Source organism: Calliphora vicina, chromosome 3 (assembly GCF_958450345.1).
Source record: "Calliphora vicina chromosome 3, idCalVici1.1, whole genome shotgun sequence".
Taxonomy (NCBI): Eukaryota; Metazoa; Arthropoda; class Insecta; order Diptera; family Calliphoridae; genus Calliphora; species Calliphora vicina.
In genome coordinates, this window is record NC_088782.1 from 18,283,347 (window position 1) to 18,350,965 (window position 67,619).

At 30.8% G+C, this 67,619-nt stretch overlaps 7 protein-coding genes across 9 annotated transcripts; 2 read left to right on the top strand and 5 right to left on the bottom strand.

The window, feature by feature from the left end:
* Nucleotides 1-27,989: 27,989 nt before the first annotated feature.
* On the bottom strand, nt 27,990-30,593 carry Rap1 (RAS oncogene family member Rap1). 3 transcript variants are annotated; one of them, XM_065503156.1, is made up of 2 exons: nt 30,379-30,593; nt 27,990-29,931 (listed from the first exon to the last, which is right to left on the bottom strand). In XM_065503156.1, the coding sequence occupies exon 2, from the start codon at nt 29,011-29,013 to the stop codon at nt 28,459-28,461; it is 555 nt and encodes a 184-aa protein (XP_065359228.1). In that variant the 5' UTR covers nt 29,014-29,931; nt 30,379-30,593; the 3' UTR covers nt 27,990-28,458. The 3 variants fall into 3 exon arrangements, with proteins under 3 accessions (XP_065359228.1, XP_065359229.1, XP_065359230.1); XM_065503157.1 differs by lacking the exon at nt 30,379-30,593 and adding an exon at nt 30,305-30,322; XM_065503158.1 differs by lacking the exon at nt 30,379-30,593 and adding an exon at nt 30,243-30,261.
* A 2,099-nt stretch (nt 30,594-32,692) lies between these two features.
* On the bottom strand, nt 32,693-35,537 carry HBS1 (translation elongation factor EF-1alpha (GTPase) HBS1). The gene is made up of 2 exons (XM_065503107.1): nt 34,339-35,537; nt 32,693-34,026 (listed from the first exon to the last, which is right to left on the bottom strand). Exons 1-2 carry the CDS (start codon nt 35,312-35,314, stop codon nt 32,942-32,944), a joined length of 2,061 nt encoding a protein of 686 aa, XP_065359179.1. The 5' UTR covers nt 35,315-35,537; the 3' UTR covers nt 32,693-32,941.
* A 941-nt stretch (nt 35,538-36,478) lies between these two features.
* On the top strand, nt 36,479-37,168 carry LOC135955269 (uncharacterized). The gene is made up of 2 exons (XM_065505605.1): nt 36,479-36,749; nt 36,815-37,168. The coding sequence occupies exons 1-2, from the start codon at nt 36,625-36,627 to the stop codon at nt 36,984-36,986; spliced, it is 297 nt and encodes a 98-aa protein (XP_065361677.1). The 5' UTR covers nt 36,479-36,624; the 3' UTR covers nt 36,987-37,168.
* On the top strand, nt 36,996-46,640 carry mus312 (mutagen-sensitive 312). The gene is made up of 8 exons (XM_065504190.1): nt 36,996-37,069; nt 37,199-37,863; nt 38,114-39,484; nt 39,545-39,646; nt 39,856-39,900; nt 42,048-44,455; nt 46,084-46,236; nt 46,297-46,640. The coding sequence occupies exons 1-8, from the start codon at nt 36,996-36,998 to the stop codon at nt 46,432-46,434; spliced, it is 4,956 nt and encodes a 1,651-aa protein (XP_065360262.1). The 3' UTR covers nt 46,435-46,640.
* Nucleotides 46,641-46,722: 82 nt separating this feature from the next.
* On the bottom strand, nt 46,723-48,665 carry Rab19 (RAS oncogene family member Rab19). The gene is made up of 3 exons (XM_065503439.1): nt 48,386-48,665; nt 48,235-48,319; nt 46,723-47,469 (listed from the first exon to the last, which is right to left on the bottom strand). The coding sequence occupies exons 1-3, from the start codon at nt 48,596-48,598 to the stop codon at nt 47,102-47,104; spliced, it is 666 nt and encodes a 221-aa protein (XP_065359511.1). The 5' UTR covers nt 48,599-48,665; the 3' UTR covers nt 46,723-47,101.
* Nucleotides 48,666-55,617: 6,952 nt separating this feature from the next.
* Nucleotides 55,618-57,567, bottom strand: LOC135954122 (uncharacterized). Its single transcript, XM_065504193.1, has one exon. The coding sequence runs from the start codon at nt 57,565-57,567 to the stop codon at nt 55,618-55,620; it is 1,950 nt and encodes a 649-aa protein (XP_065360265.1).
* A 45-nt stretch (nt 57,568-57,612) lies between these two features.
* Nucleotides 57,613-60,243, bottom strand: LOC135954124 (uncharacterized). The gene has a single exon (XM_065504195.1). It carries the CDS (start codon nt 60,241-60,243, stop codon nt 57,613-57,615), a length of 2,631 nt encoding a protein of 876 aa, XP_065360267.1.
* Nucleotides 60,244-67,619: the final 7,376 nt, after the last annotated feature.

Sequence of the window (67,619 nt, forward strand, 5' to 3'; positions counted from 1 at the left end):
AATAAATTCTATAAATAATGAATTCACTTTTTAAATTTTCATACGAAAAACCCAAAATAAATAAGCGGTCTATTATTGCCGAGATATCAGCAAAAAACTGTAAAAAACTTTTCACTGATTTTTGGTGGAAAAAATAGAGTTCTAACTTGTTTTCTATGTATTTTCGTCAGTTTTTAATTCCCGGGATTCCCGACTAAAAATTCCGGGAATCGGGTAGTGAAAAATTGGGAATTCCCGGGATAAAAACCGACAAAATTTTTCAGTTTTTGTAAAAATTTTTGATTTTTTTGGATTTTTTTAAAATCATAAAATCATTTTATTCCGACTTAAATCTTTTTTTTTTGAGAACCGAATCTATTATTCAACTCAATCTCCAACATACCGAAACTTTTAAATTTGAATCGATGAATAGATTTTAGGATTTTCATTATCTTAAAAAAAATCAAATAATTTTTGGTGTTTACTCATTTTTGGGGCTCACTGTAAATAATAACTTTTGCAATTGAACATATATACATATTTTGAGAATTATTAAAATAAAAAGTAATTTTTTCTTAAAATATATCCGTATTTACTTGTATGTGAGTTTTTGTATTCTTAGGAAACCGTTAACCTATTCGCAGGTATGACCAACAAAATTTAATTTCAAATCTCCATTTTCAAATTTTTAAAAATTTTGTTAAACAAATTTCAAAAGTTTTTGATCATCACATTTGCAATTTATTTAAATTATAATAGGCAATAAAAATATTAAAAAATTATGTCAATATCTACGATCTAAAATTTTCGATTTTCGGGAAAAATTTATTTTTTCCAATATTTTGGCGAATGAGACCAATTTAAAACCTATTTTGAATATTATAGACCAGATAATTTTAAATACACTATGAAATTTTGCTAAAATCGATAAACGTTAACCATTAAACCGTGAGGTCAGAGGTCAAATTTTTCAATATTTTGAATTTCTAATGGAAAGATAGCGAAATGTTATATATATTTTGGGCAGATGTAAATGAAACTTGAGAAAAATATAACATAAAGTCCAGAATTTACAATAAAAGCATAAAAATGGAAATTAAGCCTTAATAGTACTTGGGATCCAAATGACCCTCAACTTTTAAAATCAAGAAAAACCCAGTCAAATTGATCAAATTGAGGGTCATTTTGACCCCAAGTTTAATTTCCATTATCTCAAGTTTCATTAAAATCTGCCCAAAAATATATTGTTACGTTTTAACCTTTTCAAAACGTTTGTTTATTTCCCTTAAATAATCCGGATACTTTTGATTGCAAATAAAAGCCGTTTAGTAGTTTGAAAATTGTAACAACTCTTTATTTATTTAAAATGTACTACAGAATTAAATAGTCACTCAATGTTTTTTATACACGTTTATAAATTCGCAGAAATACAGACACACTTTATAATGTACACGAATTGACTTGAAAAATACAGCACACTTTAAGGCACTCAGTTGATGTTTATTCGAAAAGCGGCTCTGATAAACTCAATAACGACTGCAACCTCTGCCACTATTTATAACACTGCCATCTGCACTCTAGATTGCTCTTTAACTGTCTAGAGCTTTCTAATACATACGCCATCTGTGGTGTACTTTCTACAATGTTCTTTAACTGAATATTCGAATTCGAATATACGGTCGCAGCAAACAGCGTTGCCATATTTACGATCAATGGTCAACTGAAAGCTTTTATTCAATGTTAATAATGCCCACAGGTATGTTAAAGTTTGGACACTGCTATTTGAAAGCATTATGCAACTTTAAATCAGCCGTTAAAATCGTTATATTTGAATTCAAGTACAATTTCGTAACAATATTATAGACCAGATAATTTTAAATAATTGGGCTAATTTTAAATAATTGGTCTAATTGCAATTATGAGTTTTTTCCCTTTTCTCATTTTTCCTATTCAAATTCAATGGGAAAAAACTCCCGGGGAATAAACTCCCAGGGAATTTTTTATTCATAATTGGGCTGTATGAAAATTTTACTAAAATCGGTAAACGCTAACCATTAAACCGTGAAGGTCAAAGGTAAAATTTTTCAATATTTGGAATTTTTAATGGAAAGATAGCAAAATGTTATATATTTTTGGGCAGATGTAAATGAAACTTGAGGAAAATATAACATAAAGTCCAGAATTTACAATAAAAGCATAAAAATGGAAATTAACCCTTAATAGTACTTGGGGACCAAATGACCCTCCACTTTTAAAATCACAGTCAAATTGAGGGTAATTTTGACCCCAATTGCTCATAATTTTTTCCATTTTTATGCTGTTATTGTAAATTCTGGACTATATGTTATATTTTTCTCAAGTTTCATTAAAATCGGCCCAAAAATATATAACATTAAGTAGTCAGGTGCAGATTTGGAATTGAATGTAAAATAAGTAATGTTCCCAAAAGTACTTGACAAAGTACTTAAATATAAATTCTATATTATTGTTGAACAAATATGAGGCACCCTAAATAAATATGTAACCTGTAGACAACAGAGGCGTCAAACGTACTTAAAAACACTGTTAAAGTAGAATTTAATTATTTATGTTTGTATTTATGGGCTCTGAGGTCCAAGTACTCGTTGCATGTACAGACAGACTTTAATGCTGCAATTTTGTTACTTTTTCATTTCCAATATTTCAGTGTAATTATTTATTTATGTTTACAACAAATTTAAAAGTGAAATAAAATGTTTACAACATAAGCACGTACATTTTTAATTTGTTGCTGTTGTTATCGAGTGCGAGCGAGTATCCAATCTAAGTATTCGAATGTGTGGTATAAATTGTTGATGCGGAAGATGTCCATGTTGAAAGTTGATTCGTTAGTATGTTTGATTGTATTTTTTTTTAACGGAAATATGTGTATGTTAGATACATATATAAAAGCGGAAATATGTTTATTGCAATAAAGAAAGAATAAATAAATAAATTGAAATTTATACATACGTTTTTACAAAAAAAAAAAAAATATGATTTATGTGTGTTGGGTAATATGTCAAGTGTAAATTATGACATTGTCTTTATGAATACTCTTCATTATGAGTGTTTCAACAGTTTGTCATTAAATTTGTAATTTCTACAATATTCATTTGAGAGCCTATAAAGTAGTTACATGTAACGTTTATAATAACTAATTGATTGTAAGGACTTACTGGTGACGACTAACTGTATACCAGAGCTTTAAATTACAATAATTAATTAATTTCTGGCTAATTCACTAAAACATTAATTGAGAATTAAAAAATATCAGACTTTCCAACTAAATAAATTATATAGCTTCATTCAAAAGCTTTTATTTAAATATTATTCATTCATTATTGAATTAATTCATAATAAAATTTATTTATTCTTCATTCAGCGTTTGTGTTGATGTTTGTAACGCCCAAAAATCTTAGTCTAACACCACCTTAAAGTATACCGATCGACTCAGAATAACTTTCTAACGCAAATTGGTCATTATTTCACCTAGCCCCCATACAAATGTACTCCCGAAATACCACTTTATCGGTCATAAATGTTTGATAAATAGAGAAGCAACAAGATCGGAAACTAGAAAAAAACTGAAACCCAAATTTTACTAAAATAATCACACATACGAGTGTGGTTTTTTTCACATAGTTTTTTTTACTATTACATTCTCACCACTTAGGTTTTTGACAACTGAGTTAGGTCTTTGACAGAAGAATTTCCGCTCTATGTACAGTCAAGGAAAAAAGTCTACATACACCGTACAATTTTGAAGTTTTAGAGAATTAGTTAATTGAATAACATGTTATAGCAATGTTTAAGGTATTTATAATTAAGACTGTTTGAAAGAAATATTGGGGAAAAACATAATAATTAGCGGGAAAGAAATCTACATACGATGTGGTATCTTCTAACATCAAATATAATATTGAAAACAAAGGAAACAAGGAAATAAAAGATAAAATTGTTTAAGTGGACAAAGTGATAATTATAGAATTTTTATCCTTGAAAATGACAAATCGAAAAAAGATTCACATTTCAGTTCGAAATATGTTAGTAAATCTCCGAAAGAAAAATAAATCTTATGGAGAAATTGCTGTGATAACAAAATTAAGTCGGGCTGCTGTACAGTCGATCATAAAAAATTATAATAACACCAATAGCACCGAAAATAAGACACGATCAAGCAGACGTAAGAAGCTTTCGAGACGTGATGTTGCCAGTATTTTGAAATTAGTGAACCAGGATGCGAAAATAAGTGCCCCAAAAGTGGCGAAACATATCGAAAAATTTTCCAATAAAATTGTTACTCCACGTACAATAATAAACGTTTTGCATGACAATGGATTTAATAGCAGAACAGTACGCAAAAAGCCACTCATTTCAGCGAAGAAGCGTAAACTTTGCGTCATCTGGAGTGGGTTGTTTGGTTTTTGTCGAGGGTAACATGGACCACTATCAATATAAAAACATATTGGAACAAAATCGTAAGGCATCTGTTGATAGGTTGGGCCTGGGAAATCAGTCAGAAACCAGTCACCTAACTTAAACCCAATAGAGCATATATGGGACATTTTGGAAAAATTTGTGCGAAATTAGTAGCCGAGAAACATTAAAAACCGCTCTTATTCTAGCATGGGCCAAAATAACACCCTCTATTACAGAGAATTTGGTGCAGTTAATGTCCCGTCGTCTTCAAGAAGTTATTGACGGCCAAGGTGGACCAACCTTATATTAACCCCCGTATTCATAAAAAAATTTTAAATTTAAACAATGTTTTAATGCAAAATTTCCATACAAAATTTGATTTTAAAACATTTGGGGGATTCAAACGGTCTCCTATTAGACAAATTCTTGACAAACCAATAAACATAGTTCAAAAAGTCTTATTAGTTTATAATTTTTTTGTTTAAAACCCAACAAAAATTTGTTTAAACTAAAAAATATTATAGGACATTATGACAATACGACCTAATAGGAGACCGTTTGAATCTCTCAATTGTTTAAATTTAAAATTCGTTTATGAATACGGCCTTAAGAGTTTATTTTCTTTTTTATTTTTATATTAAATTTTGAAATAATATTTATTTTTTTGTAGCTGTATGTAGACTTTTTTCCGGTCAACACCATATCAATTGTTTCGGGAGTAGAAACCTAAACTGGAGTCCAGAACGTTCGGCATCGTACGTACTTGTACGTCCACATCGAAATTCCGTAAACCACTTTTTTACCATTGAAATTGATGGTGCAGAGTTCACATAATATTTTTCAAGCTTAACCTTTATTTAAGGCAAAATATAATGCTTAATGAGGCAGACGAAATTCATTTTTTCCAATTTCTCCTCGACACGAGGTAGTATGCTATCAATGGCTGTCAAACACAAACTAAATAACGTAGCTTGTTCAAATTTTGACGGGAGTCAACTGACAGATATCTGTTGACAGGAGCCGGGAAATTCAAAAAGTAGCTGACTTATTGACCCACCCTCGTATATGACCAGACATTCGGATATAAACAAATTTATAGAAATTTAAATTAATTACCCAAACATTTCCTTACACTTTTATAAAATAATTCATAGAAATTATTCTACCTCGTACATAAAAAATTCGATTCTTCCGTTCTTTCACATAAAAAGGAATAGTGTAAAATTTATAACTAAATTTCTAATACGACAAAGACATTAGCCGCATAAAATTCTATACATGAAATGGTAGCGTACAAATAAAAGACACAGAAACTCACAAGTTTAATGTTCGATGTATACTTTCTGAATGAGTATATCAAAATCAACCCAGGTGACATGTTGGGAATATTAATTTTAATCTAAAGTACATAAATACAAACCAAACAAATACATAATAATGTTTTTTTTTTGTGTACCTTCATTGTTGTTAATTTCTTTCTTGAGTTCTTTTCGGTTTTACCTGTAGAATATTATACTCGTAGTATAAGAATAATAATGGTTTTAACACTACCTTTATACTTACTTATGTATAATCTATGGTAGTATAGTATTATAGTAATAATCCTAAGTAGTTGAGTGAGTTTTTCGAGTACAATACATTAATGTTTTGTGTTTTAATTTCCTTTGGAAACATGTTGTATGAACTTATACTTATGTGCTACATACATATCAAGCACAGTGGGTTTTATGGTGATAAATATAGAAAATCTTGACACTAAATTGTTACAAAACTTGTAATAAGATAAAGTCAAAATATTGCTTCAGTAGAGTTAAATTAAAAAACAAAGTATTGTTCTCTATTGTTGATCAATAGATTTGGGTAGTTCATTAACGAACTAGTTCAATTGAACGATTCCATTATTTGAACTAACTGAACTAGTTCAAATCGTTTGCTCATTTAGTTGAACTATGAACTAATATGGTTCATATTGTTACGTTTTAACCTTTTCAAAACGTTGGTTTATTTCCGTTAAATAAACCGAACAATTTTGATTGCAAATAAAAGCCGTTTAGTAGTTTGAAAATTGTAACAACTCTTTATTTATTTAAAAATGTACAACAACAGAATTAAATAGTCACTCAATGGTTTTTATACACGGTTACAAATTCGCAGAAATACAGACACACTTTACACGAATTCACTTGAAAATACAGCACACTTTAAAGCACTCAGTTGATGATTATTCGAAAAACGTCTCTGATAAACTCACTCACGACTGCAATCTCTGCCACTATTTATAACACTGCCATCTGCACTCTAGATTGCTCTTTAACAGTCTAGAGCTTTCTAATACATACGCCATCTGTGGTGTTCTTTAACTGAATATTCGAATTCGAATATTCGTAACAATATGTACGCTCTTAATTAAATGCGTGTTTTCGTTGGTTTTTCTGCTTCTTATTATACGAATTCTGACATAATGTGCAAAAATAAGGGTCATAATGGATAGAATCCGTTCTCAGAATTATACAACTGACTGCAAATTAAAAACAAGTAAGAAAGTATGGTCGGTCAAGCCCGACCATATAATACCCTACACTAAATAAAAGATCAAAAACATTTATCTTTTAAAAATTCAATAATTTATATTTTTGAGTGATTTTCAGAAGTGGGCCTTATATGGTGGCTATGACCAATTATGAACCGATCACCATGAAATTAGGTCGTGTGATTTATGTCTATGAAATGTCTATGAAAGTTAACCATGTTGAATTTTGTGAGTATACCAACATTTTTAAGCGATTTATGCACGTTAAAGTGATTTTCGGAAGCGGGTCTATATGGGAGCTATGACTAATTATGGACCGATCGTAACAAAATTTGGTGACATGAATTTTGTATATATAAAACTAATTTGGAGCGCAAGTTTTGGAGATACATTTATAAATTAAACATTTATGACCGATAAAGTCCAATTTCGGAAGGACATTTGTATGGAGGCTAGGTGAAATAATGGACCGATTTCAGCCAGTTTCAATAGGCTTGGTCCTTGGGCCGAAAAAATAATATTTACCAAATTTGATCAAAATATCTTCAAAATTGTGAGCCAGCCAACCAGACGGACGGACGGACAGAAAGTGATTCTAAGTCGATCGGTATACTTTAAGGTGGGTGTTAGACTAATATTTTTGGGCGTTACAAACATCTGCACAAACGCATAATACCCTCCCCGCTATGGTGGTGTAGGGTATAATAAAAGGAGAATTTCTAATCTAGTATCATATTTGTTGTTTTAGTTTAGAACACAGAGACAATTTTAATATTTTATTATAAGACATGTATCACTCGTTTCTTGTTCTTTTATAAATCGGTAGTTCAAAAGTCAAAAAGAGCGATTGAACTAGGAGAGCTACCTAGTTCATTTTTGAACTAAAGCAAGCGGTCATTGAAATGAACTGTTAAGCACAAGTCTTTGTGTCAACTTTGGCCTATCATTATTCACCCCTATCGTGAAAAACATGTGAAATTTATGTTCCCATGAAATATCCATTTCCCTCGAAGGGAAAATTGCTATCGTGATATTCCCCTGAACTTTTCATTCACAATAGTTGATTTTGTTAGAAACATTTCATTATTGTTTACAAAATTCCATCTAAAAATTTCACAACATGGGGAATTTTTTAAGTGATCAACGAAAGAAGTTTATGAACGAAAAATGGGAAATGGGAACATATTTCATGTGAAATATTGATTCGCGATAAGGGTGATTGATTCGCGATGTCAGTTTAGCTTTAACTCTATTGTTATTCCAAATCATAACACCGACCGGATCTGTAGTTTGGCAATTGTTTGGTTAAGCATAATTTATTCCACAATCGTTGCCACTGTGCCACAAATATAATTGTGCTACATTTTATTATTGTATCATTTTTAATTAAGAAATATGTTCAATTTACTCCACCACATCACAACATTCATTGTATGAATATGTGAGGTCTTTTTTTGTGTTTGCTGTTTGTTGTCTGTCGTAAGTAGCAACAGCAGCAGCAAGACAATATAAATAAATGTTTTATATCAGATCATCAAACATACTTGTTGTATTCTATATAGTACGAGTATCTACACCAAGTAAGTATTTATATCATTATAACCACTTACTACACTCTCATTCACTCACTCATTCGCCAGCCAGCTCATTCTTCACCCACCCTTCAAGAATACTTCACAGTGTGACACAAGAGTATGTCAGTCATGTTGGTTGGTTAGTTGGTTGACTGTGCAAAACATTAATTATTTCATTAGTTTCAATTTGACTTAATTGGGTCTGTTATCATTTTAACATGTTTTTTTATGGTATTTTATTGTTTTGTGTGCGTGTATGTGCGTCCTACATACTCGTATGATTTTAACTGGCTTTATTTCTAAAAATTTTTTCAATACTGTAAATTAAAATGGTTTAAATTTTCGAAATACACGAATTAACTAAATTATTTTTTGGAAAAAGATCATATAGTGACCTTTTAGTGTATTACTTTAGGTTCATTAAATTCATATACAAAATTAATGGAATCTGACAGACAAATTTTTGTTAAAGACTGACATTATTGATTTTTAAAATACTCCCCATTAAGATCACTAGACTTTTTAAATTCTAGACAGCAGTCTACAAAACGGGGGTTGGAACTAAAGATTCGAAAGTATTAATTCTTAATTCAATGTTCCAAATCAAATTGAATTTTATATTTTAACCATTCCCTTAAATAATTCAATTGTTAGAATTTCAGTTATATTGAATTCAAAATACTCCCCATTAATCACTATACTTTTTCAATTCAGGACAGCAGTCTACAAAACGGGGGTTGGAACTAAAGATTAATTCTTAATTCAATGTTCCAAATCAAATTAAATTTTAGCTTTTAAACATTCACTTAAAGAATTAATTTGTTAGAATTTCAGATATATTGAATTCATTTCTTGACAATAAAAATCCCGCATTTTTTAATTTTTTTTGAAACATTTGTACAATATAAATTTATTCAAAGTGTTTCTGGCAACATTTGGATTCCGAGCCAAAAGAACTGCTCATCTTTCGAGGCCAAGAACGAATTAAGCCAATTTTGGATACTCTGTTCCAAAGTGAAGCGTATCCCAGAGGGAACATTCTGTATCGATCGAAACAAATAGTAGTCGGACGAGGCACAATCTGGACTATAAAGAGGGTAAGGAAAAACTTCCCAACCATTTATTTATAAATATTTATTAACAGCTGTTGCAACATGTGGCCCAGCGTTGTCATGATGGAATATTACGGTTTCATGTCTGGCCGCATATTCTGGTCATTTTTCGGTCAATTTAGCTTCAAACGAATCAGTTGCGGTCGGTACTGGTATGGCCAGATTTCAGCAGCTCATTATAGATAGGACACTTTTGGTCCCACCAAATAAATACTTGGCTTTGGTGTCGATTATGTTGTTGGCCGGGTTTCACAAATAATCTCTTACCCTTTGGGTTATCGAAATGGAGTTTGACAACATTCTTCATGGAGTAATGCCTCCAATTCTTGGTCTTGAAACTTTTTTGTCTGGCCTGGGCGATCTTTGTCTTCCGTGTCAATATCACCACTTCTGAGCGAACCATCTCTCGCACGTTGAAACCGTTGAACACATAAGCTTTGGTGTGCAATCGGTGTGCTTCGACGGCGCTTTTTTTCAAATTGAAGAAGTAAAGCGAAACTTCCCGCATATGATGCTTTGTTGGTACAAAATTAGTCATTTTCGAAACAAAAAAACATTGTTGTTTACACTATTATGTTCAATAACTAATTGAGAATAAATGACATATATATACCCTTCAAAAACTGCATTCAAAAGACACGTCATCTATTGGAAATCCCGCATTTTTAAGCCATACACCAATAGTCTCCGCTACCCAAATATGTCAGACGTTCTGGGAGAGTCTCCATCTTCTATATCAGCTCGTACTTGCAGGCTGTATCAAAGCATGCCAGACACGACCTACGTATGAACGAGGGGAGCTCGTACTTGAGAAACTCCACTAGTTCAACAGACGCAGAAATTTTATACTTGGCAAACGTAAAGTTGATTCTGGCCGAAAAACAACTGAAATTAGAATAGAGCAACAGTTCTAATACCTTCCGTTTCCGCATAGACCTTGCGTAAAAAAAATCCCCAATTCTATCTCTATATATTCCACTATTTTAACCAACTCTCCAGTGATTTATGGACTCACATTGCAACAGAATTCCTTTAAGTAGCACAATCCTTGGAATGCCCTGATTATAAATTTAATACTATCAGTTGTGTTTGTAACAACAATTTTTATAATTACAGACTTTAAGGAATCTCTTCAAAATTTGTCCTAGAATTAACGTTTAAAACACCCCTTTGTAGTTGTTAAGGGAGTTTCTTTAACTAGATGTTCTTAATATTTCTAGAGTTTGTTCCAAAACGTGGTTTATTGGTATATTCGTAGTGTTTTCCATAAACGTTCGACAAATATTTAACAGGCGGTTAGAAATATTTAATTAAAAGTCTGATGTTAAGAAATATCTTATTAAATTGGACAAATTCTCAGAAGGAACATTATTTTAAACTTAATTCGTCTTTAAATTTTTACATTTAACTTAAATTTTTAATTACAAAGAAAGTCCTCAAAAAAATTTCTAAACACTGCTTAGGATCGTAATATCTTAGGGATACCTGTTTTAACTCCCTATGAACGAAATGTTATAAAAATAGTAGTAATAAACTTTTGATTTCAAAAAAAGTAGCAGCATTTCAATGCTAACAATTCAAACATTCATTCAAAATAACAAATTTGTCACCTTTAGGCAGACATTTTTTCCAAATGGACCACAAACCAAAGGATCTCTTATGCAACCCTTTAGATCACTATAATAAGTTAAGTTCGGAAATAAAGCTAAATATTACTTTATTAAGATCGCAATGACCTGTAAACAATCCCATAAGTATCCAAAGATAATACTTATCGAGTAATAATAACCGCTAGTGGTCGGTCCTGGACAGGCGTAATAAACCGCACCGTTTGTCTGAGCCTATAGGAGAACAAACTGCCACACAAGCCTGTTACCGGATTTTACTCTATCCATACCAAAAGAAAAGTTTCGGGCCCACAAAAAATCGTCGAGCCACATGTTATCCACAAATTCAACACGTTTGTTCCCTAATTTACACTTCTGGTCTGGTATCCATCCAACAACGTACAATCCATGTTAACTCCGGGCTCTTTTCTATACGGTGATAAGACCCTGAGCAATGTCTGGATATCAGACTTCTTAACCTTCTTCTCAATTAATCTCTGGAGCAGATAGATGCGGATGATCAGATATGGCATTAAATCTCCTCCCCTAAGATTAAATAATACTTTGCCATGTAAATGGATCTTTAAACTTGAGAATAGTCCTATCGTATTGGATTTAAAAAAAAAATCTAATAAAAATTTTCTGTGTTGTCATTAAGAATTTCCAACTGGGTTTAACAACCTGCATAAAAATCATTTTATTCAATAAAAAAATAAAATATTATTATAAAATATCCAAACTGTTTACTTAAATTATTAGAAATCTCGCTAATTGAAATCAGCAAATACATTTAAGTGATTCAAAATACAATAAGCGAAACCTTCCAAAAACTAATTTGCAATTTAAAATCAACAATTAACAGCGTGTTATTAAACTTAATTTTAATTTCATAATTCTAGCATAATATTAGTTGTTTAATGATTATGAATTATATTCAAACATACATACATATTTCAAATATTCTTTCCTTAACACCATGACCCTTATGTATTTCAAACAAAAAAAAAACTTATCTTCACGCCCAATTACCCAAGTGTGAATGAAGCTGGTTATTTTAGAATAAATATATGTGTCAATATAATAAATTCACACATTCCCTGATGGACAACACCCTTAATAATACAAAGATGAGCTGATAATTTAAATTTTATTTAATTTTTTTCTCCCCCTTCAACATATATGCAGTCTGGATGACTCTGGCATGACAGTTTGTTTATTGGTGACTTGATGTACGAGTACTGTACATACATTCAAACATTATTTTCAGTCTATCTATCGTACACTTAAAAATCCATTGAACGTCAGACAGTCAAATAGATAGTCAATTGTATGACACTTAACGAGTACAACGACGAGCATGGAAACATTCATAAGTAAAAATATTTTTTGAAAAATTTGCTCTTTATGTTCGAACTTGGAAGATACTGATATTTTGTTGTTGTTGTTGTTATTGCTGTTACTTTTGCTGCTGTTGCTATAATCAACATGTTGTACTTGTTGTCGACTAAAACATTTTAATATCGCTTGTATGTGGGAGCATTCATTCACAAAAATATTTATATTCATATGTATGACTTTGCATTAGCATGGCCCAACAAAATTATGTAGTTATGGTGTGTTGTTTGACACCATTTTTATAACCATCATCAAAAAAGATGAGGGGTATATTGATTTTGTCATTCTGTTTGTAACATATCGAAATAATTCGAGAATTATATATATCCTGGGTCCTCATAAGATGCTAACTATGTCTGTCCGTCCGTCTGTCTGTTGAAAACACACATACTCTCTGTTGATAAGATTCGTTTCTAATTGAAAATCTATATTTGATGGGAAATAAGAGTGATCACAGATTATTGTCCTTTTTCTTCTAGGACCTCATTTTAACGAGATATGAGAGATTTTAGATTTTTCATATAAAAATCGATATTTGGTGGGAAATAAGAGTGATCACAGATTTTTGTCCTTTTTCATCTAGGACCTCATATTAACGAAATATGAGTGATTTTAGATTTTTCATATAAAAATCGATATTTGGTGGGAAATAAGAGTGATCGCAGATTATTATCCTTTTTCTTCTAGGACCTCGTTTTAACGAAATATGAGTGTTTTTAGATTTTTCATATAAAAATCGATATTTGGTGGGAAATAAGAGTGATCACAGATTATTATCCTTTTTCTTCTAGGACCTCTTATTGATGATCTATGAGTGATTTTAGATTCGATATTTGGTGGAAAATAAAAGTGATCACTGATTATTGTCCTTTTTCTTCTAGGGCCTCTTATTAATGATATATGAGTGATTTTAGATTTTCCATATATTAATCGATATTTGGTGGGAAATAAGAGTGATCACAGATTATTGTCCTTTTTCTTCTAGGACCTCATATTAACGAAATATGAGTGATTTTAGATTTTTCATATAAATATCGATATTTGGTGGGAAATAAGAGTGATCACAGATTATTATCCTTTTTCTTCTAGGACCTTGTTTTAACGAAATATGAGTGATTTTCGATTTTTCATATAAAAATCAATATTTGGTGGGAAATAAGAGTTTTTGTCAGATTTTTGTCCTTTTTCTTCTAGGACCTCTTATTAATGATATATGAATGATTTTAGATTTTTCATATAAAAATCGAAATTCATCTAGGACCTATTTCATCTAGGACCTCATATTAAGGAAATATTAGTGATTTTAGCTTTTTCAAATAAAAATCGATATTTGGTGGGAAATAAAAGTGATCACTGATTATTGTCCTTTTTCTTCTAGGACCTCGTTTAACGAAATATGAGTGATTTTAGATTTTTCATATAAAAATCGATATTTGGTGGGAAATAAGAGTGATCACAGATTATTATCCTTTTTCTTCTAGGACCTCTTATTAACGAAATATGGGTGATTTTAGATTTTTCATATAAAAATCGATATTTGGTGGGAAATAAGAGTGATCACAGATTTTTGTCCTTTTTCTTCTAGGACCTCATATTAACGAAATATGAGTGATTTTAGATTTTTCATATAAAAATCGATATTTGGTGGGAAATAAGAGTGATCACAGATTATTATCCTTTTTCTTCTAGGACCTCTTATTAATGATATATGAGTGATTTTAGATTTTTCATATAAAAATCAATATTTGGTGGGAAATAAGAGTGATCACAGATTATTATCCTTTTTCTTCTAGGACCTCGTTTTAACGAAATATGAGTGATTTTAGATTTTTCATATAAAAATCGATATTTGGTAGGAAATAAGAGTGATCACAGATTTTTGTCCTTTTTCTTCTAGGACCTCATTTTAACGAAATATGAGTGATTTTAGATTTTTCATATAAAAAACGATATTTGGTGGGAAATATGAGTGATCTCAGATTATTGTCCTTTTTCATTTAGCATCTCATATTAACGAAATATGAGTGATTTTAGATTTTTCATATAAAAATCGATATTTGGTGGGAAATAAGAGTGATCACAGATTATTATCCTTTTTCTTCTAGGACCTCTTATTGATGATCTATGAGTGATTTTAGATTTTCCATATAAAAATCAATATTTGGTGGGAAATAAGAGTGATCACAGATTATTATCCTTTTTCTTCTAGGACCTCGTTTTAACGAAATATGAGTGATTTTAGATTTTTCATATAAAAATCGATATTTGGTGGGAAATAAGTGATCACAGATTATTGTCCTATTTCATCTAGGACCTCATATTAACGAAATATGAGTGATTTTAGATTTTTCATATAAAAATCGATATTTGGTGGGAAATAAGAGTGATCACAGATTATTATCCTTTTTCTTCTATGACCTCGTTTTAACGAAATATGAGTGATTTTAGATTTTTCATATAAAAATCGATATCTGGTGGGAAATAAGAGTGATCACAGATTATTATCCTTTTTCTTCTAGGACCTCTTATTAATGATATATGAATGATTTTAGATTTTTCATATAAAAATCGATATTTGGTGGGAAATAAGAGTGATCACAGATTTTTGTCCTTTTTCTTCTAGGACCTCGTTTTAACGAAATATGAGTGATTTTAGATTTTTCATATAAAAATCGATATTTGGTGGGAAATAAGAGTGATCACAGATTATTGTCCTATTTCATCTAGGACCTCATATTAACGAAATATTAGTGATTTTAGATTTTTCAAATAAAAATCGATATTTGGTGGGAAATAAGAGTGATCACAGATTATTATCCTATTTCATCTAGGACCTCATATTAACGAAATATGAGTGATTTTAGATTTTTCATATAAAAATCGATATTTGGTGGGAAATAAGAGTGATCACAGATTATTATCCTTTTTCTTCTAGGTCCTCGTTTTAACGAAATATGAGTGATTTTAGATTTTTCATATAAAAATCAATATTTGGTGGGAAATATGAGTGATCACAGATTATTATCCTTTTTCTTCTAGGACCTCTTATTAATGATATATGAGTGATTTTAGATTTTTCATATAAAAATCAATATTTGGTGAGAAATAAGAGTGATCACAGATTATCCTTTTTTTTCTAGGACCTCGTTTTAACGAAATATGAGTGATTTTAGATTTTTCATATAAAAATCAATATTTGTTGGGAGTGATCAAAAATTATTATCCTTTTTCTTCTAGGACCTCATATTAACGAAATATGAGTGATTTTAGATTTTTCATATAAAAATCGATATTTGGTGGGAAATAAGAGTGATCACAGATTATTATCCTTTTTCTTCTAGGTCCTCGTTTTAACGAAATATGAGTGATTTTAGATTTTTCATATAAAAATCAATATTTGGTGGGAAATATGAGTGATCACAGATTATTATCCTTTTTCTTCTAGGACCTCGTTCTAACGATATATGAGTGATTTTAGATTTTTCATATAAAAATCAATATTTGGTGAGAAATAAGAGTGATCACAGATTATCCTTTTTCTTCTAGGACCTCGTTTTAACGAAATATGAGTGATTTTAGATTTTTCATATAAAAATCAATATTTGTTGGGAGTGATCAAAAATTATTATCCTTTTTCTTCTAGGACCTCATATTAACGAAATATGAGTGATTTTAGATTTTTCATATAAAAATCGATATTTGGTGGGAAATAAGAGTGATCACAGATTATTATCCTTTTTCTTCTAGGTCCTCGTTTTAACGAAATATGAGTGATTTTAGATTTTTCATATAAAAATCGATATTTGGTGGGAAATAAGAGTGATCACAGATTATTATCCTTTTTCTTCTAGGTCCTCGTTTTAACGAAATATGAGTGATTTTAGATTTTTCAAATAAAAATCGATATTTGGTGGGAAATAAGAGTGATCACAGATTATTATCCTATTTCATCTAGGACCTCATATTAACGAAATATGAGTGATTTTAGATTTTTCATATAAATCGATATTTGGTGGGAAATAAGAGTGATCACAGATTTTTGTCCTTTTTCTTCTAGGACCTCTTATTAATGATATATGAGTGATTTTTGATTTTTCATATAAAAATCAATATTTGGTGGGAAATATGAGTGATCACAGATTATTATCCTTTTTCTTCTAGGACCTCTTATTAATGATATATGAGTGATTTTAGATTTTTCATATAAAAATCAATATTTGGTGAGAAATAAGAGTGATCACAGATTATCCTTTTTTTTCTAGGACCTCGTTTTAACGAAATATGAGTGATTTTAGATTTTTCATATAAAAATCAATATTTGTTGGGAGTGATCAAAAATTATTATCCTTTTTCTTCTAGGACCTCATATTAACGAAATATGAGTGATTTTAGATTTTTCATATAAAAATCGATATTTGGTGGGAAATAAGAGTGATCACAGATTATTATCCTTTTTCTTCTAGGTCCTCGTTTTAACGAAATATGAGTGATTTTAGATTTTTCATATAAAAATCAATATTTGGTGGGAAATATGAGTGATCACAGATTATTATCCTTTTTCTTCTAGGACCTCGTTCTAACGATATATGAGTGATTTTAGATTTTTCATATAAAAATCAATATTTGGTGAGAAATAAGAGTGATCACAGATTATCCTTTTTCTTCTAGGACCTCGTTTTAACGAAATATGAGTGATTTTTTTCATATAAAAATCAATATTTGTTGGGAGTGATCAAAAATTATTATCCTTTTTCTTCTAGGACCTCATATTAACGAAATATGAGTGATTTTAGATTTTTCATATAAAAATCGATATTTGGTGGGAAATAAGAGTGATCACAGATTATTATCCTTTTTCTTCTAGGACCTCGTTTTAACGAAATATGAGTGATTTTAGATTTTTCATATAAAAATCAATATTTGGTGGGAAATAAGAGTGATCACAGATTATTGTCCTTTTTCTTCTAGGACCTCATATTAACGAAATATGAGTGATTTTAGATTTTTCATATAAAAATCAATATTTGGTGGGAAATAAGAGTGATCACAGATTATTGTCCTTTTTCTTCTAGGACCTCGTTTTAACGAAATATGAGTGATTTTAAATTTTTCATATAAAAGTCGATATTTGGTGGGAAATAAGAGTGATCACAGATTATTGTCCTTTTTCTTCTAGGACCTCATTTTAACGAAATATGAGTGATTTTAGATTTTTCATATAAAAGTCGATATTTGGTGGGAAATAAGAGTGATCACAGATTATTGTCCTATTTCATCTAGGACCTCATATTAACGAAATATGAGTGATTTTAGATTTTTCATATAAAAATCAATATTTGGTGAGAAATAAGAGTGATAACAGATTTTTGTCCTTTTTCTTCTAGGACCTCTTATTAATGATATATGAGTGATTTTAGATTTTTCATATAAAAATCAATATTTGTTGGGAAATAAAAGTGATCACTGATTATTGTCCTTTTTCTTCTAGGACCTCATATTAACGAAATATGAGTGATTTTAGATTTTACATATAAACATCGATCCTTTCACAACGTTCTGATGGGCGTCTCAACAATTGATACAAAATCAATTGATTATTGCACGCATAAAATCACAGACATATTTACTATAATTTCATTTAATGAGTTATTTTAGAAAAATTTTAAAAGAAGTCCAAATAATAATGTACAATGTAGGGTGTTAAACAATAATACTTACTACAAAATACAAGTATTAATTTACCACTATTATCTTATCGTATTTATTTTGGGGGAGCAAATGCAATAACAAATACAAAAACAAAATAAAAATGAAAACAACACCGCTGTTGTTAACTGTTGCTTATTGAAGGGTGTCTTTAAATGTTTATTTGCTTTTTACACTCACCCAAGAATGGGGCGAGAAAGCATAGAGAATGGGTTTCCCCCTACTCTTTCTATCACTAGCTCTCATGTGATAATAATTTTATATGAATTTTGCCTAGAGAGTACGGGCATGTGAGTATGAGAATACGTTTTTGTTTTCCTTGTTTTCTTTTTCGTTGTTTTGGTTTTTTCTATATTATTCTGCCTGTTGTGACGGCAGGAAATGACATATTTGTCCGTAATAAGCTAAACGCCGTGTTTGTTTACATATGTATGGATGTATGAATATTAGGATGGCGCCAAAAAAAAGTTGTGTATATTTCCAACTGAAATAAAAGTTTAATTAATTCTAAGATAGCGTTTGTTCTGGCGGCAATATTTGGTAAGTTGGATCAAAGGATAAAAATGTAATTTTTAAGGATTTTATAATTTTTTCACATTTCTCGCAAAGGAATCATATGAAATTTTGGTATCATGTGGAAGGTCTTTGAAAGTCGAATTTTTGAATTTTTGAAAACCTATTTTCTCACCGAATTAATATTAGCTATCGTTGATTTCAAATATTGCTTTAATTAGTACTAAAGCTCAAAATGATATCAATCCCAGAACAATTAAATTATTTAAGGACGGGTCTAATGTGTATGCATGAAGACTTGTCCTTTAACTTCAGCAACTAATTGGTAAATGGGAAATTTCAATGATGAAACTTAAATCCTGTTTATAAAATATATATTTTATAATTTGTATGTATAGGTACATTCATTTATATGTATGTATATGTATACAAATTCATACATACTTAGTATAAATTTTTCTTTTTGTGGGTTGACAAGAGAAAATAAGATTAATGATATAAATTTGTGTGACAAAATATGTACAAGGATGTAAATATGTTTGTCGTTTTTAAAAAATTTATATAGGAAATAGAATAAATAAATGTTTTTTAATAAAAGTATACATACAAAAGTTTTTATGTACATAGTTATGTATGCTTTTTAAATCCATTTCATTTATGTTTAAAGATATTTAGTCTCTTTCCTTTAACAAATTTAAAAGAAGAGAGCTAACAACATCCAGTAGCAGTTTAATTTTGAAAATGTATTAAATTGTAGAAAGCACTGGCTGGATACATATTTTTTTGGATGTTTAAAATACAGTTTAAAGAAAAGTTCTTTAACATTTAACCCTTTAAAAATTTAAGCATTTATTTTGGAATATTCCTATTTATAACGTTATTTTTAAATATACATAAATTATATACATACATATCTATTTTTAAACTTAACTCGTGCGTAAAGAAATTTAGTAGTTAAGGGGGTTACTACTTAAATTCTGAGATACGACAACACAATCACCCACTTAGCAGAGTAATGTAATCAACTGATTGACCCTACTTTATGGGGATATTGAACGTAATTACTAAGTTACGAAATCGGAATTATTCTGTAAACCGCATCCAAGTTACGTTTTCGTTTTTAAAACAAATCCACATATTTTGATATTCGGCCCAATCATGAATAAAAAATCCGCGGGAGTTTTTCCACTTTTCCCATTTTTACACCGAATTTGAATAGGAAAAATGGGAAAGGGGAATAAACTACCGCAGGTTTTTTATTCATGATTGGACTGATTATGTACAACGAATCCACATGATTTATTGGTTTTAATTTCGTGTAAACAATTCAGAATATTAATTAGTTCAGTATTCAGTATTGAAAATCACTCGTTTTGGAAACAATTAAATTTCATGTTTTTTAATATGTGCTAAAAACCTATTATTTGGGTTTCACATAGTCAGTGCAGAGGTTCGTATTTGCAGCCCAATAGTATTTTTTAATCAATTGAATAGCTTGATCACGAAATAGAATCGCGATAAGAAACATTTTATTTAAGGATCGGAGTTAATTCGTTTGTCATTTTTATCTGAACTGAAAAGTGAATTTAAAAATGAATTACAATTAATGTCAATAACATAATTTATTCAATCATATTTTAATACAATTCATATTTTAATACAATTCATATTTTGAGCAAACTGAATGCATTCAATAATTTTTAATTCCTGATGAATCGTTTCATATTTTAATTCAGTTTATTGTTTGATTAAATTATGAAAATTCCATGATGAATTCATTAAAATTTTAATTACAATAATAATACAAGTTTTTGGAAAAAAAAATTATTTTATTTTTTAACCTAGTCACCTTTGGCTCTATGCACTTTGTCCAACGTTTCTCCGATTTTTGTATCCATTCCAAAAAATAAGATTTGTCAAGATCATCAAAATAGGTATTTTGGAAACAAGAGAATAGTGCGGAAGAGGAAGCATTTAGTAGCCTACCAAATTCATGGATTTTTGCCATGGAAACTGCACTAACTGTACTATCTTGCGGAAAGCTTTCTCGTATCCAAGTGATCATTCAAAATTGATACCAATGAGTCATGTCAGATGCCTATGGCTTTTACAATCTCTTGCACTTTCAATCTCCGATCGGCCAACACCATATAATGATTTTTTCAATTGTGGTCTCAGGTGTAGAGACCTCAACTGGGCATTCAGAACGTTCGGCATCTTCCGTGCATTGAATGTGCAGAGATCCCATAGTATTTATCAAGCTTAACCTTTTTTCTTACGTTTTTTTTCCACAAAAAATCCAATAAGCTGTATCTCTGTATATTCAAGTTGAAAGCAATTCTAGCTTTTTTCTTAAGTTTTTTTAAACAAAAAAGCGAATAAGCTGTGGCGACGTAAATATTCAAGCTGAAAGCAAGTGTAATTCAAGCCTTGAATTATAGCCAAGCAATTGAATTGCACTTTATTTCAATTACATTCTCTAGTAAAAAGGAAACATAAATTCAATATAATGATTTTTTCAATTGTGGTCTCAGGTGTAGAGACCTCAACTGGGCATTCAGAACGTTCGGCATCTTACGTGCTTTGATTGAATGTGCAGAATTCCCATAGTATTTATCAAGCTTAACCTTTTTCTTACGTTTTTTTTTCCACAAAAAATCCAATAAGCTGTATCGACATACATATTCAAGTTGAAAGCAAGTCTAGCTTTTTTCTTAAGTTTTTTTAAACAAAAAAGCGAATAAGCTGTGGCGACGTACATATTCAAGTTGAAAGCAAGTGTAATTCAAGCCTTGAATTATAGCCAAACAATTGAACTACAGTTGTATTGCACTTTATTTCAATTGCATTCTCTAGTCAAAAGGAAACATAAATTCAAACCATATTTGACATTTGCAAAGAACTGTTGTTTTTTTTTAAATTTTGTAGGGCTTGTGTTGCCAGAAATATCATGAAAAGGACACGATTTTTAATCTATTCAGTAAACTCACACACTCTTTGATGTTCATGGGATATTTCCATTATTATTTTTATACCCACCATCAAAAAAAGATTGATTTTGTCATTCCGTTTGTAACACATCGGAATATTTCTGTCTGTTCAACGATCTCGAAAGAAAAATTATTCAAAAAATGTGTATGAAAAACACTCAGTTTTTAAAATTCTTTCGAATAGTTTTCATACAAATTTGTTCGAATCATTTTTCTTTCGACATCGTGAAACTGGATGTCGAATTACCGCATTCGATATCGAGTAAAATCGATCGTAATTTTCTTATTTGAGATTACGGCATTCGATATCGAGCATGAAATTTAGTACATTTTGTTATAATTACGATATCGAAATTATTTTTCGATACGATATTTCATTCGATCACGAGTGCGGTAATTCGGCCCCAGGCCTTTCATCTCAGACCCACAAAAGTATATATATTCTGGGTCCTCTTAAGATTCTAAGACAATCCGTCTGTCTGTTGAAAACACGATAGAGCCCAAACTAAATGAGCTAGATGAAATTTTCCACAAATACTCTCAATTGATAAGTATTGAAAATGGGCAATATCGGTCCATAATTTCAGAAAATATTTTATTTTTACATATTGATGGTGGATATATAAGATTCGACACAACCGAATATACCACTCTTACTTGTTGGTTATAATTTCGAAAAACTCTCGATTTTACTGGCGAATTATTTTTTTTTAATCAAGAAAATAACTATTCTTATCTTCTTAACCTACATATATTTAAATCCTAATTTAAGAGCAGAATAATAATAATGAAATTAAAGCTTTTATTTTATGAACGTGAAACCGCATATTTTGTAAAAGTAATTTTAGGACAGTTTTGGATCTAAAATGATTCTCGCTGTTAGAAGCCAAAAAAAATAAGTTTATCAATTAAGATCATAATGACTGCATTATTTTAAATAGTAAAACAATTTATTGTCGTATATATATTGTTTTTTTTTAATAATTTTATTATTTTTTCCTTACAAGGTTTTTTTTTATATTTTTGTTTATTGTTTAAACTTTTATTTATTATTATAATTACTCATTTCTAATAATCATTAAATTTTATTATTAAGTTTTAAACATAATACATTTATTATTTGATTTCACGTTTGTTTTTTTATATTTATTTATTTAGCTTTTAATCTTAAAGAGGATTTCACAAGTTTTTTTTAAGGACTTTATTTAAATATATAAATTTCAATACACATTTAAAAAATTGTTTATCATGTTTGTTTTATTATTTATTTAGTTTTTTTAAGTTTTCTTTAATTTATTTATTAATTTTGTTTATTAAATAAAGTGTATATTGATTGTATTATTAATATATAGTAGATATATAGTATGTATAAGAAAAAAAAATTGTGGTATTAAGGTCAATATAGAGGAGTTGAGGAAATATGTAGGTCATGTAACGCTGTAAAAAAAAACGTGTATGAATTTTATTTTATTTGATTTCTGTTTTTTCTCTCTTAATTTAATAATATTGTTTAGTTAGTTTGAACTAAAAAAAAAGTATATAAAAAATGTGTGCTTTATTATTTTTACTATGTAAAAAAAGAGTTGTTTTATTTGTACAACAACTAACAATTTATTTATTAAATATGTATGTATATTGTATGTATGTAGAGTGCGTTTAGTATTTACTATTTATGTTTGAAGATCGAATGCTGCAGAAAGTTCTCAAAATAAAGTTTGCTTTATGATCGTGCAGTTTTAAATAATTGTACAAAGATTTGTAATCAGGCATAGAAAGCGAAAGGAACCTGATTTGGGTTTCAAAGATGTAATGGTTTTCATACAAAATTCTACTCTTTGATCAGTAGCTTAATGTTTTGTCTCTTTTTTTTTTTGCCACACCAGAAAAAGATTGATTTTGTTATTCCGTTTCTTTATTCAGAAGGTTTAATATTGAAAATGAGCAAACTCTTTCAATTAGAACCAGAGTTATTGATTAAAATGTGAGATAACATCCAAAAAAGTTAATATTTTCCACTATTAGTTGTTTTTTTACTTAGGTGAACTCCATCGAACCACAGTTTTCTATATAAAGGAATCTAATTCCAATTTACTTGGAATGACTAACTCTTCATTTATGATCGAGGAAACGGCCCATTGGATTTACATTTTACTACAGAGTCTATCACTATTATAAAAGTGGAAATTTGTTCTCGACCTATTAAGGCCTCATGTCTTGGTTGTTATCGTCGCGCAAAAATAATCTTATTTCTAAAATAAAACTGTATTACTCGTATAAAATTTGCCAAAGAACATTTAAATTGGCCGAGAGAGAAATGGAATACTGTTCTCTTTTCGAATGACTTTAAGAGGCAGTGATGGGAAAACATTTCTAAAATGGCGTAATGGAAATTCAATAAGACAGTCAAGAACATCTTAAAATCTCGGGAACATCTTAAAATTTAACTCAAATATTTATATATATATACTATAGTCATATATATCTTTTTATTTATTCAATTTTTTTCCGCGAAAGAAATTGTCTGACATGAAATCAATTATTACCCATATAGCTTAAAAAAAATATCGGAAATATACCAATTTCAGTTTCCCAAGTGGAATTGAATTTGTTTGTAATTATTTCTTTGCCTCAATTTTTTAACAGAAATTTTACTCTTGTTTCTCTATACAAAATGTTGCCAAATTAAAATGGAAAACCCGAATTATTAAATATTTTATGTATAAACAGCATGAAACGGAATCTGAAGAAGCTAACACAATTAGAACTATTCCAAACGAAATGTGTGAGAAGCCTTGTAGACTCGGATTTCAAGAAAATTATTCCAAACGACAAAAAATCGAAGAACATTTGTATGAAAAACACCCAAAAACCAAACAAAATCTTCTCAATTTAAATATGTAAGTATTCGTATTTGAAATAAAACTCCCCAGTAAAAATAAATAATAATAAGGTCTTAAGTTCCCTTCGATTCCCATCAATTTAAAATCAAGATATCAATAGAATTTATTAAAATAAACATTCAAAAAGGTTTTCATAATGAGTATCAAACAAATTTTTTAAATTGTTTTCCCATAATAAGCTCAAAATTATGAAATGTTTGAGACTCATTTCGAAAAAGACCCATTTTGGAAAATTGTTTTAAGATATTGATTTTTAATCGCTCAGAGAAAACTCAAGACATTATTCAATTCATTGCATCATTTAAAAGGCCATTCTACAACAGTTTTGCAAAAGATTTTTCCTAAAAACACTCTACTGTGTAATGTTATATGTTAATAGTAGTGAGTTCCGAATAATTTTTGAAATTAAATTTTAAAATAAAAATGTTGGCTACAATTCTGTTATTTATATATGTAAGTACAAAAACAATATTTTATTCAGAAATATTGCAAAAGTATTGTATTAAATTTACCTAACCCAAACAACCAATAAATATTTTTCGGAACACCCTATTTTTTTTTAGTTTATTAATGTTTATTATGGACAAAATATTGTTTATAACAATGATACTATTTGTTTAGGTTTATTGTATAAAAACGATTTGTTTAAAATAATTCAGCAATACTTAAATAACTTTTATTACTTTTATTAAATGTTTAAGAAAACTATTAAAAAGAAACTGATTGCAAATAAATAAAAAAATAAATTTATTTATATTAAAAAAAAATAAACCAAAGAGTATGACAGTATAAAATTACTTAATTGGTAGGAAATTTCTTTTGTTTATCATTTAATACAATAGTAATATTAAAAAAAAATGCACAATATAATTAAAAAACTAAATGTTTATCGGTGAAATCTTAAAAAAATCTCAACAGTCATTAGAAAATTTTCTGTTTTTACCCCTTTTATTTGAATACTTGTTACGAGTATATTTAAACATCCACTCAAAGATAATTGTAATAATAATTAATTGATATTGTAAGTGTGGTATATTATAAAACATTAGGTCGAAATGAAAGTAAATTTAAAATTCCTGTAATTCGGCAATTAACCAGCAAATACCTCAATAACTTACATTTCAATTACTACTGCATACCATCTGACTGCATTACTTAGAAGTAATCGTATAATGACTTATTTATTATCTGTTATATAAAAGCTTACTTTCCAGTCATTGCTTGGGAATGAAAGATTTTGCTGGTTAGTTATACTAACATATTTTTGAGCAAAAGTTTTGACCACAGATTTTCGTCTCAGGATATATAGAAACAACTTTAAGCCTCAGTTTCACAATCTCTAATTATTTTCTATCGTGACAATATACTGACAGTTCTCATACTAAAATTATATTAATTGAAAGTATATCGTTACGAAAAACGATAACTAAAGATTGAGAAAATGGAACTAAATGTGATTATTCTTAACATTTGCAAAAATAACTACATATTTCCAAACTATGTTTAATTTAAACTGACTCAAAACTATCACACTCACAAACGATATAAATGATTAGCCACCAATGAAATCAGTAACACGACTGGGTAATAGATTTTAAACATGGTCGCCTGTATCACAACCTCCTTAGATATAATTGGTTGAACGTAAAAACTTAAAGATATTTCTAAATATCATTGTAGTTACGATACGTTCATGCAGTTATTTTGTATATTTTCTTTCTATCCTTTCTTTCTCAATGACATCTGTATAAACCACACAATCTATAAAGTCTAGCATTTCTATTGTTATTCTAACTCATGTTAACATTGTATTTTTGTATTAGTAATAAATATGTTTTAGCTCTATGACTCATTTGAATGATGACTGAAAGTGAAGCTCTTTCAACAGCAAACAAGCAAATTTTTCTCTTTAAATATTTGATTTTGGCTAAAGATTCGTCATGCTGATGAGAATTAGAAAAAGGGGTGAGACAGAGAATAGAAAGTGGGCTTAAAAATAGGAGGAATGAATGGCTTAATGCTGACAAAATACTACACACATATAGTGTATTCGTGAAGTATTACGATCTATTGTTTGAACGCCGACTAATGGCGTTCTTCATGTTGAGATATCGATTGTAATACGAAGCATATTGTTATGAGTCGTTCGTATAACTCATTATTAGATGTGATTAAGTCCATACTGGCGTAATTGAGAAGCGACAAATTCTCCTTCTTTTCTTTCGCTACAATCATCTACTTTTTCATATAATCCACGATAATTTACAGCCCAATTATGAATAAAAAATTCCCCGGGAATTTATTCCCTGGGAGATTTTATCTTACTTGGCCTAAGATTTTCAACTTAGTGACAGCTGTATCAACTGGAAGTTTTATTCCCAGAGACATCTAGAGGTTGTAATTACAGCATACATAGGTTTATGGGAACATTTGCTGGAGGATCTTAGAAAAATGCAGTTTGATTATAAAAAAAATCGATTATTTGGTTCGATGGTTAGATTATCGAAAACTCGAAAATCGATTGCTAGCTTTACATACCAGTAACTATTCTCAAAAAAAACACTACAATAAAACGCATAATATTCAAAACTTATTTTCCAAAAATAAACCTTTCTGTAAAGACATAATGAATTACTTGAGTGAAACCATTCCCAAGGCGATTGCCAAAACAGATTGTTTTTAATATTTTTTTAAAAATTCTAATAAGAATACATGCATTCTTATTGGTACAGACACTATAAATTATTTTATACATTACTGATTAACAGATGTTTAGCTTTTTAAACAGCATTTACTCATAACAAACAAAATGATCTTTACAAATATGTTTAAATCATATGATTATTGTGCAATTTAATAAAGAATTTATATTCAATCATACTAATACAAAAAAACTAATCTAAAATTGTTAAAATAATACCAAAAACCTAGTCCAGAAAAATCCAAACGCATTCAAAAAATTATCTTATAGTAAAATGTATGTTTGTAGTATAAAAAAGTATATTTATTAAAAACAAAACATGCCCTAACATCTAAAATAAAATTGATAATACATTCAGCAAACCTAAAATAAAATACTTTTGATAAAAATAATAATAAAAAAACCCTGTTGCCTACTACCAATTAAGTAATAAAAATAATAAATAAGAAAAGCAAATAAAACCCAATCTTATTACATTAAGCCACTAACAAATTATAAAATAATACTAGAAATAGAAATGAAAAAGGTGCAAAACAATAAAGTTGTTTTTTTTTGTAAATTTAAATTTTATTTAGATTTCTTTACAGAACCTAAAAAAGGCTTAAGGATTAAAATGTAATTTTATTAATTTATTATAGGTTTTTATGTATAAATTTTATTTTCTGTGCTTTGTTTTACTTTTTTGTTTACGGTTTCTTATGGAAGTTTTTTTGTTTTTTTTTAAGTTTTTAGAACTAAATCTTTTATGATTTTTTTTTGTTTGTTTAAATATAAATTCTATTTTTTTTAATTTTTATTTAAAATAATTTTTTTTTTACCCATTTAATGAAAAAAATATATATAGAGAAAAAAGTAGCAAAAAAAGGCGACAATAGTGGATTTTTTAAATTTAGTTTTTTATGTTTTTTTGACAATATTTTAAATATGTTTTTTTGTTTGTTTAAATGTGTGTGTTTATGTGTGTGTGTTTTTTTAATTGTATGTATGTGTTTATTGTTTTTGTATGGAGTCTTAGAGCAGAACACATAGATTTTTCTTGGGTTTTTTCTGTTTCTTTTCGGGTGATTTTTTGTTAATTTGTCTAACCAGATCGTAAAAGATATCAACAACATTCACTTTAGCTTTGGCAGAGGTTTCCATAAAGGCGCAGTTGAATTGATTTGCCAAACTCTTGCCCAACTCTTTGCCCACAACACGCTCATCTTCGAGATCGCATTTGTTGCCTACCAACACCATGGGTACATCATCTGTATCCTTGACACGTAGAATTTGCTCTCGCAAATCTTGTAAATCATTGAAGGTGGATTGTGCGGTAATCGAATAGACTAAAACAAAGCCCTGGCCATTTTTCATATAGAGATCACGCATGGCGGTGAATTGTTCTGTGCCGGCAGTATCTAAAATCTCCAACATGCATTGTTGACCGTCGACCTCGACCTGTTTGCGATAACTGTCCTCGATGGTGGGATCGTATTTCTCCACGAAGATGCCCTGGACAAATTGCACTGTCAGAGCAGATTTGCCAACACCACCACTGCCCAAAACAACAATTTTGTATTCACGCATTTTGATTAAATTCTTTTAGTTGGGGGTATTTTTGTTCTGTTTTGCGGATGAAGATCAAAATTCCGGATAAAAGTGGATTTTATGTTTGCTGTTCTTGATGTTGTTGTAAATAAGGCGATGTTTTGTTGTAGTTGGTTGGTTGGTTTTTTGTTTGGTTATCTTATCACTTTGTCGCTAATCGTATTCGCAACTCGTCGTAGTAGTGTTTGTTCTTCCAAGTGGCAATAAGTTTAAAGGTTAACAACTGTGTTACTGTTGTTGTTGTTGTGGGTGCTGCTGTTGCTGCTAATGATGTGTGGCAATGGCGTTGTGTTTATTGATGGCTTTTGGTGCTACTGCTGCTGTTTGTTGGTGCTGGGGTAGTAGTGATATTCCTTAATGTTCTACTGGAAGATGTTAGGCGTTGTATTAACACAAAGATTGCTTTCGGTTGTTGTAATTTTAATTTTATTTATTATTATTTATTTGTTTTATTGTTGCTTATTTTTTCCTTTTTTCAGCCTTTTAAATAGTGTATAATTCAACGTTTTTTTTTTAATTTACTTAATAAAATCTTTTTTTGTTTCAATGCTTTTTTGCACTATTGTTTTTTGTTCTTTTTGACGTTTCGTTTTTTTTTTTGGTAATTTTCAAATTTTGTCTCTTATTTAACAAAGGAATTGTACCCACTGTCGTAATAAATTAAATGCTCTAAACAGGGCCTTGTCTTTTTATTTCAGTTATTGTAGTTGTTGGTTCTTATTTTCGTATTTGCTTATTCCTTTTTATCTTCTTTATGTAGTTTTCTGCTTCTTTATTTGAAATTCTTTTTTAATTGTGTACTTTTGGCACTTTATACTTTTTAGCAAAAAAAAAAATAACAAAAAACTGTTGGTTTCTTTCCGATCAGTGCCGCAAAAAATTATAATCAAATTTCACCTAAAAAAACGTAGAGATAAAAGCAACAATTAATTTTTTTAGAAAACAATATCAAAACTACAACAAAAATAAAAGAAATTTAATTTTTTTATTATCTCTACACTTTTTCTGGTAATTTTTCTTTTTTTTATTAATAATTAACTCATTAGTAACTTCACTACTAAAGCACTAAATAATACTCAAAAGCCAACAAAAAAATGTAATGACTCACAAGAGCAAATTAAATACACACTCTTGCTATTTCCTTTTTCTACTCAATTAACTCTTATTTCCTTTACTCTTTTCTTTTGTATTTCTTTAATTGCACTCACTTTTTGATACAATTACAACAACAACACATAGATATTTTTTCACTCTTTACATATACACATACGTGTTTGCTTTTTTCCTTCCTTTTTTTTGTGACAAGAAAAAAATTTTTGAGTAGAAAATTTCCGCTGAACTTGCCTTTTGGGGTTTTTGTTACGAGTTTTTGTGCTTTGTTGTATAAAAAATTATTAACAATTTATGCTTATTTTAATAAATAACACATAAGCTTTAGGTTTAACACAATTTACGTTATAAATTTAACGTTTTTATGGGTAAATTTTCACAAAACATGAGAGCTAAGAAATTTGTCTGTATTCTGCTTTTAATACGGGCGTCACACTTGATGTACAGTGATGACAATTTAGCTATTTTCTTGTTACATCTAGCGATTTTCAAATAAATATTAGCGGGGAATAATACTATTCAGCGATTTTTTCTAGGAAAAAAAACATAAACAAATAAGTTGGATCAGAGAAATTTTCTAAACAAATATTTAATGTATACATATATAGTTTTCGATATGGACATACATATATACATTTTAAAGGAACCTAAATATAAAAAATTTAAATTAATTTACTTTAGCAAGAAAAATAAAAAATTGTTTTCATATTTTTTTATTTGGCATAAAAACAATAATTGAAACAACTTGGTTAAAGTTTTTTATATTAATGTTTTTAAAACTTTAGTGCATTTATCCACACAAATGTTTTACTTCAAACATATACTGTGTAGCTTTAAATTAAATCAACTGTTGGATTACCGGCTTTATCGATCTGTTGCGAATAAACCTGTTGAAATTTTTTTAACCGCTAAGTTAACGTGTTCCAAAAGATATCTTGAAAATCGCCAAATTAAATTAGCGATTTTGGGAATTCAAACAAATGAGAAAATACCTTTGAATGAGATTGGGAATTCAAGAATACCGAATAGATCAAAAGAGGAATTTTACAAATTAAATTAATTAATGAATTTTAAACAACCCAGAAAATGAGTTTTAGAAATTACAGAAAACAGTAATCTAACAAAATATATTTCGTAAGTAATATCAATCAATCAATTTGATCAGAAGGATCTTAAAATTGATTAAAATGATTAATTATTTTGTACTTTAAATTAAAATATATTAATTTTTGTTAATTGTAGTTTTTATATATAGCTAGTAGCTTTTATTAACCATATAAGGCCCTTAAGGGCTCGGTTATGTAAATGAAGAATTAATAAAAAAAAAATCATACGGATTTTCAAAATCATTAATTTAAAAATTCGATTTCAAATATATCTTTTGACATTATATTGGCACACGAACTGATGGTAACGTACTTATAAAAACATCGCGATTTAACTGTGTTAATTTTCTTTAATCAAAATGCATATGTATTTAAATTTATAAAATATCTCAAATACATGTATTCAAATCCGATTATTTTAAAATAATTATAGAAAAAAATTGTTTAAAAATCTCTGAGGCATTTAATCTAAAAAAAATTCCTTGATGGTTATGTTCAGCTCAATTATGAATAAAAAATTCCGCGGGAATTTGTTCCCCGGGAGTTTTTCCCATTGAATAGGAAAAATAGGAAAAGGGAAAAAACTCCCGGGGAATTTTTATTCATAATTGGGCTGATAATGATTCGGCACAGTCGTACATATATACAGTGGTGGCCAGGAATTTAAGACAAAAATTGTTTGCTAAATTCCATGTAATTGTCAATTATTTTTTCAAATATTTCCACAAATATGTATGCATGAGGACTGTTTTAACACACAAGTGTGTTTTATTCGACTGTGGCAATTCATATATATTCACCATGAACACACAAAATTTTTCTACAACTTGACCAAAAAATTTTTTTTTTAAATAAACATATTTTCTCACATTTATATCATTATAATTTTATTATTATAAAATATTCGGACCAAAGTTCCATTAGTTTCGGTCATATCATGTTATTAACAGCGGATGTTCGCTGAGGTGGGTCAACGTATTTCCACATATCTTTGTCCATGTATGTTTTACCGATTTTTCCAAACATTTTTCAGAAACTAGAAACATTAATAATAAATTTCATACCCTTAGAGGTCCTTTTATTTTGGCTCTATCGCACTTAAATTTCAGTTGATGAAAAAAATTCAAGTATTTGTCTTAAATTGGTGGCCACTACTGTATGTAGCTCTCTTATTTGTTTTAAATCAAAAATATTATTCCTTAAATAAGTACAATTATTAATGGCAGGTATTTTTTTAAAAAAATTTATAAAATAACCCAAAAATAAAATTTGTGTAATTTACAAAAATTCAAATATGTAAATAACATTATTAGTCTGGATCGCGAAAAATCAATTCATTTAAGATGTTTAGGGTTTTTATTTGTTGTATGCTTTGCCGTATTCAGATTTATAATTTGTATTTAATATTAACATACTAATTAAAACACGAAATAGAAAAAAAGTTAATTTTTGAATATTTTTATTACCTTTATATTAGCAGCCAAAACTAGGCTTGAAAAATAAACTTAAAAATCAAAATTAAAAATATTACAAAAATTCGTTACAAAAAGTTTAACGATCAATTACAAATAACGTACGAAAAAAAACTTAAAAAATAAACTTTAAATTGAGAAAGAAAGTGAAAGTACAAAACTTTTCGAACACACTTAAGTCAAACACAATCAAAATATCCATCGAAGTAAGAGGAGGTATTAGCGAATTTTTGTAATCATACCAGCTGCAATGGTAACACCCGAAACACGTAACATGACGCGTCCCAATTCCTTGAAGTCAGCATAGCGCTCAATACAAATCGGACGTGTGGTTTCCAACTCGACTAGAGCACACGAATTATTGCCCAGACAACGGGGCTTCTTCTTAACCACTTCTCCTGTACCCTTATGGATCTGAGCATTAAGTTTACTAATAACAGCCGGTTCGATTAGGGACTGGTGATGCAACAGCACTGGGAAGCCAATGGTAATGGGTACTTTGACATTGAAGACCAGAATGCGTGCTTGAAAACGTGTGGTCACGGGTATGGGATGTTGAGGATCACATATGATATTGCCCACCATAATATTGTTAACATCTATGCCCGACAAAGTAACCGAGACTTGATCACCTGCAAATACGGTATTTTGGGGCATTTCATCGATTAGAAGACTTTTAACCTGAGCCTGTTCCCTGAGAGTTCCCACCAACACTTTGTCATTGATCGCCAAAACACCTGTTTCAATGCGTCCTGAAATGCAAAATCCTGCGCCAGTTCCTTTATAAATATCCGACACTGACATGCGGAAAGGTTTGTCTATTGAACGCTCGGGTATTTTAAAACTGTCTATGACGGCTAGAAGATGAGGTCCCTTATACCATGAGGTCAAAGCCTCCTCGGTAGAGGGTTTTGTTAAATTCTCTCCGGTAAGGCCGGAACAGGGTGTATAAGAAACATCTGATTCTTTGAAGCCAGCTTGTTTTAGGAAACCTTTAAGTTTTTGTACAATTTCATCAAAACGTTCTTTGGACCAACCCACCGTATCTAGCTTATTGATCACCACGCCCAATTGATTGACACCCAGAGAACGCACCAACAAGGCATGCTCTCTAGTTTGGCCACCCAAATCGAAACCAGACTCAAATTCTCCTCTTGTGGCATCGATGACTAATAAAGCAACATCAGCTTGTGTGGCTCCCGATATCATGTTGGGTATAAAATCTTTATGCCCTGGAGCATCTAGTAAAGTGATAACTTTGCTGTCAGTCTCAAAACGAAAATGTCCAACATCCATGGTAATACCTACAAGAAAAGATAAGGAAGATTTTTATATTTCTCAGTAGTATAGAATAAAACAATTCTTTGAAGAAAAAAAGCTAAACTTGGGAACATCGACCCGTTATTCTTCCACTCAGTTATGGCGAAGGGTATAAAGAGGATTTTTGTGAAAATTGTTTTCTCAAAGCAACGTTTTTTATGAACTAAATTGTTTGTAACATTGTTGTGGAAAATTAATTTCAAAGTTTTCCTCTGTAATCCATAAAATAACAACTGAGCAAATTTTAATTATAAAAAATCCTACACAGAATTATTTTTTTTCCTATTTTTACTTACCTCTTGCTCTCTCCTCGCCAGTTTCATCTAATACCCAAGCATACATAAAACTCTGTTTGCCCAATTTCTTAGACTCCTGTTCATGTTTGTGCATAACTCGTTGAGACACATTGCCCGTGTCGAACAATAAATGACCCATAAGCGTACTTTTGCCGGCGTCCACATGACCAATGACAATCATATGGAAATGATGCTTTTGATCGGCACGTTCCTTGGTGTACAATTGTTTGTTGTCTCGTTGTGCTTGCTCTTTAGAAACTTTAAACAAAGCCAAGTTGTCGGCAGGCAACTTCTTTGCAGAATCCTCACTAATATCGACTGGGGTATTGCGACCCGAAACAGCTGGTGAACTTTGTAACAATGGAGAACTTATTTCGAAGCCCCGCTTAACTTCACCTTGGGCAGCTGTTACTTTTACTATGGGGGCTGATGCAGCAGATTTATCCAACTCACCCAAAGCAAGTTTACGTGGGCCGGGGCCTTTAAGCAAAACATTTGGTGCCTCTTGTTGCAATCTCTTCGCCTTGTTTTCGCATTCATCATTTAGAATTTCATCCAAAATCTTAGTTATGTCATAGCCAAATTTAATCGATGTTTCCACAATTCTCTTCTCGGACACTGTGTCGCCTACCACACTGCGCACCTCATCGATGCAAGAGGTCAGTTGGGCCTGCTCCATATCATTTAAGACCGGCATTTGAAAATTATCCGAATCCCGCCGGTTTTTATCATAAGATTTGTCAGCATCTTCGTCTGCCTCGCCCTCCTCCTCTTCGGCTATATCTTTGTTGTCCCTCATAAATGATGACATTGAATTCTGACCTCGTGCGCGATCATACAGCCATTGTTGTGCATCTGTCGGTGAAATACAGTTGTCATCATCTACGGAATGACCATAGACATCATCATAGACATCATCATAGCCATCATACTCGTCGTTGTAGTCCATGGTCCGTACAATTCTGTGACGTGACATGTTTGTTGCGTTTGGCTTTTTATCTCCTCGTTATTTCAATATTTTTCCTTACTGCTTTTCGTATTTTTACAATTATCTATTTCGTAACTTTATTTTTTCATTGATTTATAGGGAATTTAGTTGATTTGTGAAATTTATTTATTAAACACATTGGAAATTACAACAAATCGTGTTTTTAACAAAAAAAATACAATTTTAATGAATCGTGGTTGTGTGGTGTAGTATCAATCAGCTGTTTGATACAAAATTGTTGGTAAGTGGTGAAATAATCTGTTTGGTTCGCTTCATACAAATATATACACACAAACAATTATATTTCTTATGTGACTGATTCAAACATTTGTACTTTACAACGCATCAAACCATCAGACAGTTTTATAAAACAACAAACAAATAAACAACTACAACTTGCAACCAAAATTGAGTGGTGGAGATGGGTTAGTTGCAGTCAGCTGATTGACTTATTTTTTCCGGTTTATGCTACAGACTGACTCGCATAGAATTATTTAGTGGGAGGATTGTTTATTTATCGCATGTTATAGATTTAAGAAAAATTGTATTTGTTATTTATATTTTTAAGAATAGTGAGCCTCTTTTTTAGTAACTTTCTACATTACTAATTATTATGAGAATATTCAACATGAATGAACAAATCAAATCAACAAATCAGTGTGTTTTTTTTTCATAAAATTTTTGTCAAAGGTAGCTGTTACTTTTTTTAAACTGGACATCCTTTTATATAATTATATTAACAAACAAATAAGAACACAAACAATTACATATCATTTTTTCTTAGTATTTTTTTTTTGTAGAAGTTTAATAGTTTCCATTGTTTTGTCAATGCTAAGAAGCAGAACCACATGACTGTTTTGTTAAACTTGAATCCTGAAATTTACTATATTTAAATATAAAAACCTAGTAAATTTGAATTTATCTTAGAAATATTTGGTAAAAGGTCATGTTTTTGAAAACTGGAATTACAGAATATAATTTTCAAACATACTATCCATTACAATGTCACTCACTGTATTCCAAAAATAAAGCGTATTTTTTTGGCGAAAATTAACGTTACAAAAAAACATTATTAACTTGTAGATTTTTATGAATCACTCTATGTCTGCTACTTTTGTATTCAACCATGTGATTAAAAATTAATTGAACAACTCTGTGCTGTTTACCATTGTTCAATTTCATTACAAATCGCTTATTTTTGAAGAATTATTTTATCGAGCAGGTTTTTAACATGTTTTAAAATTATATAATAAATTAAATTCTAATAAAATAAAGTGAACAAAGTAAGCACCCAAGTTATGGAACAAATTGATGAGGCCAAACGTAAACCCAGACGTACTAAAGGAACACCATCATATCATTATAGAAATCGTTTTGCCGCAGCTAGCATTGCAGCGGGAAGTGCAATATTTGCATTGTGGTAGTAAGTTTCTGCATTAATTATTATGTTCTTTTTAATTAAACAATAAAAATCCAATTTTTTTTTAGTTTTACACCCATATTTCGCATAGCGAATGAAAAGTTAATACGCGATTTGACAACAGCCTCTGAAGAAGAAAAGGATCGTAAAATTATTTTCAATTTAGTGGGTGCTCCCAGAACTTCAAGAGCTATTAAGGAGACTATAGAGGAGAAACACAAATTAATGTCCGAGCGTTAGTGGTAGATAATGGATCGCCAAACACGTAAAGCCAACTTAAAAAAGTTACAATTACCCAGTACCTCGGGAAACAAACAACAACGGTATGCTAATTTTAAAGCTTCTTTTTACTTTATATTGTAGTACCATTATATTTATGTAGTTGAGTTGTTTATTAATAATAAATGTTATAAAATTAAAAATATTGGTCTTTTTATTTCTTTTATTTTAAGTAAAACTCGCCAAACAGCTAAATCCATACCAGCAACTGCAAATACTGCCATTACAAACTATTTTTTAACACCCGAAAAATCTAATAAAGACCCTGTAGAAGAAACTAAAGATAGACTAGGAATTTCTCCAATTGCTTTAGCACCTAATATACCCAAAGAAGATGTACCAGCATCATCTGACATTCCAGTAAAGCCTGCGACACGCACTCGTACTAAACGCACTAAACTCGATGACTTTATATTCAAAGATCCCAATGAGATTCCCGATAGTATTAAAAATGCTAAAAATGCATTACATGATGATAATTTTATTGTGCCCGAAAAGAAAGCCAAGAGGGCACCTAAATTAACCCTGAGTGGCAGCCAAGCAAAAACCTCCAAATCATCCAGATCAAAGAAACAAACTACCATCAAGTCGGCTTTCTTAAGAAATGAACAATTATTTGCGGAAATTGCCGCCCAACATTGTGCTGCCGATCAGTTTGACGGTGATGATGTTCAATTGGCTTTAGCCATTTCCAGATCAGAAGCGGAGAGTAAAGGTTTGGAGGTGATGAATGACCATGAAATTGAGGATGAGGTTAATTTGGTGGATGGCAATAAAGATGCTGAATCTATTAGGGAAAAGTTAAAGAAATATGGATTTAGAACTGCTGATAAGACTGGTAGGTTCTATGAAAATATTTGATAAAAATATGAAGAGTTTACTTTGTAAATTTGAAATTTACAAGGTAAACTGTTGTTTAACAAAAATTGTTTTCAATATTTATCTTAAAGTATACTTTGGTGAAGGGTATATAAGACTCGGCATAGCCGAATATAACACTCTTTCTTGTTTTTCTGTAATTAGCTAATTTGTATAGTATGAGGTCTCTGCAGTTTTTGTAAACTATTTTTCAATAACATATTTACTAGATTACAACACCTTTGCTGCCGCCTTTCTACCCAAAACCAATGGTCGTAGAGGAAAATCTAAATGGGCCAACAAATTTACCGCCCTTACTTTACGAAGTCCGGAAAATCAATTGAAAAAACTACAAGATAATATAGAAAAACTTTTAAATAGCCAATTTCACACCAAACGTTTAAGCGAACAAGAATCTTTGTTAAGCCAGTATAAACCACAAAGTTCTTTGCTAAAGAAGGCGAATGTGCATGCAAATAAAATAATTTTAGAAAACGTAGAAAATATAAATCAACCAAACGATTGGTATTTCGTTAGTGAATTATTTGATGTCAATCAACTACCAGCCGGGCATTTATTAAAAGATTGGACTGCCATACAGGGACGAGATCTAACACCCACCACAAAAACGAAAGAAATAACAGATAAATTACAAAAGTTGCAAAATATTTACAGAGACTTAGAGGAATATTTTAGTTCCAGGAAAAGATTAGATTGGACCATAGATAATGAGAACAAAGAGGAGCAGGAAGTGCTTGAAATCAAAGATAATGATGATAATAAAAAAGAAGAGTCTCCAAAACAAACTGAAGATAACATAAATACTGCTGCAAATACTAAAGTTGTAGAAAATCAAGAACTTGCTGAAATGGTAGATTTAATAGAAGATATGCAAAGGAATGAGACAGAAATTGCTGAATTTATATGTGATAAGAAAATTTTAAAACTTTTGACTTGTACTAAATATCTGGATACAATGCAAGTATCTAGTTGTAGCATAAATACCCAGGACACAATAAATACCACACAAAAGGAAGAATCTAACAACAGTTTAGCAGAAATTTCAGATGATGCTAAAAATATGGAACTTGATGAAATGGTAGATCTAACAGAAGATGTGCAAGGAAATAAAAGGGAAATTGAAAATACTGGAACACAACTCACTAACATAATATGTGATAACAATGTTCTAAAACATTTGCAAACTTCGAAATTGTTGGATATAAAGCAAGTCTCTAGTTTTAATAGAAATACCCAGGCCACCATAAATACCACACAAAAGAAAGAATCTCTGGAGCAAACAAAATCCAACACCAGCCTAGCTGAAATTTCTGATAATTCACAAACTAACGAACTTGATGAAATGATAGATTTAATAGAAGATATGCAAAGAAATGAAGCCGAAATTGAAAATACTGTTGTAAAACAACCCACTAACACAATATGTGATAATAATAATCCAACACTTTTGGATATAAAGCAAGTCTCTAGTTGCACAATAAATGCCACACAAAAACCCAGATCAAATTCACCCGATTTATTTGCGGATTCGGATGTCGAGATGGAGGAGTGCGATAAGGAAGTAGATAATAAAACTGAAGGTACTAATTTAAATAAATGATTTTATATAAAAATGTTTACAATATTTTTAATTCTTTTAGTTAAAACAGTGATAAGTGATGCCAAAGATAAAAGTCGTAATAGTTCCATAGATGATATGGAGGTTGGTGTTAACACTTATGAAATCTTTTCAAGTGATGAAGGTAAATTATAGATTTGTTTTGTATATTTAATAAAGTTTTTTTTTTAAAGATATGCAGGTTATAAGTAGAATAAGTTAAGAATTGTCAGAATAATAACGAATTATAAAGAAACTGTGGAATTTCTGCTTAAAACCTGCAAATCTAACTAGTAAAGTAAGAAAGCAGTACATTGATTAACTTAACTTAATTTTATTTAATTTTTTGTTTAGTAAAGAATACTTCATCATCGGAACAGAATGATTCAACTTTAAAAGGTAAGTAACAAATTAATTTATAGTTCCTAGTATTTAAAAGTACATAATATTAATAATAAATTAGAATTATATATTTATACTTAGAACCAATCATAAATTATCGAAATTTCCGTGTTCGAAATAATTTTATTTTATTTTTGCAATATTTTATTTGTTCTCTCTCTTATTTGTCGAATTTGCAGCCGGAATTATTTGAAACTTGTAAAAAAGGTAACAACAAATTATAAAGAAATTTTAAGCGGGCAGTTTCCAATAAGTTTTTTTATAACCGAAAGTCTCGCTATTATGGGAACAGGACAACTCATTTCTACAGATGCTTATTAAATTGTCTGTATTTTAAAAAAAAATATTTATTAAAATTTTTTAAAATAAAATTTGAAATATTTATTAAATAAAATTTGAAATACAATAAGAAATTTTTTTCAAATAGGTAGTTCGTTTACCTGCTTTTACTATTTTTCGATATTTTGTATACTTTTTTTTGTATTGTGAAAATAGTAAAACAAGCTAGTGAAAATAGTAAAATAGTAATTTCAGTTTAATTATACCCTCACTATGATCAGTTTGTCATTCCGTTTATAATTTGCATTTTTCATTTACTACCAGATAAAATATATATATTTTGTGCCGTTAGTAGTTGATATAGTCATGTCTGTCTGTTGAAATCAACTTTCCGAAGCCCCAAAATAACTTATAAACATGATTGATACATCAACATATCGGGTATAGTCCTGGCTCTTTTGCTATTTAAAATCGTGGATATGTCCACAAATGGCTAAGATATAAGCCGTGTTATTATATGTTTTCCAATTTTTTTTAACAAAATATTTTTTTCCACTAAAAATTTTTTTTACCAAAAATTATTTTCCATCAAACATTTATTTTCACCAAAAATTTGATTTTCACGAAAAAACATTTTTTTTCATCAAACTTTTTTTTTGTTTTCATCAAAAATTTTCTTTTTTTTTCATCATCATTTTTGTCATATTGGGTGGATGACTTAAAAATGCAGGATTTTTTTTTTAAATTTTTAGCTTTTATTTTAAAATATTTGTACAATGCAAATTTATTCAATGTATTGGCCATTGTTAGCTATGACCTTTTCCCATCATTCTGGCAAAATATGAATTCCGAGCCAAAAGAACTGAACATCTTTTGAGGCCACGGACGAATCAAGCCAATTTCGGATACTCTGTTCTGAAGTGAAGCTTATCGTAGAGAGAGCGTTCTGCATCGATCGAAACAAACAGTAGTGGGACTGGGCAAGGTCTGGACTATAAGGCGGGTGAGGCAAAACTTCCCAACCATTCCTTTCTAAATAGTTTTTAACAGGTGTTGCAACATGTGGCCTAGCCTTGTCATTATGTTTTCATGTCTGACCGCATATTCTGAGTGTTTTTCGAAATAAGCTCGCTTCAAACGAATAAGTTTCATTCGGTACAAGTTCCGTGTGATCGTCTGGCCAGGTTTCAGCAGCTCATAATAGATAGCAGCACAGAGCATTACCTTAGCGCCATGGATATTTGGCTTTGATGTCGATTCGGCTGGTTGGCCGGGCTTCACATACAATTCCTTACACTTCGGGTTATCGGAATGCATCGTGCAATTTCGAACATGCAAAATAATAATAATAGTAGCTCCCAATGATTTTGAAAGCTCTTGTTGAGTTTGACAACAATCTTCATGGAGTATTGCCTTCAATTCATGGTCTTCAAACTTTTTTGGTTGGCTTGGGCGATATTTGTCTTCCGTGTCAAAATCACCACTTCTGAACCGAACAAACCTTCTCTCGCTCGTTGAAACATATAAGGCCCTTAAGGGCTCGGTTATGTAAATGAAGAATTATTAATAAAAAAAAAAACGATGAAACACATTCAACATAAGCTTCGGTGAGCAATCGGTATGCTTTAGCGGCTCTTTTCAAATTAAATAAGTAAAGCAAATGAAGTTATTAAAAACAAAAACCGCGTTCAGAAGATACGCCATCTATTGTAAATCCCCCATTTTTAATTCATACACCCAATAATTTTTTTTCACAAAAAATTCAATTTCATCCAAAAAATGTTGTCTTATCTTAAGATTCGGCATAGCCGAATGTATCAATCACTCTTACTTGTTTTAATTAATTTCGTTATCTTTACTTTTAGAACCCTCTTCCACTAACTTATCTATCCCCGATGACAACATAATCGATTTAACTCAAGATGATTTACAAATCTCAACCCACAATAAATCACATAATTTTAATCAAAGTAAACCCATAGAAGAAATCGATTTATTTGCTGAATCCCCTTCACAGGAAGAATATCAGGATTTGGCCGATATCAATAGCAACCGCCAAAAATCAAAAGATGTACAAGAAAACCATGAAGAAACTTTCAAATTCAGCTTAACTATGGAAACAAATGAAAAAGAAGAAACACAAGAACAGCTTAAAGAATTTTCTACAAATAAAGAGTTGGAAGATATTGATGTTGTTTGTATTGATGATATTGTTTTACATGAAATAGCAATGGATCAAACAAATACGTCATTTTTAAATTTCCAAGGCTCTAAACAATTGGAAACTTGTTTTCATAAAGAGACAGCCACGAAGGAGAAAGAAATTATTAGAGACAGTTTATCAGCTAACGACACAGTATTCCGGGAATTGTGTAATAGATATGTAAATGAAGATAACAACATTTCCACTTCCAAAGATAAACAAAACACTGACTTTGTTGAAATTTTGCCCATCATTAAAACTCCTAAAAAGCTAACTCTGGAAACCCAAGAACAGCTTAAAGAATTTTCTACAAATAAAGTGTTGGAAGATGATGATATTGTTTTAAGTGAAATAGCTATGGATCAAACAAATACATCATTCCTAAATTTCCAGGGCTCCAAACAATTGGAAACTTGTTTTCACAAAGAGACAGCCACGAAGGAGAATGAAACTATTGTAGGCAGTTTATCAGCTAACGACACCGTATTCCGGGAATTGTGTAAAAAATATATAAATGAAGCCAACAACACATCCACTTCCAAAGATAAACAAAACACTGACTCTAACATTTTACCCACAATTAAACCGCCTGAAAAATGTGAACAATTTACCAACTTCACTATGGATTTTGATATGACTGTTGACACTAATCTAACTTTAAAAAGAAAATCTATGTCCTTTACTGCCAAAACTCCTCTGAAAATGCACAAAATGTCTAGCAATACAGTACTAACTAAATCTCAATCGTTTAATAAAAGTAATATGGAAAATGTCAGCATAGATTTAACACAAAATGAAGATGATGATGATGATATAGAACAGGCAGAAGATGATGATGATGAGTGTTTAGTTTTATCAGATGATGAAATTAACTATTCCATTTGGCAGGCCAATAAGACAGCAAATTTTCAAACTTCAGAGCAATCGCAACATGAAGATGATGTTATTAGTATATCAGACAAACAGGCTGCAAGTGATGAAGAACAACAAGATTCAGACAAAGAAAAAATAATTGAGTTTCCCACTAAAGATAAAAGCGTTAAGGAATTTTCCCATTTGGATTTAAAAGACAAAGATACGTCTTTAATTAAAGTAGAGTTGCTGCCTGAACAATCCTACAGTGAGATCGAAGTATTAACTTCAAAATACTCCGCAGCTAAAACATCTCATCCAGATGATTTGAAAGTTGATCGTAGTAAGTTTGGTATTTTAGAAGAATATTATGAACCCATGGATTTTACACCGAATCTCTGCACTCCTAGAAAGGTTTTAAACGAAGCATCTTTCCTAAGATCACCCTCTGAAACCACAGCACCCATGAAACGTTATAGTAATTGTCATAGATCTTCACAGAAATTTCAAGATTTAATAAATAATATTGGAGCAAAATCTCCTACCAGCAATTTTAATGATTTTGATGAATTCGATCTTATGGTCTACAAAAGTCCACCAAAGACTGTAATATCTGGCAAAAAGCCTCAGGGCATTGAACAGCTATTGACAGCTGAAATAAGTTTTAAAGAACGCCAAAACTATCCTCAACTCCAAAAATCACCTACATCAATTATACCCTTAAAAACCACACAGGAAGTAACATACAATAATAAAACCTATACCATACGCTATACCTCATCGCCTAAACCGGACTTTATGAAATATAGCGAAGCCGAATTACTTAAGCAATTATACAATTTTGGCATAAAACCCTTAAAACGTAAACAAGCGGTTAAAATGTTGGAATATATTTACAATCAAACTCATCCTATTGTAATGGAAGATGATAAGGTTGAGACACCAAAACAAGATATTATAGATATGGAAGAGTTTGATCTACCTTGTACTTCAAAGGCGGCCTTAAGAGCTAATTCAATGCTAACAAAACCTAGTGAGATTTTAGTTAGTAATCCAATTATAAGTGAGAGGGAATCGGCAGAAATTTTGTTGGATGTGGACAATAAAAAGTTAAATCTACAAGATTCTTGTGGCCTGGAAATGCTACGTTATTGCATTGATCTTAAAGCGGAACTTTTGAATGAAGAATATATATTGCAGACTAATGTTACTAAAAAGGTAAGTCAGTTGTTTTTAATTTTGTTTTTTAAATTTATAAAATCTTTAGAGTTTCATCTCAAAACTGATAAAGAACTTAATATTATTATGTTTTTACATGTTCAGCCCAATAATGAAAAAGAATTCCCCGGGAGTTTTCTCTTTTCTCATTTTTCCTATTCAAATTCTATGTTAAAAAAACGAAAAGGAAAAAAACTCCCGGGGAATTTTTTTTTTCATATTTTTTTTCAACGTTTTGGTAATAAACCGGATACTCTTGATTGCAAATAAAAGCAGTTTAGTGGTTTAAAATTTTAACAACTCTTTATTTATTAAAATTTACACAACAACTGTTTAAACAGTCACTATGTGTTTCTATACAAATACACGTTTATAATTCCCAATAATACACACTCTTCTTTATAATGTACAAGAATGAAGTTGATGTTAATCTAACTGCAACCGCTGTCACTATTTATACATCGCCATCTTCCTTCAAGTAGCTTCATGAAGGATTTTAACGGACAAAACAAGAATATATATATAAGTTATTTTGGTCCAAAGGGACTTTTTATATTACTACGAATTTCAATAAATAAATAAATAAATATTCGAATTCTGGAGCTTTTAGCATCTTCAATGTTAGCAGCTTAATCATTAAATCAACTTTTAAAATCCTGTATAAATAACTAACAGACCTATGTATATGACAGTTATAATTTCGAGAATTCAGGAAAACAGGTCCTTAAATCAACTCCTCTAGCACTATTTTTATACCCTTCACCTTCTTGAGAAGGGTATATATGAGTTTGTCATTCCGTTTGTAATTTCCACAATATAATTTTCCGACTCTATAAAGTATATACATATATTCTGGATCCTTATAGATAGCGGAGTCGATTAAACCATGTCCGTCTGTCTGTTGAAATCAATTTTCTGAAGACCCCAGATATCTTCGGGATCCAAATCTTCAACAATTCTGTCAGCAAAATCGGTCTACAAATAGCTGAGATATGAGGAAAAAACCAAGACAACTTCGATTTTTGACCTATTTTTTACCTATATCTGGATTACTAAGTCATTAATATAGACAATATGGATATCTAATGATAGATATTTCAAAGACCTTTATAAGACCATAGTAAGATGGACCTACAATGGATCAAAATCGGAAAAAATATTTTTGAATCTAAATTTTTTTTTCAACAAAAAAAAATTTATAAAACAAAAAAATTTTAAAATTTAAAAAAAAAAATAATTTAAAATTTAAAAAAAAAAATGTTTAATAACAATTTTTTTTCCAAAAAAGGAAAAAAATAAATTTTGTTTACCTAAAAATATTTAAAATTTGTATTTTGAAGTATAATTTGGTGAAGGGTATATAAGATTCGGCAAAGCCGAATATAGCTCTCTTACTTGATTTTAGAGAACTTGCACAAAACGTTTCCTTTATTTTATTGGTTTAATTTTGTCATTCAATTTAGAGTCATATTTTAAATAAAACTTATGTTTTATTGGACTTAGCGCATTTGCTAACTAAGCTAAACAATTTAGATAATCTAGAATTTCAATTATGTTTTAGCTTTTGATATTAAATTTTATGTAAACACAATATATTTCTTTAATCCTCTGTATCTTATTTCTTTTAGACTCCTCAACCTTTATTGCCCTTCCATATAGCGTGGTATAATTTGGTCTGTTCAAATCCTAAATTGCATGAAAACATATTGATGTATGAGCCCATTGATCTGCAAGAAATCTATTTATTTCTAAAAGGTTTAGGTTATCGTTATGATCCCAAGGTAATTAATTACAAAACTCTACAAATTAAATAATAATTCAATATGTATTTATGTTTCTAGGATCTTAAAATATTTTTCGATCGTCGTTGTATAATATTTCGCTATGATCTTACGAGTGCTGATGTTAGCAAAGGCAAAACGAACGATACAAATCGTCATGTACGTAAAAGTAAAAAAACTAAAGTAACTAAAAAGTAATTATTATAGAATATATGTATGTATTAAATATTATTTTTGACTAGCTAGTAAGTGTAAATATGCCATGTAATTGAATTATTTTTTGTTTTAATTTAATGTTTAAAAATAATTGATTATTTGTTAAATTTAATTTTATACAAATAGCCAGGTATTTGGTTTTTGATATTCGTAAAAATAATAAATGATTTTTATATAATAAAACAAAACAGCTAGTTTTTTTCTTTATACAGAAATTTAGCTTTTAGTTGTATACCCCCGACTCTGAACTTTTTAAATAATTTACAAGTCTTATTTAATTTTTTATTTATTTAAGAGAATTTATTAAAACTTTGTGGTCTACAATTCTATAAAAGGACGTTTTTTTTTTGTTAATGGAAAGTGATGTTAGATTTATTATAAATAAAAATTGTCAATTGGTAAAAAAAACTTAAATACACACAAATTGACCTTATTTTCATTTTGGACTTTAAAATTTAAATACAAATTTGTTAACATTTGTACCATGTGTTATTTATATTTATAACTAAAAACAAAAAAATAATACAAATAACTAAATTAAAATATCATAATGCGAGAAACAAACAATAAAACAAAATAAAGTAAATACATAAATCACATTTTTAAAAAACACAATTACGAGAATTATGAAGAGTTTTTTTTTTATATTCTACGTTAAATTGCATGAGCTACTACACTGTTTCAAGGGTTTACTTTGTCCCAATTTAATGGCTTCATCATCGTCATTCTCATCTTGTCTTATGCTGGTGTCAATGCGTCGCTTTAACTCACTGGCCAACGTTACAAAAGCATCATCTACATTACGATTCTCCTTGGCTGAGGTTTCCATTACCAGCAACACTTCCGGTATATACTGGCACATTTGTTGGGCTTCTTCAAAGTCCACTTCGCGTTCATCCTCTAAATCACATTTATTGCCCACCACTATTAACATGACATTTGAGGCAGTGTAACGTCGCACCTCTTCTATCCATTTTTGGAGATTGCTAAAGGAATCGCGACTGGTAATGTCGTAAACTGTACGAAAATAAAATTTAAAATTTATTAATACATATTAAAAAACATAAAAAGGGAATGTATATTCGGGTTTGCCAAAATATACATTAAGTTCGATGAAAAAAAGACTTTTGGTGAAAATTAGGTCAAACAAATCGAGGTAGTCGCGCAGTTGACATATTGTGATATATCAATCATGTTTTTAAGTTATTTGCGAGCATCGGAAAGCTTATTTCAACAGACAGACGGACAAAAGTACATCGACTTCGACAAATTTTGAACGAATACTGGTATTAGGTCGATTTTTCGCCTAATCGAAAAACGAATATTCAGTCGTACTCTAGTATGGATACGGATGCAGAGACTACTGGTATTAGGCCGATTTTTTGGCGAATATTCAGTAAGAAAAAATAAATGGATTCGGGAAAAAACGATTTTAGTGAACAAGTTTTTTTTTTTAGTAAAAAACAGAATAAAAGAGTTTTAATTAAAAAATATTTTTAAATTGCATTTTTATTAAAAAAACGCATATTTTAATGAAAACATTTTTCGTAAAAAAAGGTTTTAACTGTTTAAAAGTGAAAAAAGTATTGCTAATGAAAAATATTTTTAAAATGATAATAAAATGTTTTATTAAACAATTAGGTATACACAAAGTAAAAGTAATGGATATTACTCCCAAAAGTATTCAAGTTAACTTTAACAAACAAAGCAAAATATAAAATAACAAACGTAAATTATGGGCGTTTTTTAATATTTGTACATATTTATGCAATTACGACTTACCTACAATCACACCATTTGCTGAACGATAATAACTTTGGGTAATGGTACGAAAACGTTCCTGGCCAGCAGTGTCCCAAATTTGTAACTGAAAATAATGAGAAATTGTAAAAACCACTGTTTTGCATATAGTTATAATTTAGCAAATACCAACCTTAACAAACTTTCCTTCAATATTAATGGTTTTCATAGAAAAATCCACACCTATAGTATTACCATGACGCTCTATGAAATTGCCAGTTTTGAAACGTTCTACTATGCAAGTCTTGCCAGTGCCAGCATCTCCGATTAAAACCACCTTAAATAGAAAATCGAAACTTTCATCGCTTGGCAGAGCCATCAAAGTTTGAGGATTACGTGCTGTCATATTATATTCTAAGGTCCTTTACGAATTATTAACAAATGAGATCACTCTAGAAAGTGTGCTAAACACAAAAAATTATACTGTCTTAGCAAATTCTGATATTAAAATGTTAGTTTTAACACCTGAATGATTAATTATTTATCATAAATGGTAGCTTTTTTTGGATTAGTTAGTTTTCCAAATGGCACTGTGTTTGCAAGTTTTAAGAGACAGGTGGTTGTTAATTCTGTTATTCTCTTCCAAACGGGTTATGGCCCTTTTTAAAGAATGTTTTTGTTTATTTACCCTTGATAATTGTATATATTTAATTGAATTACTTTATAATTATTAGTCATTAGGCCTTTATTAAAGGGTTAAATTCTATACACTAGTATGTACTTATAAATGTAATTTGTTTGTTTTATTAATTTAAAAACTACTGTGCTGTTTTGTGTTTTTCAGTTTAGTTGTTTGGTTTAATTTTATCCTTTATGCAATAAAAAATAATAAACCTTGCACTTGTTTTTTTTACACGGCCTTTGTTTTTGTCTTAAAAAAGATATAAAAAAATGCGTAGAAAAACAAATTGTTTAAGCACGGTTGTATAAAAGAGTAAGTAGTAGCAGATACAAGAGGTGTAGTATTTAGTAGTAAGTTTGCAAAGACAAATTATTGTTTTCAAGTTTTGTTACCGATTCGAAACGGTTGAAGGTAACGGTAACACTAATTTCGATTACTATGGTAACGGTATTAATGTGGTATCTATAATTTCGGCCTAACTTTATTATTATATTAAATTTTTACTTCTGTTGATTGTAGGAAAACAAAAATTTATATTTTCATAATGTATTCGGAAAAACAATCCCTAGAATATTACCATAGACATTTTTTTCGGCAAATTTCATTATATACTTTATTTTCTTAAGTTACAGTATATGGTTTGGTCATTCGTTTGATTTTGCATTTTGAAATTGAAATTTTAAGTTCTTAAATTAATTATTAGGATGCATTACTTTAAAATTTTTAAGAATATTAATATGTATTAAGAGAAAATAATGACACAATTTTTAACTAGTATTAGTTCTATTTCGACAATATTTTCCAGATTTAATTTAATTTTTAATAATAGAATTTTGACTAAAATTTAAAATTTTACTGGTTTTTGGCTTAATTAAATACATACATATTATAAAATTTCGGAGAATGAAGATAATTTTTATTATATATATACTGTATTGTTGTTGTTTTAAAAGTATGAAAAATATGAATGAGATATCAATAGGTCGTATAACCCACACTAGATTCTTTATTAAATCAGTCCAAATTTCTATAATTTAAATTTTCACTAATCATGTTTTGTGAGTAAGGTTACAGTTTTAACAAGATAGAGTGCTATATTCGGCTGTATCAAATCTTATATTTCCACCATTTGTATATACCGAAATTTGTATAGAAACATTTGGTTAATTTGATATTTTCCATTACCACACCACTTTTAGTTGAAATTGAAAACACTATACATGATATTGGGAACATTTCAAATGATATTGCTAATTTATATTTTAAATGGTGAATTTTCACAAATTAAATTTGAAATTAGCGCAATTTTAATTCGAAATTCTGAATTTAGTTTTCTCTTTCATTTTGAATTTTCTAAATTTCAATAAAAAGTTCTCAATTTTCGAATTCACTGAATTTTAAACTGAAATTATCAATTATATTTGAAAATTTTTTAAATTTTAAAATTAATTTGAAATTTTCTGAATTTGGTATGGAATTTTCTAAATTTCAATGAAAAATGGTGTAGAAGATGTTAAATTTCAAGTTGCATTTAAATATTATCGGGAACAAAATATTTATGTGTTTCATTTATTTCGATACAAAATTTTTTATTAGTTGAACTTATTTTGTTAATTTTTGGACACATATGCTACCTAAATATTAGCTATAACTATGTGTTCAAAATTTTAATTTTTGGTTGCACCGATCTTTCCCATTTTCTATACCAAACATTTCTGATTAACAGAGAATATTTCCTTTCCTCTAGACCCTATCGCGCCAGCAACAGAAAGATGGACAAACATTGCCAGATCGTCTTTTAATATAAGTACCCTAGTATACAGATTTTTATTAAAAATTGGAGTAAAATTTATCGTAATTTTCGATCTCAAGAAATTTAGTACATTTTATTATAATTTTGAATCTGGTAATTCAAACTGTGTTTCAAACACCAGATTCAAACTGTGTTTTTAAGTTATGACCAGATGAATTTTGTGAAAAAAGTCAAATTAAAAGAACAAATTGACGAATACTACAATATTTTTATTCAAATAATTTTAATTTTGTAACACATTTTATATAATTCGTTTTTTCAATACAATTTATGAAAAAAAAATAAAAATATTTTACATATTTTAATTTGGCAACATATTTGCAATAGAAAAGTTATCTCTTTTCAAATAAAATTTAGTTGTTTAGATTTAATGAATTATTCTTATTGTTAATGTTTAGTATTGTATTAAATTCCATATTAATACACTTCAAGTTTATTAGAATGAAACGTGTCTGTTTGGAGTTGTGGCTAACCACAAACAAATTTACATTTATGTATTACATTTAAGGTTTTATTATGACTTTATTAAGACAAATTTACAAACTTTAAACAAAAAATATTGCACAAATTATTTTTAAACCCATAAAATAAAATAAAAACTATAAATAAATGAAATTTATGCAACAAACTCCAACTACAAAATGAAAATAAAGTAGGTACGTGGTGAAAATTTCATATATCAATATAAATGACTAAATAATATATGGGTATCTAGTGTGTGGACATTATCAAAATAATATATTTTGTGTTTTTTGTACGTGATTATGAAAACTTTCAAATCAAATACCACACAATATACAATATACTTGTGTTATAATAATAAAATCGATAAATAATCAAAAGATTTTGAAAATCGTTTAAATTTAAATTTGTTTTAGTATTTGCAACGATTGACACATTTTTCCGTAGCGCCATATTTATAGATTTTTATAACTTTCTTCAAAAAAAAGCAACAAAAAAAAACCGTTACATTCACACATTAACACACCTTCTACACATTAGTACTCGTACCTCATCCTCCTAAGTTTTATTTGGCTTCAAATTACATACAAGTCGCTTTTGATTGTTGTATCTAAAACGCTTTTCTTTATTTTAGTTTAGTTTAGCTGGTTGCGTTTAAATTGCATAAACTGTGTTTTGAGTTTTTATTGACATTTATCTGCATTTTAATGCCAAATCGATTTTGTAATAAAGATAAGGAAGAAGAAAATCTATGTGAAATTTTGCTTTTGAAGTTTTGTGCACTGCAGGTTGTATAAGTAATTTTAATTGTTTTTAACCTGCTTTTCAGTGTCACTTTAATTACTTGTTTATTTTATTAATCAATCATCGCTTTGATGGGCTAAGCGCCTGCAAAACTTGTATTTTAGTAATTGAGAAAGAAAATATACATATGTATATAAAGAAAATCGATTGTCATCAATATTGTAATTGGTTAAAAACGAATAATATGATGTGGTACATTTTTCACTTTTATTTTGATGAAATGTTACAAATTAATATGACAGTTATTTGAATAAATATTAGTTTTATATTGGTTTTGATCTTAGTGGTTTAAATTTTCAAGTAGGAACATAGTATGTGTCTAATTTCATTGTTGTAAAAAAGTACAATCAGATGAATTAAAAAGTACCATTAATATTCATTGTGAGGGCCTGTTACTGCACCTACTGTTATGTTAGGAATTATACAGGGAGTAGAGTCCATTATGGAGCGATCTTCAAAAAAGTTGGTAGTAAGATTTATGTTCATATAAAACTGGTTCGTGTTAAATTTTATCACGTTATTAATTATTTTAAGACAATTATGAATGTTCAAGTCATTTTTTAAGTGGAACCTTGTATGGGGACTAGGGACAAATGTTCCCTATTTTCACCATACTTTACAGTCCAAATTCAGAGTACTTAGAACTAATTTGTGCAAAATTTTATCAGGATCGCTGCATATAAATCACATATTTATGACTGCTCAAACATTATTCCAGGGTGATATTTGTATAGCGGTAGGTGGATCACGATAATGCGCATTTTCAAGACCAATCAAACCTTACAATAGAGAGTCTATTTCAGCCATATACCTCCTTTCGTTTGGGCCGGGTTTTCAACCGTCATAGAATCTTATGAGGACCCATTATATACACACTGCCTCAAAAGTGAGTAAACACCAGTGAATTTTTTGACTCTTTTAATATCATGAAAGTCATTATAGGCTGACTTAAATATTTTATTTTCAAAACCAAATCTATTATTCAACCCAATATCCACCAAACCGAAACTTTTAAATTTTAATCGATGGATAGATTTTAGGATTTTCTTATCTTAAAAAAAATCAAATAACTTGTGGTGTTTACTCACTTTTGAGGCTCACTGTATATACCAATGTGTGTCTGCGATAAATATGTGGGTTCTAACTCATTCTGGATCATGTGTTTCTAATTTTAAGATTCTAGTTTCATTATAATCAAGGCGAATTTATACAAGGTGGAGTCAGTAAAACAGCTGATAATTTTTTTTTCGCTTTTTGGTTCTAACAACTGTCAAAGCTTGTTTATATATTTAAATATCTACATATTCTAAGCTTATTAACAAAATATTTATTTTTTACATAAGTAAAGCCCTCACTATTCAAGTATCTACACTATATTAAGTTTAAATACTTATTTGTTAAATTTTTCATTTTGGTTTTTTGACATTTGTTAAGACCAATCGTTGTTTTTGTAGATCTTGTCACCACCTTAATTCGCCTTGATTATAATAAATTATGCATAAGAAAATTCAAAAAGTACCAAGAGAAATTAAAAAAGTACTCAAAGTACTAATTTTTCTCTCTTTATGGTACTTTAATACAAAAAAGTTTTTTTTTGCTTCCAAAATGTCGAATTTTGTACCAGCGAATCGTCATTTGCGGGAAGTTTTGCTTTACTTCTTTAATTTAAAACAGTGCCGATTGCCCACCAGAGTATATGGTGAATGTGATTCATCGGTTTCAATGTGCGAGAGATGGTTTGTGCGGTTCAGAAGTGGAAGGTCAGCCAAAAAAGTTTGAAGACCAAGAATTGGAGGCATTACTCTATGAAGATTGTTGTAAAATTCAACAAGAGCTTTGCAATTATTATTATTATTGGGAGCTACTCAAGCAGGAATTTCAAAACAGGGAAATACCATATGAATTGAAGCCGATAAACCTTGAAAGACGATTTTCATGTCCGAAATAATGCTTCAAAGCTATAAAAGAAACTTATTTTTGCACCAAATCATTATTTGTGATGAAAAATGGATCCATTACAATAACTCGATTGACGTCAAAGCGAAATTTCATTGGCGTGGTGAGAGCAAAAGGGTCTATTATGACCTGCTGAAGTCTGATCAGACCATCACAGGGCACCTTTACCGAATGCAATTGATTCGTTTGAAGCGAGCATTGGCCGAAAAACTCCCAGGATATGCGGCCAGACATGAAACCGTAATATTCCATTTTGATTACGTTCGGCCACATGTTGCAATACCTGTTAAAAAGTATTTCGAATGAAGTGGTTTGTAAATTTTGCCTCAATCGCTTTATAGTCCAGACCGTGCCCCGTCCGACTACTATTTGTTTTAATCGATACAGAACGTTCTCTCTGGGATACGCTTCACTTTGGAACAGAGTATTCGATATTGGCTTGTTTCGTTCTTGGCCTCAAAAGATGAACAGTTCCTTTGGCTTGGATGTTGCCAGAACGATGGAAAAAGGTCATAGCTTTTAATGGTCAATACTTTTAATAAATTTATATTGTACAAATAAAAGCTAAAAATTTAAAAAAAATACGCATTTTTAAGTCATACATCCAATAATAAATAATGCAAAAGGTATCATATTCATAATTTCATGTTTCTAAGTCAATTGTTATAGAAAATTCAAAAAGTACCATTAGAGGATCGAAAAAGTACCAGTTTTTCTCTCTTTATGGAATTTCAATACATTTGAGCACCCTATCCTTAATTCTTTCAATACTTCATTCAGAAGCATAAAAGGTAACTTTTATGTTGACAAAAAGTACCATTAGAAGCAAAAGTACTAATGGTACCAAGGAGTATTTAACAAGGTGACAGCAGTGGCGAATTGAAATAAATACAGGCGAATTCACTTATTTTTTATATATAGAGTACTATTTCTATAATCAGCTGTGCTGCCGATGGCACCTTATTATATGCACCTTGAATGGTACTTTCCCTCTTGAACTGCCGTCAAGTTTGAAATATCAAAATGCCTAATTTTGCCGAAATTTTTTGTGAAACAGATATGTCTCAAGTCTGTATTAATTTTCTCAAGCAAAACATATGTTTGAAAAAGTACAAACCTTGTCGCTGGCTGCGACCTGAGCCTATATGTTGAGGACAGCGAATTTAACCAGTCTCAAATAAATGAACCACAAATTTACAATTAATGATGCATATACTTGAGCAACCGTTTATTTCTAAAAAAAGAACTTATTACAAAAAAATAACTTATAAATATATTAAGCGACTTACCGCAGTCTTTATCCCCAACAAACTAAATTTTAATTCTAAAGCCAGTTATTACTGAGCCTACAAATTTCTTTTTGTTTATGTACTATTACAACAGTTCATTTCCAAATAAATAAACTGAACGAAAATACTGCAGTATAATTTAGGGACAAAAAGTGCGATTAGTTCGTAAACAAATATGAACAAAAGGGAATACAAAACAATATAAAAAAAAATCCTAACGGACAAATGAACCAAACAACAATGATCATACAATTGGTAAATAAGACAATTTAAGTAAACATTAAGGTAGCTCACAAACAATAAATATAAACAAACCGAAATAATTAAAGTTAATAAAAATAAAAATCGTAATAAATTTAAATAAATAAATATATGAGCCATCGGCGACATTCCCACCCCCGTGGATCGGCAACGATTCACTACTCCAAATCAAGGACTGCTAGTTTGGAAACTGGGCGTTTAAGTATTCCACTACTTGTTTGGACATCAGCTCTTCGGATTACACCATCACTGCCAGGAAACACATTTACGACACGACCTCTCTTCCAATCTCGGCGGGAAACAGCTGGATCACAAATTAGTACAAGATCTCCCGGGGCCACAGGCTTCGTATGTTCGCACCATTTGGACCGTCTTGTAAGTGTGGGCAAATATTCCACAATCCATCTTTTCCAAAAATGATCTCGTAGCTGTCGAGCAATTCGCCACTGCTTCTTCAGTACCACTGGCTTTGTAATTTCAATACCTTCTGGCGTTTGAGCCGTATTTGCAGAACCCAACAAGAAATGATTAGGCGTCAATGGTTCTTCGTCTTCCGGACTGACAGGCAAGTGAGTCAATGGGCGAGAGTTCACGATGTTTTCGGCTTCAATTAAAAAACTTTGCAAGGTGTGCTCTTTTGGGGCGACTTCTTTTAGGGTTACTCTTAAAACCTTTTTAACACATTGAACCATTCGCTCCCATATTCCACCTTCTGCAGGATTATGTGGACAATTAAACTGCCATTCAATGCCCCTTGTGGACAACTCATCTTCAATTTTAACCAGATCAAATACTTCATCAAATCGCTGGGCTTCTTGGTTAACTCCAACAAAATTCTTTCCGTTATCACTCCGAATCTTCAACGGGGTGCCACGACGATTTATAAAATTCCGTATAGCCAAAATACACGAATCAGTAGATAGATCATAGGCCACTTCTAAATGTACAGCTCTGATTGTAAGGCACGTAAACAGGGCAACCCAAAGTTTTTCATGGCGTCTACCAACAGTCACATTTAATGGGCCAAAATAGTCAACACCAGTATAAGTAAATGGCCGGACATATGGAGTTAGTCTATCACTTGGCAACGATCTCATAAAAGGAGCTACTGGAACAGCACGACGAATCTTACAAATGTTGCAATTTGATGTGGTCTTACTCAACAGATTTCGAAGTCGTGGAATCCAGAATCTTTTCCTTATTTCGCCTATGGTAGCCTCAAAATTTTGATGTCTCATTTTATTATGCACATGGGCAACAAATAGTTGTGTAAAGCGGTGACAGGGCGACAAAATAATGGGGTGCCTGGCATCTAAAGGCAACCAACTCGCAGCATCAATACGACCGCTCACTCGAAGTAAATTATTTTCATCAAAATAAGGCGAAAGGGAAAATAACACGTTATCCTTTTTTAAAGAACCACCAGATTTTAAAACGTTTATTTCAAAGGCGAAACACTCTTCTTGGGACAGACGACACAGACTAGTTTCAGCAACCATTAACTCTTCAGCACACAGGCATCTCGAACCATTACATTTATCATATTTTCGGCAGCGATTGATAAATCTCAGAACCCAAGCCATTGTTCGTTTAAGCCTGAGAAATGAAGAAAAACGATTAAAATCAATTACTAAATTTGTACTAACCAGCATAACAAATTTGGGGCGTAGTTCTTCTTCACACAAATCATCAGATTTCTCAGAATTCTTATTCGGCCAGTCAGCTTCGTTTTCATACAAAAATTGTGGCCCTTGGAACCAACGTGTTTCAATGGAAAAATCAACTTCATTTTTAGCTCTTGTAGTATCATCGGCAACATTGAGAACTGTAGGCAACCATCTCCAAACATCTTCACTGGCATCAACAAAAATATACAGCTCTAACTCCAAGGGCAAACCATTTCCAAAATAAAATCGTGGAACCTTTACATGGACAACATTTCTTAGCTCTTGGCGCCATTTATTCCACATCGCTTGTAATGACGCAACAATGGGCAACATCTCGTCCCAAAGTACACTATGTCTCCTGAGCATTTCAAAACCAGCAACTTTATGTATTTCCTTCACATAATGGGCAATACAAGGCGAACAGGCAGCTCCAAACGTCATCACAAGCATCTCATACACTTCCGGTGGACCACTAGCATCATCTCGCTACAAGAACCTCTGCGAACACCTGTCTTCCTCAGCAACAACAACTTGATGAAACATTTCCTTTATGTCCCCACAAACAGCTACGGAACCGATTCTAAAATTAAATAAAACTGATGGCAACGGTTTGTATTGCTGAGGGCCTTTCAATAACTTTGAATTCAACGAGACACCTTCCACCTTTGCTGCTGCATCGAACACCATACGAATCTTCCCTGGCTTATTAGGAATTACGACACCAAAGTGGGGCAAGTACCACGTTCTCGGATGAAACGTATCGACTTCACTCAATGATAATTTGCGTACATACCGCTTCTGCAAATATTCACTTATTATTTGTTTATAGGCCGCACCAAATTCAGGATTATTTTTCATTTTTCTTTCCATTCCAAAAAATCTATTAAGGGCCATGGAATAGCTATCCGACAGGACTACGTCATCATTACACCATAGTAGTCTGGATTCAAATCTTCCGGCAACCCTCTTCGTCGAATTTCTCAATATCTCTCGTGCACGTAAATCATCTCTTGACTCAATCACTGGTAGAGCCTTAACACCAAAATTTTCAGTTTCAAAATAATTTGCCACCAAATTATTTAAATTATCCAACTGTGTCAGCAAACATGTTTGGCTTCCAGGGCGACCTCCTTTCACGTTTCCAAAAACAACCCATCCAAGAGGAGTATTGGCAGCATATGGACCAGCATCTTCCAAAGGGACTATTTCATCGGGCAATCCTAAATGGCAATGGTCCAATCCAATTAGTACCTTTGGAGCCACACATTCATATGAGTTTAAAGGCACACCATGATTCTTTACTAAATCCGCATTAAAACTCTGACTAGGCAACTTCAAATTCGAGACACCATACACATTTTTCAAAGCATATTTCCTCTTCTTATTAACACCGCTCACATGAAGATCCACCACCATAACTGGTTCTTGTGCCGATTTACCACCATACCAACTCAAATTCAATTGACTTTGTCGACCATGCAGTCCAAGCTGTCTCACTAAAGAGCTATCCATCATCGTGACCGAAGAACCTTCATCTAGGAGTGCATAAGTTTCAATAGCACAATTTGGTCCATAAAGAACCACTGGGAGCACTCTGAACAACAAATCACTTCTTTCACTAGCACTGGAAACACAACTAAGCAATGGTTCGACTGTTGAAGCTCTCTCTGTTGGCGGCACATTTACGGATCGTTCACTTGGTTCATTAGGTTTAGTTTCATGCAATAATTTGTTGTGATTTCTTTGGCACTTTTCCATTGGACACTGCTTACGCCGACGACAATCTTTACTTGAATGACCACCACTGAGACACGAAAAACATAACTTCAATCTCTTCACTTCACTCCATCTATTAGGCACACTCAATTCTAAAAATTTCTTACAATCAAAAATTTTATGTGGGCCAACACAATAAAAACATTTTAACTGACGTTCTGGGCCATCAGAAGCATATAAAACCACTTTTTGTTTTGGATCACTGTTAGATCTATTGCCACTTGAACTGCTTATTTGCACACTTCTTACCAAATTTGCAACACGCTGGAGCCAGGTACTAAAATCCAAAATAGTCGGCAACTGAGGTAAAGTTGAAGCAAACTGGGCCCAATCCAAACGTTTGCTCATTGGAAGCTTCTGTACTAACTCCTCCATGAGTGTTGGATTCGACAAATGTTGATAACCATTGGCAGATTCCAAAAATGCTGCTAAATTTCTGACCTTAATGGAATACGGCACCAATTTATCGATCGCGTTTTCTGCTATGGGCTGAACTTCCTTCATCTGTTGCAATTGACATCGAATAAGCAACTCTGGGCGACCATATTGTAGCTTTAATTGCTCTATAACTGTTGGCACATTATTTGGGTGGATGAGCAACGACTTCACGCACTCTCTGGCTTCACCTTTCAAAGCCTTCTGTAATCTCAAACAATTTTCAAAATTATTGTACGAATATGCCGCTGTCGAATGTTCAAGGGCAGACAAAAACATTGGCCAGTCCTCGGGAGTACCACAAAATTCGGGCAGATCATAAAGTTTGCGTTGTACTGGCATGGGCACTGTAGCAGGGGAAACAATAAGAGGCTGAGATGTCATCAACTGGTCTGACTGACTAACATAGGAATATGGCGTTGGATTCCGGCGATCAACCATGTTCTCAGGGCCACTGCTAATACTTTGGATGACTGGCGCATTATGTCCAATAACATTCGGCGTATTTAAATTTTGATTTGCTCTTAAAGCACGTTGAGCGTTTGCCAATTGAGCTTGCAGGATATCAATTTGTCGTTGCAGGTTCTCATTATCAGACGATATGGTTTGTGGTGGCTGGGTTCTCACATTAGGACCGGGCACTAACGGCGGCAGACTAAAGGGCTCTTCACTTGTTGAACTGAAAATGTTTTGCGTTGATACAGCAGGTGTCGGTTCTCTAGGGGCACTTATAGAGGCACTAGTTACGGTTGTTGTCGTTCCGAGGGCAACAGAACTGACATTTTGTATCGACGGCATTTGAGAAACATTTGCTGAACTATCTGTTCCGGCAGGCGTGGAACTATTCACATTTTGGCTAGTTGCTGTCTGCAAACGAGAGCTTTTTCTAGATGGCGACCGTTGCATCTTGAATCACAAATATTTTTAAAGGGCACACAAATTCACAAATATTAAACAGCAACACAAAATTAATTTATTCCGGCAGGCTTGGGGCTTCACAAATTCACAAATTAATTGCTATTCACTGCAGATTAAAATTTAATTGCTCCGGCAGCCAAGGAATCACACAATTTATCACAAATAAAAAAACACAATTTGTTCCAGCAGGACAGGTTACAATACACACAAATTCAGCTTAAAGTTTTACTCGTTCCGGCGTGTAAGGAACCACAAAAATTTCATACTTTAGTTTAAACACTTGTACCGGCAGGCATGGGACGGCTTCACAATTATTTCTATTTGTTCCGGCAGCTTGGAACCACAAATTCACATAAAGTACAAGTAAAATGTTCCGGCAGGCAAGGAACCACAAGTTCGCTCAAAAAATTGCGAAATAAAATTTGTTCCGACGGGCAAGGAACCACAAGTTCGCTCATAGGATGCGAAATAAAATTTGTCGCTGGCTGCGACCTGAGCCTATATGTTGAGGACAGCGAATTTAACCAGTCTCAAATAAATGAACCACAAATTTACAATTAATGATGCATATACTTGAGCAACCGTTTATTTCTAAAAAAAGAACTTATTACAAAAAAATAACTTATAAATATATTAAGCGACTTACCGCAGTCTTTATCCCCAACAAACTAAATTTTAATTCTAAAGCCAGTTATTACTGAGCCTACAAATTTCTTTTTGTTTATGTACTATTACAACAGTTCATTTCCAAATAAATAAACTGAACGAAAATACTGCAGTATAATTTAGGGACAAAAAGTGCGATTAGTTCGTAAACAAATATGAACAAAAGGGAATACAAAACAATATAAAAAAAAATCCTAACGGACAAATGAACCAAACAACAATGATCATACAATTGGTAAATAAGACAATTTAAGTAAACATTAAGGTAGCTCACAAACAATAAATATAAACAAACCGAAATAATTAAAGTTAATAAAAATAAAAATCGTAATAAATTTAAATAAATAAATATATGAGCCATCGGCGACAAACCTGTTTACCCGATTTGGCACCAATCTAACACTTCGTACTCGATTTCGAAAGAATAATGGTGGAACCAAAGATACCAAAAGGTACCAACTTTATAATTTGTATTTTTTGATAAGTAAATAATACGATTTCACATTTATTTATATTTTTATTGGTTTAAAAAATAAATAGGGTACCAAAAAAGGACAGCAAAAATATTTTATTTACCAGTTTTCTTTCCTAATTTTTTAAGTAGATAAATATGCGTTTGAAATGTTTTTGGTGCCCGTATTAATTTAGAGAATATAAGTTACCGTTTTTACCCCCTATACGAATTTCTAAAAATCCCTTTATAGTGGTTCTTTATAGGGAGAGAGGAACAAATTCCATGTCCATATCTACATTTTGGCTTTTGGGATAGACAATGTTGAATCAGTCATTCACTCATTAACGTTACACTTTTTTATATAGTATACCAGTACTATATTTTATCAGAAAATATGGTTTAATTAATAATATATTCACGAGGACATAATTATCACTGTGTAAACTTCGGGTCATAGAGTACCCAAATATAAAATAACTGATAAAAAAATCTATGTAAAAAAAGTTATGTATGTACAAATCAGTTGATGATGATACTTATTTGTCGAATGCCCAACAAGGAAATGATATCTTGTAGACAATACAGCAATGTCAAGACAGACCAACAACAAACAGCAAATGGCCAAAATCATGTTACTAGTTTTTTTCTTCTTCATATTTTTTTTTATTTCTTTTCAATTCAAAACAAAATAAACTCACATGACGGAAAAGCGGTAGAAGAAGAGAATATTTGTTAGTAGACAAAATTGAAACTGGCTAAAACTTACCATACAACAACTAAAATTTACCAAATACGAGTAACTAAATAACATTACAAGTTGTACGCCTGCTAAACGTCAGTTGCGTTCAAAACGTTCAAATGCGCGGTTGTGTTTTTTCTCGAGTTTGTAACGAGTTTCAAAATAATTTAAAAAAAAAATAACCGAAAAATATATCGAAAAAAGGATAGTTATTAGCTGGAAAAAGATAAGAAAGAAAATTCTAAAATATACATAAATTATTTACAAAAAAAAGTGAAATTCATAAAAATTTACAAATAAAATTATATACAAATCGTAAGAAATCTTTTTAAATATTTATATGAAAGAAGAAAATACAGAAAAAAGTGAAATCTCTTTTTTTGTTTGCTAAATATAATCAAAAATAAGTTTCTTAAGGAAAAAAATTCTTATAGAAAATTTTGTTGTTAAACACTTTTGAACTTGTTTTTGTTTGTAGCTGTGGTTTTGAAAAACGTAAAGATCACCTATCGTCATCAGCAGCTCTATTGTAAATTAGGACGTTTTATTAAGGAATTTACGAGTGTGTGTGTGTTTGTATGAGAGTGTATTCGGGCGTTGAGAGGATTTATTGTTAAACTATTGTGTCTTTAATGTGGAGTTCTTGACACTAATAAATCAAAAAAGGCGGTTTAATAGAAATGTAAGTTGGATTTGTTAAAAATAAACTAAATGTAAAAAAATAAACTTTGGAAAATAATAAGCTTAAGTGAAATTAGTTTTTTTATGTTTAATTTGTAAGGATTTCTTGTTTAAAGTTTGAATCATTTCTTTAAATTGATTAAATGATTTTATGTTTGTTGCTTAAATTTTTTGTTTTTATAAGACTTGTGATCAAGTCAAGTTTGATACTTAAGTTTTTTGTTTTATAACAATTTTAAAAATGTTCAATAAATTATTTTGTTAATTTAGGTATGGGTCGTGCCGGGGGGGGGGGTGGGTAAATAAGGAATTCCCCCGCCAAAATGGTAAAATTTTAATATTAGCAAGTAAGAGAGCTATATTCGATTGTGCCGATTCACCAAAATAAATTTTAAGATAAAGATTTTGAAAAAAAAAATTTTAGATCAAAAAATTTTATTAGCGAAAAAAAATTGTAAAAATTTTAAGGTAAAAAAAATTTCGTAAAAAACTCGGATTACAAATTATTTTTTTAAATTTTGACCCAATGTATTCCTACATTACATATCCATAATATCTATATTAATCACTTAGTCCAGATATAGATCAAAAATAGGACGTGGTTTTTTTGCTTATATCTCAGCCATTTGTGGGCCGATTTTAAATAGCAATCGAAATCGGACTATAGCTGATATATTGATGTATTTGAGGGCTACGGAATGTTGATTTCCTCTATCTAAAACGATCCAAAACACTTTATGGGGTCGCAAATGAAAAATGTAGAAATTAAAAACTTAAAAATTGTCACTCTTGGTGAAGGGTATACAAAGGGAAGAATGAAAAGGAAAAAGAAAGAACAACATCATGATAAATAAAATTATAAGAAAGGAGATTGTTGAAGATTATTTTATTGGTAAATATTCCAAAAAGCGTTGTCACATTTAGAGAAAGGTTATAATATTCAGATGCACAGTGGTTTAGAAACTTTTTTTTGGGAAAAAATTCGGTATCTCGGGAACTATTAGATACATTGTTACGAAATTCTGTCGTTCAGATTCCTACGGGTTACATGGGCCAGTAGGTGGCCCCTCAAAGTTGGTCACCTTGGGTCTCACATTTTTAAACAAAATCGCCAAAAATCCAATTCCCCTAGTCCTATCCTAACTTGGCCAATTTTGAAAAAAAAATTAAGTTTGAGTAAAAAATTCTAAAAATGCAAATCACCGCTCCTCGAAAAAGCCCCATATGTGTATAACCCTAGATATTGTTTAAATACATACAAAGTTTGGAAGCATGGAAAGAGAGTAGCCCAATTGGGTCCAACCAATAGGTGCCTTTGAAAATAGAAATAAAAGAGGGTCAGATAGAAATTAAAAGAGAAGGTGAAAGTCAGATAAAATAAAGGAATAGGAGAAGTAAAGATGAAGAAGGTCAGAAGAATAGAGGTGAGATAATATTATGCACCAGTCAATTAACTGATATTAGGTCACTTAGTGGAGATTCCCCTGTCTGGATTAATTAGTCAATTGCTATTCCTAATAAAGGCATTGATGCATTCTAACTTCATGGCCGAAAGCTCAGAAAGACTATTTAAGGAACGCTGTCCCAGAAACTTGATGCCGGACAATGACAAAGAAGATGAAACTTCTTTTTGACAACTTCTACAGAAGTCACCGCCACTACATTGCTTAATTGTGAGCATGTCAGACCAAGAAGATATGTTGTCGCGCACAGTTTAGTCGGGGCCATGTCATTATGGTTATCGTACAGGTGTGTTCACACTACTAATTTGTAGCTCTCAATTAGATAACAGAATCCCGCATAGGAAGTCTATGCCTGCGTCAGGCATCATGGCGTATTTTTCCGCCAAAACATCAGCAATATCTCCGTGTCCACGTACCCACATCAGTACGACTGTTGAATGTCTCGCCATCCTATTTATGGATGCCCGGCAATCTTGGACTATCAGTATATTTATATCCCTGCATGTTTCCATGTACCAATCGCATTCAGTTTGAAGGCAGTAGTGAATTCCATTTTTCTGGCCATTAGAAATCTACAGGGATCCAGTTGTTGCAGTCATTCTTAGGGCTCTTGTTCCCCTTAAAACCTTCTCGAATAGCATACAAATTGAGCCTTTGTCTAGTGCCTTCCATCATACAGAGACTTTTTCTTACTGGGGTCTAATATCCCAATGCATACCTATGGACTTTCTGCAGACATACATTGCCGTTAAGGCTCTGGATGTCCTTGCTAGGCTATTGGGTTTCCAGGATAGTCAGTACTCCACCAACTTAGTGGATCCCAGAGACTGCCACTACAACATCATTAGCATAGGCGGCAGTCTTATAACCAATGAGATCCAATTTCCTGAGCAATTTCCTTCTATAACCAGAAAGGCCACTAATGTGTCAAATTCAGGGGATTTCTCAATATATCCCACTAAGGAGTGAAGTGCTGTCTCAACAGATTTCCCCTTCATGTAGACATGTTGAGAAGAAGATAGTAATCCTCTTTTCAAAGATACTCGTATGTGGATGTCGATGGGTTTTGAGCAAGAATGATGATAGATTTATTGGCCAAAAAATCTTTTGCTTTGGTGTGTGAGGTTTTCCTTGCTTTCGAAATGAATATCACGGTCCATCGAATTGGTATATTTAAACGTTGGTTTTGTAAACTAATCGGCAATTTAAAGGCTGCTTAAACTAAACCTGTAAGTCCATGATGCATGCAGCATATTTAAATAAATAAAATGATAAACAGAATAAAAACAAGTAAGAGTGTTTTATTCGGCTGTGCCGAATCTTCTATACCCAGCATAATTGCTTGGAAAACCCAATCAATCTTGAAATTTCCCTCTTTTCAGCGAAAGTGTAAGTAATTGAAAATTCTAGAATGCTGTATATGTTGTATTAGAATTTCTAAAATCCAATAGAAATAAATAAATTTCACCTTACAATGCAAGAGTGTGTTTCTCCTTTACGGTCAAAACTGGTCTATTCCTACTAACTACTAGGTATCACACACACACAAATGTAAGCGATTAAAACTCTAACACACGCATTTCTTTAAATCGCCTGAAACCAGTAATAGATTTACTGACTAACTTAGAGCAAAAAAAGTACATTCTTGACCAATACAAGACAACATCTTTATTTAAACAAAATGCGGTATATAGAGCAGCTAGTCTTTTATTTATGGTACTTATTGAAAAAGTAAAAAAACTAAAAATGCATTTTACGCACTTTCATATTCTTTGAAAACATTTACACTCATTTAGATGCATTTTCATCATCATTGAGGCAATTGAGCCAGTTAATATTTTTCATTTAAACAGAATATTCACTCACTCACTCATTCATACAACGATTATATTGTGATGCAATATTCGAAATGATGTCAAACATGCGGAAAACTGGTCCTAGCTGAATAAATAAATTATGGTAGTAGATGGAAAATTCTTCAAATGCAGTCATATTGTATTCGTTGTAGTCGTCGTTCGTTATGCATGAATTGGCCGATAGACGAAATCATTGGATCTGCTACCACAGTAAGTTTAAAAGGCGGACAAAATGATGAGCCTGACAAACAGGCTTCTATAAAATAGCTATTTACTGCAAACTACTTGTATGTGGTTGCAATTTTGGTAGTAAATGGTGGGTTATCGTTTCTGCTAATGTTTGCGAGAGTTAGTAACAGCTTCTTGGAAGAAGGCGTTCTTTTTAGTGGTTATAGAATTATATGTTGTGTTGATAATCATGCAGTTGTTCAGTCAGTTTGTACTTTTCTTTGTTTGTTGTAGTTTTAACGAGGAATTTGTTTTTATTTTCTTTAACTATTTTAAATATATTGAACTTAAAGGCTTTGTGTATTCAACACCTACTACTAACAGTGGGGCTAACAAAATAAATCTAAAGAAAACAAGTGACAAATATTGTACACCCACCATCGATATGTGAAAATATTTTTGTGATACAGGGGTTATATGGGGGGTAGGGTCAATAAGATAAAACTTGTTAATGTTCAATTTCATCCCGATATTAATTAATATAAATCAATTATAAAGGTTCAAGTCATTTTCTGAGAGGGTGCTTGTATGGGGACTGGGGACAAATGTTGCCCAAATAGTCTTTACAGTATAATTACATAGTACTTAAATTTGTGCAAAATTTTATCAGGATTAACGCATAATCAAGATAGTTATAGTAGATGTAGAAAGGGGGTGCGACTACAATGGAAATAAATGGGGATTCGACTATGATGAAAATGAATGGGGATTCGACAAGCTTTCATGAGCTGTTGAACAGCTAGTCATCATTTTCATCGTAGTCGCACCCGCTTTCTACATCTACTATTTATGACTGTTCAAAGAGAATTCCGGTGGTACATTTGTATGGGGATAGGTGTAATCTTGGACCGATATTACTTTTGTACAATATAAATTTATTCAAAGTATTTGCCATTGTTAGCTATGTATATTATTTTCCCATATTTCTGGCAACATATGGATTCCAAGCCAAAACAACTGCTCATCCTTTGAGGCCAATATTGGATTCGCGTTCTGAATCGATCGAAACAAATATAAAGCGGTTATATTTGTTTTGATCTACATTTTTTTGTCATTTGTAAATTATAATTCATTTTGTAAATTATTAAAAGCAAAACAATAACAAAACCTAATAAAGAATCAATTTTTTAATTCAATTTGTTTTAGATTTTAATGAATTAATTCATCGGTAAAGAATTAGATGTATTTTGACGTCCTACAACCACTTTTCAATGGTTTATGGTCAAGGCGAATTCATATAAGGTAGTGACAGTTTTACAAAAACAACAATTGGTCTG

Coding starts and splice junctions, on each gene's coding strand:
- HBS1 (XM_065503107.1), bottom strand. CDS start 35,314: ATGTCACGTCACAGAATTGTACGGACCATGGACTACAACGACGAGTAT. Junction 34,027..34,338: donor TGGCGAGGAGAGAGCAAGAG/GTAAGTAAAAAT, acceptor CTTTTCTTGTAG/GTATTACCATGGATGTTGGA.
- Rap1 (XM_065503156.1), bottom strand. CDS start 29,013: ATGCGTGAATACAAAATTGTTGTTTTGGGCAGTGGTGGTGTTGGCAAA.
- LOC135954124 (XM_065504195.1), bottom strand. CDS start 60,243: ATGCAACGGTCGCCATCTAGAAAAAGCTCTCGTTTGCAGACAGCAACT.
- mus312 (XM_065504190.1), top strand. CDS start 36,996: ATGGATCGCCAAACACGTAAAGCCAACTTAAAAAAGTTACAATTACCC. Junction 37,864..38,113: donor TAGAACTGCTGATAAGACTG/GTAGGTTCTATG, acceptor CATATTTACTAG/ATTACAACACCTTTGCTGCC. Junction 44,456..46,083: donor AGACTAATGTTACTAAAAAG/GTAAGTCAGTTG, acceptor TATTTCTTTTAG/ACTCCTCAACCTTTATTGCC.
- LOC135955269 (XM_065505605.1), top strand. CDS start 36,625: ATGGAACAAATTGATGAGGCCAAACGTAAACCCAGACGTACTAAAGGA. Junction 36,750..36,814: donor GCAATATTTGCATTGTGGTA/GTAAGTTTCTGC, acceptor ATTTTTTTTTAG/TTTTACACCCATATTTCGCA.
- LOC135954122 (XM_065504193.1), bottom strand. CDS start 57,567: ATGACGTTTGGAGCTGCCTGTTCGCCTTGTATTGCCCATTATGTGAAG.
- Rab19 (XM_065503439.1), bottom strand. CDS start 48,598: ATGACAGCACGTAATCCTCAAACTTTGATGGCTCTGCCAAGCGATGAA. Junction 48,320..48,385: donor TTGAAGGAAAGTTTGTTAAG/GTTGGTATTTGC, acceptor CATTATTTTCAG/TTACAAATTTGGGACACTGC. Junction 47,470..48,234: donor AGCAAATGGTGTGATTGTAG/GTAAGTCGTAAT, acceptor ATTTTCGTACAG/TTTACGACATTACCAGTCGC.